The sequence below is a fragment of the Hypomesus transpacificus genome, chromosome 15, assembly GCF_021917145.1.
Source record: "Hypomesus transpacificus isolate Combined female chromosome 15, fHypTra1, whole genome shotgun sequence".
Classification (NCBI taxonomy): domain Eukaryota; kingdom Metazoa; phylum Chordata; class Actinopteri; order Osmeriformes; family Osmeridae; genus Hypomesus; species Hypomesus transpacificus.
Window position 1 is genome coordinate 12,381,410 of NC_061074.1, and position 63,925 is coordinate 12,445,334.

The window sequence follows — 63,925 nt, forward strand, 5'->3', positions numbered from 1 at the left end:
TTCCTGTTGATGCTCCACACAGGTCCGCGACGGGCCCTGGTTTGTCTGCTTCCCACGTTGACACAAATATACCTCGGGCCCTGTCACTTCCTGAGTGGAAGGGCAGAACAATGACCAACATGTACATCAACAAATAGGAACTGTGTTCCAGAACCCACAGGAAGTCACACCTCTGTGACACCAAGTGCTAGGCTAACTTAGGCTAAGCTAACTCAGGCTAACTCAGGCTCAGGCTGCAAGTTCACATTAGACTAACTCAAGCTATATCACAGACTAGTTAGAGATGACTAGGCTATCATAAGCTGAATGCAGGCTTAGCTAGCAAAATAAATGTACCCTAGGCAGGATCAGGACACTATTACAACATGTCATAGCTTTACTATACAGCACTGCATGTTTACCTCACATACAGTGTATCTTTGTAGGTGTAGCGTGCTTTCCTTGTGTTAAAATAGAAGTTCTTAATTCATCGTAAAGTTCGGGGCACCACCCTAATATTGGTTAAGGACATTAGCGAATCCTATATTTACGGAAACATGTAATAATCAGTCTCATCTTTAGGAATTAATTCGTTCTAAAACGTGCAAACCATGCTACATAGGCAACACAGCAAAGAGCTACCTCAGGTCAGGCAGAGAAGCTAGCTGCAGGTCAGTGTGCTCTGGTAGCCTCCAGAGCTATTTCAGACTGGGTTGAGGAATGTGGATGTCATCACGTAGCACTTGATCATCAAAATCAACATACACATGAACCCAGTAACCTCAATTGTACTGTGGGTGAGCCCTCAGAAGACACCATCAGAACCAAAACAGAAGGGATACTGGAATAATAAGTCAAATGTTTGCTGTATTGTTCTTAAAGGAATGAATTTGAGTTCCACAGCTCACATGCATTTATTGAATGTAGTTCAATGTATCAAAATGCAACAGAGTTGGTTGCCTGTGACCCTGTCTGAGGCCTCCAGTACAGGGCCGGATTAGCTTGCTGTGCTAACACACACAGCCATGCTTCTGCTTGATGAGTTAGCGCCATGGTTTTTATGGAAGACACAAGTTTGATTCCAGTTTTGGAAGAAAAGGGAATACTTCAAAACCGAGGACCGATGACTCGGCACTGCAGTGACTTGCAAAATGGCATGAGCCTCACATTCTGCTGACTCTTTACAAAAAAGAGTACAGTAAATGCTGGATGTTGGAATTTATGTATGTTCTCCTGAGGGTCCTAAAACTAATACACATGTTGCAGAGGAATTTGAGGGCCAGGTCAACATTAGAGTGTTGCTGTTCTACTTGGAAAGCATTACTGTAATACCTCAGTTTCCTTCTTTAAAAATCCTGATATAAGGAAAAGTTTGTTGTGTAATTTCACCTTGCAAGCAAAGTAATTAACTTGACTTTAGAAAGTGTCACATGCTGTCTGGGAAGTCCTTTGTCTAATAAAAACACAGACTTAGCTCCTGTCACGAGAGTAACCATCCTGCATTCTAATTAGGCCCACACTAGAACTGGTGCATACTGATGAGTGGTAAACGCCACAGCATATGGGCAGCACATTGTCCTACTGAATCGGTGCTGTTTGTCTAATTAAGACCAAGTGAAACTAACAGAGATACACTTACAGGTTGTGTAGTGCAGAAGCCTGATGTCAAAGTCGTAGTGATAGTTGTTTTACATAGTTAACCTCTGCAGTTTTAGCGACTGAATCAATAGATTTTGCACTCACACACTATCACAGGTGCAAACACACACCCCTGTGTCCTCTTGTCTCGTCTTGTCTCATTTTGTCTCTCCTCTCCTCACTTCCCCTCTCTAGAAATATTTTGCCAACACCCATTTCTGTGGGAGGACAACATCACGATATGAACATATTGCTGAGGAGACTACACTCAAACTCATCAGTAGATTAATGTAACAGATGGACTCCTGCTGCTCCTGCTGTATGCTGTATGTAAGGAGGGCACATGTGTAGCTGTGAAAACAAGGCTTTGTGAAGGAGGGCACTACCACCTTTGTCTGGCCTTTGCCGGAGAATCATGTGGTCATTAATGTGGATTAGTTCAGAAACACAGAGGGGATGGCTTTTGATTTCCTCCAGGACTGACTTCCCTGGAGGGAGGGAGGAAGGTAAGGAGGAAGGAAAAGAGGGAGAAGGGGAGAAGAGGGGGGACTCTCATCTAACTCAAAGTGCCAGACCCTGGGTGTCTGAAGCCTTCTGCTTCTCTCATATACAAAGGCAGCTTTTACTAAGGCATCAAGACTGTGAGCGCCTAGTCAACTGTGCATTACAGGGCCCTCAGAGTTACTGGCAGTTTGTTTTTTAAAGAGGGATAAAGAACATTTATCATGGTCGCCTGTGTCCCCTACCTCTCCCCTCTCCCCCCCTCACTCCCCAACCTCAACCATGGCCTTTCAGAGTTGTTTAGCATCTAACAGGAGGGCGGCAGAGCTTGGTTGTTTTCACTTGAAAATCGTCGGCATGACTGGGCCATTTATTGTGTAAAACTAATAAAGTTTTATGTGAGAGAAATAACAATGTGTAATCTTGGTGTTGGGAGCTCTATCCTGAGGTCTGTGCAGGAGTCAATGGGCTGCCTGCTCCGCTGTTGTTCGCCTGTATGAGCCGCAGTATTTATAGGAGGATGAAAATGTGTCTCTCAAAAAAGTAGTGAATCTGTGGCATGCTGCTGTTTGTGTGTGCATGTCTGTTAGTATCTGTGTGTGTGTGTGTGTGTATGTTTGTTCCTTTGGGTGTGCGTCTGTGTGTGTAGACATGTGTTTTTGTCCGTCTTTCAGTATGTGTGTTTGCAGCTGTAGTAATTGAAGGTAATCTGGCCAGTCCTCGCATAGCCTTTTTGATTGAAGCCTGTGACCTCTTGTGGGAGTGTTCTACCCTGCCCTAAGAGGCTGCTCTGCCTGTGAAGTCCTACACCTTGTTTGAGACTGAGCCAGAGAGAGCTAGAGAGAGCGAGAGAGAGCGAGAAAGTGGGGGGGAAAGAGAGAGATAGGAAGAAAGGGGCGATGTAGAGAGTGGTTACTGAAGCTTGCTTTAGAGTTTAGAACAGAAGAAAGGAAAGGAGACCACATCATACACAACAAGCAGAACGTGGGGGAGAAAATTGGGGGAGACTGAGGGGGAGGGAAAGGAGGAGATGGAGGTGGCTCACCAGCTGGTGAAGGACAAAAGGACGGGGTGGGACTTGTTTAGAGAAGTGACATGTAGGTGGGACTTGTTTAGAGAAGTCACCTCTCATCCTCGATGGCCAATCCTATCATTTCAAATCAAGTATGAGAACTGCATGGACATCTAAGAGTTCTAAATCTAAACAGGCCATTGATGGTGGTTTTCCATGAACCAATCCTGGTTGCAAAGCTAGTATTTTTTATCTGGGAGACTGGCTGTAACTATACTGCTGACTCAGGCTCGTTGCAGCATGTCAGACCAGGCCACAACACACCAACAGAGACATACAGTACATAAACATAAATACATACACACTTGTGCAAGCACTCTCTCGCTCTCTCTTTCTCTCTCTCTCTTACTCGCTCACACACACAAACATGGGCAGCAGTTTATTCTGCAGAGTCAGTTTCTGTCTCCAGCCTGGTATTGATTGTCCTGTGGACACGCCAGCCAAAGGCAGTTAAAAATACCCCTGTGAACCAAACGAGGTGCAATTTGTTTGTTTCTCTTCAAGCTTGTAAAGTGGAACCATGTGAAGTCGGTCTTCTATCCACATAGACTTTTGCAAATAATTGGAAATCTCGATTTTTAGTTACCACATTTCAAACATAATTACACGTTGCGGGCATTGTTTGTTGTGTGTGATGTGGTCTCCGCCTCCTCTTGTATTCTGTTTTAAACTCTGAAGAAAGCATCAGTAACTTTCTCTTCCTTTCTCCTTCTCTGGCTCTGCCTTTCTCTGTCTCTCTGTGTCTTCACGTTTCATCACGTCAAACAATGGCCTGATATTTAAACAAAGCCCAGAAAGTCAAACTCCAACCATATGCTGTTTACTCTGCTCTAAAACAATATTCATTATCTAGTGGATCATTTATTTATTGACGCATATCTTGTTCACACTGCAAGCTTTTTCCAGACGTACAGTTGAATGGACTTCCTTTTTCCCCAAATAAAGATTGAGTTGTTTCCGGTCATATAAACATTGAACAAGACGTTTTACTTTCCAGGAAGAGGCTGTGTCTGTCCAGAAGGCTGTCAGAGAGGTGGTGAGACAGCTGGATGTCAAAGACAGCCAATCATCAGACCCTGGATGTTAAGTAACTCCTCTCCTCTCTTCTGCTCTCTCCAATCCTCTCAGTTCTTCTCCTCTCCCTTCCTGTCCCCCACTCTCTATTCCTCTCCTCTTCTAATCCTCATCCAGTACCAGTCCTGTGTGATTGTAGAGGAACTCTCAAAGGTTTTTTTTGTGGTGTTTTGTTTTGGAAAAGGGGGATTAGCTCTGTGTTACTTTCATTGCACTAATTCACCTCTTTCAAATGAAACATTTACATGCCTCCAGGAGTGGTTTAAACAAGGTAGATCTTGCTCTCAATGAAGACACCATACAAGGTCTGCGGCCATGCTGCAGCTGATTCTGAAGACCACGCTGTTAGTACAGTCCTCAACTGTCAAACCAGAACATTTTTGGTAAGGATGGCAGGACAGGGGTATGGATGGAGAGGATGGACAGAAGTGTGTTGGGTACTAAGGATGAGTCCATGGAAAGGAAATGTTCCTTGTACGGCATGTCAAATCACCTCACATGCCAACGATAAGTGAGCAGTAGATTTAATGTGCTAGTTATTTGAACACTGATTTGTTTACTCCACTGAAAACCTCTCTCCTTTTAGAAGGTTGACTGAAGTGCACCCTTATGTTAGTCTTCCACCCTTCCAACTGTCCTTCTGTGGGAACATTAACTGTTCTGACACAGTGATGGATGTTCTCAGGAGATGAATCCAGAATCTTCTGAGAAAGAGAGAGAGCGAGAGACAGGGAGAATGAGAGAGCAAGAGACCCTTCAAGGATGCAACAGCCAAGAACACTTATGCTTGTTAAAGGGATAATTTCTTTGTTTCTGCTTCATGCTGACTGCACTCAGCAGAAACAGAAAACAGCTATTTTAAACAGTGCTGTAAGAGCATTTAGGGTGAGAGGGAGGTGTGTTCTGCCCTCAGCCAGCCAGCGTGAAGCACTGGAGGAACATTCAGATAGGCATCACCCTCTCTGGAAGGTGAGAGAGAGAGAGTGAGAGAGAGAGAGAGAGAGAGAGAGAGAGAGAGAGAGAGAGAGAGATGCATATCTAGTCTCCTAGCAAAAGGGGATATTGCAGAATGACTCCCAAGGCTTGATGTGTGGCTGGCTGGCTGGCAGACCGGTTGGGGATTGATGACTGGATGACTTGTTGTCTGTTTGCATGGCTGGCTGACTGACAGGCTGTCACAGTATGTGTGTTCGACTTCATGCAGCACCGGCGGCGCCGACAGCCGGCTACAGCGGCTGCGTTGAAGTTGAGAATGCCATTGGCTGCTTCAAGTCAGCCGGGCTGCAGGTGGCTGCAAGCGATGCCGGCGCTGCATGAAGTCGAACGCACCTAGTAGCAGGCTTAATGGTGAGCTGGCTGATTGGCTGGCTGGTGTGATGGTAGGCTGACTGAGTGACTGGCTTGATGGTAGACTGGCTGGCTTGTTGGCTGGCTGACTTGATTTCTCATCACTAGTGATTACTCTGGCCATTCCTGTGTGAGAGTTAGAGTTCTGTTTGATGTTCAGACCGACCAAAATGACCGTGTCTTTAAGTCTCTATCTCTCTCTTTCTCTCTTTATTTATCTACCCCTCTGTCTGGCTTTGCCTTGGGCTGCCAGGATCTCACTTTTTATCTCCACGTCTCTCTTCAAAGCTATATTTCTCTCTCTCTCTCTCTCTCTCTCTCTCTCTCTCTCTCTCTCTCTCTCTCTCTCTCTCTCTCTCTCTCTCTCTCTCTCTCTCTCCCCTCTCTCCCTCTCTCTCTCTCTCTCTCTCTCTTTCTCTCTCTCTCTCTCCCTCCCTCCCTCCCTCCCTCCCTCCCTCCCTCCCTCCCTCCCTCCCTCCCTCCCTCCCTCCCTCCCTCCCTCCCCCCTCCCTCCCTCCCTCCCTCCCTCCCCCTCCCTCCCTCTCCATGTCACCTAAGCTGTATGTCTGTCCTCTTGTGAATAATTGCCCCCCCCCCCCACACTAGGTGACCTTCCTTGCTCCTGTTTATGAAGCGGTGTTGTGGGCAGTAAAACACTACTAGAGGCTTGTTAGCCCTGCTGACTATGTCTGAAAAACCTGGTCCAAGCATAGCAGTAATTACAGCTCCTATAAATGCTTTCTTTTTCTGCACTTATTGCTGAGTCAGGCAGAAAATATGAGATTGTCAGGACTAGCATACCTAACATGCAAATGACTCCAGAGGTAGATCCAAAATGGTTGTCTATCCAGCTCTGGTTGCTAGGAGATCAGAGTGCGTTTAGATAACAATAGGAACGAAACAGTGAGGTTCTCTTTGTAAAGGAGTTTGTAGATAGTTTGTGGTTCATTACCAGTTTAAATACACCCTGACCCTGAGTTTTGAGTCTGCAGCACACAAACACCAAAACTAATTGACACACACCGGCACACACACTGACACATAACACACACATCACTGACACATTTACACACACTGACACACACTCCCATATGCAGTACCTACACACTACAAACATGTTACTGTGTTTCGGGGAGATTTGGCCAAGCCAACCTGACTGGCTTCACGCAAGTTGCTGTGGGAACATAAAGTGCTGTAAACCAAGAAATGATGAAAAAGTGAAAATAATAATTTCCTACATAACTGCATGTTTAGACCAACCAGCCGGCAACCAGACAGCATATACAAAGATATACCCAACCACAGAGTCCACAAAAACACACAACATGTTGGAACTGCCAACTAAACAATTTAATTGTCATGAACTGAAAGGTGTTTGAGGTTCAAGACTGGTCGCATAGCACACCGCCTCACTGCTTTGGATAAACTTCAAATGCCAGACTGTAACAGTAAAATATATTTTCTCTTTCCTAGACACAGAAAATATAATTCTCAAAATCTGTCATAAAATGCAACATCAGCTACAGTAAATGACCTGCATTTTTGAGGTTGCATGTCAGATCTGAACATGTGGGATCTGAACATGTGAGATCTGAACATGTGGGATCTGAACTCAGATCATTACTTTGAAGGAACGTAGTTCTATTTTAGACAAATATCATATTCCTTACAGATTTACTTAAATCTGTAAATTCCACCCCAGGTTTTACTTTCAATGGTTCCCCAGTGTGTGTGTGAGTGTGTTGGCTTTTGTATGTTCTTGTGTGTACCTTTGTGTGTATCTTTGTATACATGTTGGTGCATGTGTGTTTATGTGTGCGCTTGCGTGTGTGTTTGACAAAAACTGCTAACTACTAAAGTGCTGCCTCAGACCATTAGCCTGGTGAGTGGATTAATGTTAATCCCTCATATACACTTTAAGATTATAATCCACCTCTAGCACTAAGAGGTCTTGCAGCAGCCACAAGTAATTATTGAACATAAAGAATTGCTATGAAAACACAGGCGTAACCATGCCGACCTGGACCATATCAGCTTGATTAGGGACCATGATGTCATTGGCTTCTGAAAAACGAGCCCGTATACGGAACCTTACTAATGGATCTTAATGATGACTGTCTAAGCAGGCAACCATACTCTGATGAAATCCATACTTCTGGACTTGGAGGTGTTTGAAAGGCGCCATAATAACATCCAGAGTTTGGAGCGCAGTTTCAGTATGTGTCAAATGCTTTGTTGCCTGTATCACAGAGGCCGGCAAAGGAGGAGAGGAGATTAGAAAGGGAGGGGGGGAAAGTAGAAACGGAGAAGTAGAGGAGGGCAGGGGAGGAGGGGAGACTGAGGTGTGTTTATCTGAGGTGTGTCTTGAGGATTTACATTATTCTGCAGGACTGCAAAAAATGTGGTGTCAAAATCCTTTTCATAGTCTGTATTCAAATGTTTGTGTCACTCTCTTTAGCATGAAAATATTATGGACATTCTCTTATCCAGTTTGTGGTGGAATCAGGTCGGGGTGGGTTCAGCAACACAGAGGTGTTTCAGTATTCTCGGAATGAGAACCTGTGGGTCTGTACTCCAGGACTGAATCATGGATTCTGGATTTGGCCAGATTGTGTCTCTCCTATGCTAATAGTGGTATTAGGTGCATTGCTTAAAGTCGTACCTGTTTACTACGGCGTCCGCAATCCCCTATGCGTGTGTGTGTGTGTGTGCGCATGTATGTGTTTGTTTTTGAGCATGTATAAGGGTGTACGTATGTATATGTTACCACACTTCCAGACCTTATGTGTACAGATGCAGGAGGTAATTCATTATCAAATAAATGGACATGGAGAGATTGCACATACCACAAATAGTAAACTTTCTCATATTGTCTATATACATGCATGTACAGTATAGATACATATATCTTGAGCGAGACAGACAAAGAGGACAAAGACAGAGAAAAGGAAAGGAGATATAAACAGAACAATACTGAGACAGAAAGAGAGAGAGAGAGAGAGAGAGAGAGAGAGAGAGAGAGAGAGAGAGAGAGAGAGAGAGAGAGATGTCATCTCAGGTGAAGCCATGTTAGAAAGGGTGGAGGAGAGCAGAGTCCAGGCTGCTTAGTAACAGGTTGTGCCATATCCAAGCCGCTCAAAAGGAGCTCTGTGAGTTGATTACAAATGAGTGTTTTCCTTCGGCCTCAGTGTCTTAATTGTTGTTTGTTGTTTGTGCATGGCTGGTTGGATTAGGTGGAGGGATAGCTGGCGGGCAAGTTTACTCTAACTCCGTTCTCTCACAGCCAGTGCTCACAGTGCTTAGTCTAGCTACCGTTTTAGTCTCTCATTATCTACAGCATTGCTATGATAACAATACAGTAACCATTCTCATACTGGGCATGAACTTGCAAAACGGTCATTTATGAACAGCAGCTGTTTTAGCATACACATTAACAAATTGTGTCAACATATTTCTATTCTACTCTATTCTACTTTATTCTACTCTTCTACTCGACTCCACCCAGGGACTCTTGGTTTTCAGAGCCCAATACTCTCCAGACTGGCCTTGTCTCACTGTGAGGTACGGTGGTTCGGAACAGGGTTTAGTGTGAGGCAAAGAGTATCAACTAGCAGGATTACATCATCAGATCTGAATACAATCCATCAGTTGTGCTCCGATGTGGAAACCAGGCAGCATCTGTCCGGGCACAGCCTGGATTACTGATGGATTTGAACCCATGTTCTTCTGCCCCTTGCTCCAGGGCTCGGCTTGGCGTTAGCTTGGGGGTGGGGGGGGGCTGAGATGGAGAGGGTGTTGGGGGTTGGTTGACCACAGGTTTTAGTTTGGGGATGGGGGGTCAAAGGGGGTGAGGGGTTTGGTTAACCGCAGGTGTTAACCGTAATAGCTAGACCTGGGGTAATTTACACTGATGGATTTGAGGTGGGTTGGATTTGGCTCATAGTTTTGGCACTCATAAGGCCAGATCCATTAAAGATAATGAGTCATTGCAGAGGGTGAAGCAATTCAGATCAAGTGCGCAGTACTTGCAAATCGTGACTGACCCAGGTCTGGTGCTCATGTTTGTTTTGCCGAAGGTTCCTGCAACAATAAGATGGAACTTCTTCGTGCTGGAAACATGTTGAATCCTTGTCACTATGCCACTGCTTGAATCATAATATATTGTTCCACACACAATTGCTATCCCGTCTCTAAAATACTCCTGTGATTGTCTTCTGTCCACCACTAAGTGATCATTTAGAGAATCTCTCATCATTGAATGAGAGAAAATAATGGAGTGTTTAGAGTTTCCAGAAAGATTTTGGCTGTCATCCAGGCAACCAGCAGGTCAACATCCTCCATCCTCTTTTATGTGGCTGGTCAGTTCCCATTGTTGGAACAAACACACACACACACATACTCACACACACATTTTTTTCAGTTAAGTGTCTGCCGAGGCTGCCTGCTTGTGGGCGTGTGTATGTTTGTGTGTCTGTGTGTGTTTTTGTGTGCATTGTCTAATAGGAGACAACACGTGTTTGATGTGGTATATAGATCATTTGATGTCATGTAGCTTGTGCTAAGTTCTCTCCATAACATACTTCATTTTGGATAGCGTGGAAGGCCTGTGTGAGAGCTGAGTTTCACATTAATCTTAGGATTGTGGAGTCTAAAGGTTGACACAAATCCAGATTTAGCTAAACCTCCAAGGGTTAACTAGTTTCAACAATCAATAACATGAGCTCATCACAAGGCAGGCTTTGTCCCTATGGGTTTTAAACCTCATATCATGTTTGCGATCTATAGCAATGAAATGCCATAAAAAGATGCTAATCGTGTTACCCCTAGGTTTGTTTACAGTTGTTTCAGAGGACCAGTTATCGAAGCTGCTTGGTGCATCTGTGCTTGACATTTGATGTAAACCAACTGTCCAGTGTTGTGGACTACCATTGCACCACATCCTCTTACAAGACAGATGTGTTGGCTTTGACACAGACACTTTTGGAGGCCCCTGTCATGTCCCAGTCTGTGTTCATCCTGGCAGGGTTGGCATTTACATGCTATAACATCTCCTTCTCTCTCCCTTTTCCCTTCTTCCCCCCTTGTACCTCCTTCCCCTCGCTCTCTCTCTCTGTCCTCACCCCCTCCATCTCTGTTGTTTCTACCCACTCTGGCTCCCATTCCACTCTCTCACCCTCTTCCCAACCCCCTCCCCCCCCTCTCTCTCTCCCTTCATCTTTCCCTACCTTATTCATTCCTTCCCCTCTCCTTCCCTCCCTCCCGCTGTAAGTGAACAGAGACAGTCCTTGGCCAGTAGCATCTTGTGAAAGTTATTCAATAGCAAGCATATTAGGTATGTGAAATACATTTTCTACTCATGAGTATTCCTGGCTTGGTTTTAGAGATTTGGATGATGTTGTGGAAAAATGGGGTCAGGGGGGCCAGATATAAAGCAGGTTACAGAGCCTAGACACTGGTCTGGTCTGAGAGGGTATACAGAGGTGATTTGAATGTGGGTTGAGAGGTTTGTGTAGCATGTTCCCTCAGACCTACCTATTGGTCCCCTACTTAGCAGGCCTTGTAATCTTACTGTGCTGCTCCAGTCACACCACTATTATGGGGTGTAGTTTGGGTGTTTGATTGAATCCCAGTCCTTGTTTCCTGTTCATAGTCTCAGTTTCAAGATGCTATTTATGCATGTGTGTCTGAGTAGATGTTTGACTATGTGTGTGTGTAGGTGTGTATCTTTGTGTGTATGCATGTGCGTGTGAGTGTGTGTGTGTGAGACCAGAGGACCAGATGCCTCATGTGGTGTTCAGCAGCTTCAAAGCCACTGTCTCTGGCAAACAGCTTTTAGTAATAAGTGGTTTATGTGCCCTCAAATACAGGCGCATAGAAATATGATTTTGTGTTCATGGCTTTAATGTGGGGAGCAGCCTGCAGACAGAGCATGCTGAAAGCGTGTGTTTTCATGGCTGATATTACGGTAAATATCCTGGAACCCACAAGAATGCCTTTATGGTAATTAATTGATTAACTGGTTTCCGATTTCCTCTGTCTGAAGTACACAAACACAACAACAGAATAATTCATCTGGACACTTCTGTGGACTATACTCTGAGACAGAGTGAGAGACAGAGAGAGAGAGAGAGAGGGAGAGAGAGAGAGAGAGAGAGGGAGAGAGAGAGAGAGAGAGAGAGAGAGGAGAGAGAGAGAGAGAGAGAGAGAGAGAGAGAGAGAGAGAGAGAGAAGTGAAGAGGAGGAGTGAAGGAGGGAGACAAAGAGATTGAGAAGACAAATTCACTTACTTTTCCATCAATAACAGACAAAGCCTCACCCCAACATTTGGAAATATCCACCATGTTTGGAGGCTCCGAGTCCAAAATACAAACACACTGCTGCCATCTTTAATATTATCTTAGCCACTTTGCTGAATACATGACGGATAAGGACATATGAGCACAAAAGGCCCTTCCCTTCCTCAGACAGTGTGTGTATGTGTGTATGTATGTGTGTGTGTTTGTGTGCGTGTTTGTGTGCATGTGTGTGTGTGTGTGTTGGGGGAAGGAGAGTCAGAGGTCTATTAGTCTAGATTTCTCCAGGCTTCCTGTTGGGGCATTCAGGATTGAGGACCTCCCTAACTGTGGTGCCCCCTTCCTGTGTGTGTGTGTGTGTGTATTGGGCTGTACAAAAACCTACAGTAGGTTACCACAGACACCTTAATACCTTGAATAGAGCTCCTTAAAAGGTCTGTTATCATTTATTTTAGGTAAGTATGAAAATATTTCCTGTCTGTAGTCTGCGGTCTGTATGTGTTCCAGTCTCTACTGATTGCTGTGTAGTAACTGTTAGTGCTGTGGGGAATGAGCAAAAGATAGAGAGAGAGGAGAGAGAGAGAGAGAGAGAGAGAGAGAGAGAGAGAGAGAGAGAGAGAGAGAGAGAAAAGAAAAGACAAAGGGTGATAAATAGACATGGAGAAAGAGACCTACAGAACCTATAGTGTGTACATACTGTGTGTCTACCTGCCTAAAGAACCCAGGATTATGTTTAGGTGTTTAGGGTTGGCCCACACAGCTTCACCATATGTCCCTTTACCATTGGACAGACTGGAAGTCCAGTTAGTAACTCCGGAGAATGCTGATACTCTTGTCATTCAGATAAGTGGAAGAATCGTATTATTTAGCGCAGGCAGCACAGGGTCACATCTGCCTGCTAGACCTATTCTCTGGACAACTGAGACTCCTATAAAATTCCTTACTGTGGAGACCAGACTGAGCACACACCCATAAGAGTAGAGAGGAGAGGAAGGCAGAAAGGAACGAAGTAAAGGCTCAGGTAACTAAGTTGCATGTGTTCCAGAGTGGTAGGTGGTCCTGAGATGCCAGGCTGGTCAGTCTGTGCTGTTCAAGGTTGTGGGTTCTCACGTCCTGCAGCTACACGTGACACAACTGATGTTTCGTAATGGCCTCCATGCTTCACCTCTCTCCCGTCCCCTCTTCCACAATAAAAGTAATAAATGACTTTTTAAAAGCTTTTACTGTGACGTTTACTGTAATATGTCACGTGAGCTTTCCTGTCCTCCACTTCTCTTCTCCTCTGCAGTTGTTCCTAGTGCCGCTGTGACGGCATGACTCTCCATATTTAGCAGTGTCAGCCCCGTCATCCTGGTTGTCCAGTCGGCACCACCCTAGCACTGTGGTCAGTGTGGTGGTACGATACAGGATGCAGGACTCAGACGCACTGCTTCTTCCCCCTGTCTGTGGGGAGAGAGAACTCTGTAAAACTGTCCTCACTCACAAGCAGCCCTCGCCTCAGTAAAAGTAAGTCATGTAGCATGTTCAGAAACCACAGTAACACACTGTATCTGGGCTGGTGAGTTAGCTGAAGCAACAATGACACTGACACGACTCACACAAAACAATCTGGATTTAACCTTGGAGTGTGAGGCCCATCCGTTACACTCATACCTCACAGATCTAGCACCATACAGAGATCTGGAACTAATAATGAGGACATTACCTTCCCTAACAGAGACTAAAATGAAAACATATCAGACAGGTTTGTCCTAATGAGATACACTGCAGCCCTGTAATCATTCACACTTTGGCTTCTGTTTTTCATTTTTATTATATCTGATGTTATGTGAATACTTCATGTAATAAACCAAATGTTCTTTTTCAAATGTGGGTCTTTTCCCGAAACTGTTTCTGTGGTGGTCCTTGTACTTAACAATGACATCTTGTATAAAAATCCTGATAAAAACTCATTGTTAAATTAAAAATCGAGATGAATTAGCTGTGGATCAAAGTGGAGCTACTTCTCCATGGCAGCCTGGGCCACATGTGGTGCGCAGGCCCAGTCCAAACATGTGGTTCTGTTTAGCTTTGTGGAAAGGTTAAATAGGAAACTTGGAGACGAGAAAAAGACCTGAGTCTTTTCATATTATGAAATTTGACCAAATCTCTGAGGCATTTGCAGTCTTGAGATACAGTGCAGTGTAGTTCTTATCGCACTCTCCTGTGTTATGCTGTGTATATTTTCTCTGGCTACGTTGGTATTGGTGTTGAGGCTCACAAACCATTGCCCTTGTTAGACTATAAATAATCTCCACAGATGATGTAATAAGGTCTCTACGGAGTGTACATCTGCATGTGTCTGATGTTGCGTTTTTATCTGGTAGTGTAGACAGAAGTGCTGTGGTCAATGTTATATCCAGCATGCAGCAAGATATTTCTGACATACTGTACTGTGTGCCTACTGAATACGCATGACACATGGGTGGGAACAGAACAGAGAGAAGGGGGGGTATGTGAATTGACAGTATGACCACTACTTCATACTAGATCGTATTCTGAGGCAGAGTTAACCAATAACAAAGACAGTTACTGGATGAATGAAATGAAACAATAAAACGGAATGTAAGAAAGAAAAAAAATCTTTATTGGTTAAAATAGCTTTTCACAGATATGATTAATGAGTTTTCATTTGTATTTATTTATTTTTGCTATCATGCACTTTCACACTGTACAACAGTGGATCTCCATGGAATGGCATTTTCTGACCATGCTCTAGAACAAATGTACACCGATCATGTTTAACTTGTGTGGTTGGGTGTGTTGACTGGGGAGACATCACTGTTGTAGCCCTTCAATATCATTGAACCCAGTTGTCGAACATCACTGTGTGTCTGTGTGTCTATGTGTCTGTGTTTGTGTGTGTGTGTGTGTGTCTGTCTTTCTGTATCTGTATGTCTGTTTATCTGCATGAAGAATGTGCTGTGGTGATTTCTGCCTGGGGTGTTTTAAAATAAATTAGTAACATGCATATCAGAAAACACTTGCCACATTTTCCATCATATAACAACCTAGTCAAGAGCTCAGTGCAAACACCATTGTAGCTGAAAAATCCAGGAAACTCTCTGTTTAAGTACCGAAATACCAGGATGCAAACTTGGAAAAAAAACATAAAAAACAAAACAACAACCATAAGAAATTAAAATTGTCCAATTGTAATTCCATCTACAAGTGTTTGGTAGTTGAGTGAAGCTACGCAGGCGTAAACCTTTTTAATATATTTGACTAAATATTAGTCCAGGTCTATAAGCAGTCTTCTAAAAACTCACATTTTTTGTGACACAGTTAGCTTGTTTTACAGTACTAAACATCTACCTCTCAAGCAGCAACGATTACATTGAGTTGGAAAATAAAATCATTCACTCAAAAACAAAGTTAAAACACAAATAACCATTCTACTGCCCTCGTCCTCTACCACCCCCACCCCACTCTTACCCACCCCCAAGAAAGAAAACAAAACACATACATGAAAATTAGAACAAATAAAGCCTTTCTGTCAAACAAGATACTCTAGAACACCTACATTAACAATAAAAACACTGTTTATTGTTAACCGGTCCTACAGCAGCTTGCTTGCACAGACTCTCCCATCACCTTTTCCCCACAAAACCCAGAGACAACAAATACTAAAAACAACTGACACCACATAAATTCAAAGTTTTTCAGGAAATGACAGTCGACGATCATTTATAAAACGTTCCCCTCTTCTTCATTTAGAAAGAAATGTGCTGCTGAAATTTGGATAATATTCAATAAATATGAAGATGGGTGTAGTAACTTTAAAGAATCATCGTGGGGATTCTGGATCAGACCTAGGCTGGCAGTCAGTCTCCTCTGTTAGTGGTGAGAGTCGTGTCTACGTTCACCCAAAAATAAATTGTCTCCATGACACTCAACAACCATCCGAGACTATTTAAACAGAGATAGGCTCTCTCAGATCAAATGGGGGTGTCATGAGGTCTTTCTGACTAAACTACTTTCCAAGACATTGAGAGAGAGGAAGCATCTTGCAAAGTAAAACACTTTTATAAAGGAATGTTGTCATTGTGTGTGGCCATAAGAATGTATCATATACAGCAAAACAAAGAAAAAGAAAAAAAAAAAGAAAAGAGAAACAAGATCATTCAACCAAAACACCACCAGGCATAGACTGATTCTGTGGGCCAGGTATCAGAACACTCAGGTCCTGTAGCTCCACCACTACTTGTGTGTGTTAATGCTGGTTAGCTCCACTAGTTTCAAAGTCATCAATACATCGTGTAGTACCTCCAACAGTGTTAAAGTATTTTAATGTCTCTTTTTTATCACCTAAGAGTCTCTTCTAAAACGAGAACAGTGATCGCTGTGGCCCGCCCCCTTCCGGAACGCGTTTGTAAAAATAACCAAAAAAAACAATAACACGCCCACCTTGGCACTCTAACTTCCTGGTTCTCCGGCTCGGCCACTTGCCCCTTCTTTCCTCTGAGGTCAGGGGAGGTTGCCTAGAGAATGTAAGAGCAGGGGGGAGGGGCTAGACGTCTAGATCGTCTGGGCGGGGCCGGCTGCTCATGCGGCTGCTGGCCCGGCTGCAGGGGCGGGGGTCCAGCAGGGCCAGCGGCTGCAGCTCGTGGCCCGCGCTCAGTTTCTTATGCTCCTGGGTGTCATCGGGAAAGTCGAAAGCCTGGGCATGGGAGTTGGAGATGGTGCTGCCGTTCTGGCCCAGCCGGTTCTGTTCCGTGCTGTAGTTGGCCCAGTTCTGCTCATTGGCCTGCTTGTTGTAGTTGCGGCAGGAGTTGGTTCTCTCGCCCGTGGCCAACTTGTACCCTGGGGGAGACATGGGGGAGAGGGGTGCTGTGGGAGAGGAACAGCCATTGTAGTAGGCGTACTTGGTGTCAGGCAGATCCTTTGGGGTGGGGCTGAGAGTGCCACTGGGGGGGTAGACGGTGGCGGGTTGCCTACCCTTGACCCGGTCCTTGATCCTCTTGAAGAAGACGTAAAACAGCTCAATGACGTTGAGGGCCAGTGAGACTAGGGACACCACCAGCATGAAGATGATGAAGACCGTTTTCTCCGTGGGTCGGGACAGGAAGCAGTCGACGCGATGCGGGCAGGGCGCCCTTTCACAGGTGTAGACAGCTGCCAGGCTGAAACCGTAGATGTACCACTGGATGACCAGGAAGCCCACCTCGAAGATAGACTTGAAAAATATGCTGACGATGTAGGTTCTGAGCAGGGCTCCCTTCATCTTGACCTTGCCGTGCTCCTCCAGGCCATGCTTCAGCTTCTTCATCTCAATCTTCTTCAGGGGGATGTCCACGTCGCCACCGTCATTCTGCACCGCCTTCAGCACTTCCTCTTTCCTGTTGAGTTTCTGCTCCTTCCTCATAAGATAGAACACATGCGCTAGGTAGAGGAGCGTCGGCGTAGACACAAAGATAATCTGCAGTACCCAGAAGCGCACGTGCGAGATAGGGAAGGACTTGTCGTAGCAGACGTTCTCACAACCGGGCTGCTGGGTGTTGCACTTAAAGGCGGACTGCTCGTCGCCCCAGGCAGACTCCACGGCCGTGCCCAGGACCAGGATCCTGAAGATGAAGAGGACGGACAGCCAGACCTTGCCTCCTGCGGTGGAGTAGGCCTGGACCTTGTCCAGCAGCCTCCCCAGAGCACTCCAGTCACCCATCCTCACCAAGCCTTAGCTACACACAGAGAGAGAAAGGTAGAGAGGAAGAAGGAAGGTTAGTTTGTCTTCAGTATCAAGAAACACTGAATAAAAGTCTGCTAATCACACTGACACCTATGTATGCTCTATACTTTCACTGTCAGACACATTGTACCTCAAACTAAAGTTTGGTTTGGTTAGGTAATTATTACATGAATTCATCCTCAACGCAACGGGACGCTTGGCACTCTGTGGACAGAAGATGAAACACATGCTTAGACTTCTACCCAAGGTGTTGATTTCATTCTGGCCAGTTAAGACATGGACTGGATAGATGGGATGTGGCAGGTTGGGTCTGGGCTTTCCTTGTGGAGGTCAAATAGAGGAGAATGTACCTAATATGGGGTTAACTTTCTGGCAGGTACACTATGGAGACATGGTCCCTTGTCTGTACTATTTACTGAGATGTAGTATACAGTGTCTCTGATGTATTTACTGCATAGCCAGAGTGAATTATGGGCTAATGGAAGAGGAGACTTGATCAATTGAACCTTAGTAGTGCATAAGTTACAAAGATTCAAGTGTTCTAAATGTACAAACAAAAAAAAGAATAAAAAAATCCTGAGCTAATTACAGAGGAGTTGGATAGAAGAACGGTTGTAGAAACTCGCAAGTAAAACTGACGCTCACTTTCTTTCATCAGCAAACTATAAAAATGTTCACCCAAGAACCTGGTTCTCATCAACCCATTGTTTGTTAACAACTCTAATAAACATGAAAGAATGCCGAAATAAAGGATGTGGACAAAATTAAAGATATCAAATGCCCCTTAGTGAGCCTGTGCACATGTTGGGGGAAAACGCTCTGGGGAAAAGACCACTTCATTCCTAGGAACTGTGTTGCTTAGACACAGTAACTGTTCTTTAATACAGAAAGCAATTTGTCTGCCATCTGGTACACAATTTACTATCTTAATTGAAGATGCAGTATCCACATATATCAGTACCCCTGGTATGTAGTCCTGCATGTCCAGAGTATTTGCTTCAACAATGACAATGTCTTGCATTCCAGTGTCAGTAGAATCACCAGCAGACACTCTATGGAGATGTGTTTTCACTACTGATTGAATTCATTTGTGAACTATCATGTGAGCCATTCATAACTTAAAGCTTATTGTTGCTTAAAAGTAATTTTTGATTAATACCCCCAGATGTGTCTTCTCACCTCTCTCTCTCTCTTTCTCTCTCTCTTCCTCTTCTTCTCTCTCTCTCTCTCTCTCTCTCTCTCTCTCTCTCTCTCTCTCTCTCTCTCTCTCTCTCTCTCTCTCTCTCTCTCTCTTCCCAGTAAGAAGGGATGCCTGCTGTACAGTCTAACAGCTCTTTCTGCACTGAGGGTAATGTTCTCTATTCTTCTGACTAAAGTGGAAGGGCTTGTTAGTCAAAGTAACAACCAGGAAGATTTTTTAACACCTTTCTCCCACTAATTGTTCACTTGTAAAGGCACGAGGTGGAGTGGTGTGAACAAGCACAAATTTCAGTGAGGGCAGAAAGATAAAGAGTCGGGACACAACCTCTGTCTGAAGAGAGGGAGGGAGGGAGGGAGGGAGGTAGGGAGGGAGGGAGGTAGGGAGGGAGGGAGGGAGGGAGGGAGGGAGGGAGGGAGGGAGGGAGGGAGGGAGGGAGGGAGGGAGGGAGGGAGGGAGGGAGGGAGGGAGGGAGGGAGGGAGGGAGGGAGGGAGGGAGGGAGGGAGGGAGGGAAGGAGGTTCACTGGCTGGGGGAGTGGCTTTGAGAAGAGGAGGCAAGTGAGTTCTTTGTGGTTATGTTGTATTGCTCCCAAACAATGACCTTTACCCTCACCCAATCCTCACCCTGATCATCACAGATGAGATCTAATCATGTCTGTTGTCTGTGAGCTTGAAAAGGTGACAACACTGGTACAAGTCTATCTCTGATATAGACAACCTGGCCTTACACACTCACACTGCCTGGGCTTAAAATGCACACACACACAGCTTGGACTCACACACAGTCTGGATGCAAACACACGTACAGTCGTATAGTTTCACACACACTACCTTCTGCACACAGTTCTCATGAGAGTCTTCTCCACTCTATAAAGCCTGGTTCTAGACTGGCTAACCTGATGATGCCTCCAGCCTCCTGGATGATCTGTGTCCAGTGAACCGGCAACAGAGCAGTTCAAGGAATGACCAAAGAACATGACAATGGGTCAGTGGAGACGTTCAACAAGTATGTTGGTAGAGACAAATGAAGTTCACAAGGTCGTTAGGACTGGTCACAAGACATGATTAATAATAACCCTTCAGGACAGGAATATTGTCCATGGAAATAAAACACACAACACAACACCTTCTGTTGCCTGCCAGCTTTCGTAACACAAAGCATGTTCCGCCACTTAGAACATTCTTAACAATTGATGAGAGCATTCTGAAGATGAGGGCAAGTGACATAAAATCCCGCCAGTTTCTACTTCAGTGAGTCGGTGGCCCCATTAAACGTATCTAGACAGTAGTATTACAATGGCCCTCGCAGATTCTGCTCACACAACAATGGTTGCCCTAGACAATACATTTTAGATTTATATTTTTTTCTTTCAGAACTCATTTAAGTTTTAGTCTTTGATGTTAATCTTAAATAATCTCAAACCTATAAATACTGACATAAAGACATTTAGTGAGGTTCATAAGTAGCCTAATGTTTTAAAGTTTTGAGTTTGTTTTCTTTCTTTGAATTGTGATTTTAACAAACAATTTCAGTGTTTTGATTCATGAAACAACTAAAAAACTATAATAAGAGCATCTGCAAAAAAAAGAAATGCACTCGCTGTAATTCTTTATTCAGGACGATTTAAAAGCCGTCACTCCTGTCCAGACGCAGGAAACTTTAAAAGGTCTCCTGTCAGAATTCAATCTTATTGGAATACAAAGACCAGATGAGATAAATGTATAAATAGAAAAATGTCAGATAAATATGCAAAATAATAATAAATCCGTGTCCATAATAAACAAACGCAGACTCGTGCGCCTTTGCTTTTTGGAGCGAGCTTATTACTATTCATCGCATGCTGGAGTAAGAGTACAGTAAAATGCCTCAGGCTATGTAACCTGGCTACTAACAGACTGTTTCAACTTAAGGGAGGGGATAGAGAAAATAAACGTATGGGAAAAGAAACGACCATGTAGCCTAAATGTAAGTGTAAGTCAAAAATGAGCAAAAGCTGTTAGAATTTGGTGGACTTTGGGAGTTACAAATAAAACACATCATGAATGTCTACTGTGGATACGGGATAACTGGATTCAGAATGTTTAACTTGTTTTTAAACATGTATATAACTTGTTATACAGTCACGCTGTGTTTGGAAACAAAGTGCAAACAATGTTTCTGAGCATTACCTCAAACTGCAAAAAATAAATAAAAAAGGACAAAAAAGAAAAACTCACAAAGTTAGTATTCCAGGTTAGAAAACAGAAAAGCTTACCTGGAAAGTTACTGAGAAGCAGGAAGAGAGCCCAAAGGGACTTTCTCCGTTACTTCGTGAATCAAGACACTGCTTTCTTGAAATCCAAGTTTGGGACCACGGAGATACTGAGACAAACTTGTCAAACTTTCCTTGCTTATAACCGTCCGCTAACGGGCTGAGGGCGGAGGGGAAAAAATAGAAAAGGATGGAGTGAAAAGTTTTGAGTCACCTGATTCCTACGTCAAGAGACCTCCTTGCGTTCTTTCACTGTATACCTTTTTTTCCGTCAGATGTTCTGTTAAGATTTTTTTGTTTTTTTTGATACCACACGACATATTTGATTGAATACATGATCACAAAATGGTGCGCTTATTGACGAGAGATATGTGCGGCAATCTTCCTCTGTATTTTAATAGTTCATGGGCCCAGTCATGACGGCCTTTGCAATCACAGATATATGTGGAGAAGGCTCAGTTTGAGATCGAGGGAAAAGGCTAATTTAATGATAATATCGATTTAGACGAATAAACAAATGATGTCTTAAATTACTTAATCGAAAGATACTATTTTATCCGGACATTTTGTCCAAAGTGAATTTTAATTGGCCTGTTTGAGTTATTCCATGTAGGCGAGTTTATGTGAATTAGGCTACAACATATAGAGTATAACCAACTTTAAATTAAGTTGGTTTAGCTAATCAATGAGACATACGCCGTCTCTCAAGAGACATGGATAAATAGAGGCCTTTAAATCTAGCTGAAATCGGCCGCTGACGTGTTCAACATCACTTAGTGTATAGCGCCACCTAGGGGACTTCAGGGTTTAAAAATAAATAAAGATAAAATGTCTGTATCTTTTGTTTTACGAAACAAGGGATGTTGTTAAATGGGATATTAACTGTGAAGGAAAGACTTCCTTCTTTACATAATATTTTCGGAATTAAATACAGCCGGCTTTCCCAGATTCGTTAAGAAGTTCTTACAGTAACGGTAAGATCTTCTTAAAAGCGTTCTAAGGGCGTTCTAGAGCGCTCTTCGAACGTTCTTAATCTGGGAAATCCGGCCCTTTTGCCTACCTTAACTCAGAAAGGCATGTGATGAAACAAAAGTTCTGTACGTCCAGTCAATTCTCAAAATGTAAAAACAGCACTGGAACTCAGTTGATGCAAAGTGTTTTATTGGTTCTCAGGTAACACATTTACCCAATAGAAAGTGAGCGTGATCCCGGGATCAGACTGACGTTTTATCTGGACAATTTAATTTAGGCCTACAGTCTTCTCCCCATTGTTTGGTAATATGGTACGATATCTGTTGGTTACATAGAAATTAGGTAATCTTACCAAGCGGATCCCTTGTCTCAGGGGATTTAAAACCGGTTCTTTCCTAAACACTTCTTCCAATTTAGGCCCTTCTGAACTTGAACAGCCAGCTGCACTAGGGTCCTGGGCGTAAGGCCACAGATACGTCTGATAAGTCAAAGTTGGACTTCCTGGTTCTTTGTAGAAGCCCACTCATGTTCTTCTCCTCCACTCTGCCTGTCTTTATCCAAATCTTAATATATTGGGCTTTCTTTCTTATACTATTAGGGATAACAATAATCAGTCAACTGCTTTGTATCTGGTTTCCAATAATATAGCATGTACTAAAAAGGTGATCACAAGATTCCTTGAATCCATAATCATTACCCATCTTCATAATTACAACAGTATGGTGTTTTTTCCACAACACATGTATTCTCACGAATGGAGAAGAATGATGTTGATGAAAATCTGATCTGAATTGTAGAACTGCTTTAAAGAGCTGGAAAGGTAAGTTACCACACTTTTATATCTAAAGTTTGACTCAGCAGTCTCTCCTTGGAGTGTTTGCGTTCTTGTCTCAACCAATTGGACTTGGATTCAACTGGAATTTGGAATAACCAGTTTTATCAAACATCTTCTCCCGGGTAGAAGTTGAATAATTCCTCCTCCCAGCTGGTCTGAACAGGTGTCAGTACAATAGGCTCTCATTCTGTCAGGAGTACATGTTGTATTGTGAACTCAGTAGGAAGCACATGGAGGCCCAATATGAAGAACGTTGGGTTGAGGGCAGAGGGTGTTTTTAGACAGGACCAGGGCTCGACTGGGCTCAAAAAATTGCCCTGGCATTTTTGCTCAGACCGGCACACCTCAATCGGTCGGACGGAGGGGTGGAGTCTGTTAAGAGATGTGATTGGGCCAGCCCATTATGGAAAATTAACCAATGGGCCGTTGTCCCGTCTTTATGGTCCGGTCTTTGGCCAATTTAAAGTTTATGAAAAAAATAAAAAATGTATATATAAAGATTCCTATATATAAAATATAATATCAAATTGGGCCCAAGTGCGTCGGCCCACCGGGCATTTGCCTGGTATTCTGGATTACCAGGCCTGGACAGGACAGAGGGTGTTTATAGACAGGACTACCCTATGTGACAAGGATAACCCAGTCCAGTCTCCCTTCCTGGCTGGCACTGTCTCCAGGGCTCTTAGGAGCTACCTGGAGATGAGCTGCCACTTGAATGATGGTGGTGAATTATGTCCCGGTAGTTTGAACAAGCTGACCACAGCTGAATTCATGTATGGCATCTATGGAAATACATTCATTATAATAACTAATCTGATGCTTAATCCAAGAATCCCTGACCAGGAGTCTGTCTGCAATTTTGGTGGATGGTGGTCCTGTGATTTATGGGTTGTCTTACGTTTTGGAGCGCTGTTACTGTAGCCTATTAAACTTGTTATGGGAGCTGTTTACTGATCACCTTGTAAATTAGTGTCGGTCCTCCTGTGTTCAGCTGAATCATTGTCATCATGGGGCACTGGTCTTTCCTGGGATAATTGTTTATCAATTAACAAACAAGAAACAAAACCAAAATTAAAAAAATTATATGCATAGACCCTTCTTAAAATAATAAAACCCACCGACAAATAAGACAATAATACTAATAACCCTACCCGGTTTACATACAGCAAAAAAAAGAAGAAAAAAAAGAGACACTGAAAAAAAGACTCAACATTCAACCAAAACACCACCAGGCATAGACTGATTCTGTGGGCCAGGTATCAGAACACTCAGGTCCTGTAGCTCCACCACTACTTGTGTGTGTTAATGCTGGTTAGCTCCACTAGTTTCAAAGTCATCAATACATTGTGTAGTACCTCCAACAGTGTTAAAGTATTTTATTGTCTCTTTATCACTAAGAGTCTCTTCTAAAACGAGAACAGTGATCGCTGTGGCCCCGCCCCTTTCGGAACGCATTTGTAAAAAAATAAAAAGAACACGGCCACCTTGGCACTCTATATAACTTCCTGGTTCTTCGGCACGTCCACCTGCCCCTTCTTTCCTCTGAGGTCAGGGGAGGTTGACTAGAGAATGTAAGAACAGAGGGGGAGCGGCTAGATGTCTAGATCGTCGGGGCGGGGCCGGCTGCTGGCCCAGCTGCAGGGATCTAGCGGCTGCAGCTCGTGGCCCGCGCTCAGTTTCTCATGCTCCTGGGTGCCATCGGGACAGTCTAAAGCCTGGGCTTGGGAGTTGGGGATGGTGCTGCCATTCTGGCCCAGCTGGCTCTGTTCTGTTATGTTGGCACAGTTCTGCTCATCGGCCTGCTTGTTGTAGTTGCTGCAGGAGTTGGCGAGTTCCTTACCCTTGATCCTCTTGAAGAACACGTAAAACAGCTCGATGATGTTGAGGGCCAACGATACTAAGGACACCACCAGCATGAAGATGATGAAGACCGTTTTCTCCGTGGGTCGGGACAGGAAGCAGTCGACGCGATGCGGGCAGGGCGCCCTTTCACAGGTGTAGACAGCTGCCAGGCTGAAACCGTAGATGTACCACTGGATGACCAGGAAGCCCACCTCGAAGATAGACTTGAAGAAGATGCTGACGATGTAGGTTCTGAGCAGGGGGCCCTTCATCTTGACTATGATCTTCTCCTTCAGCTTCTTCCGCTCCTTCAGGGAGATGCCCATGTTGCCGCCGTTGTTCTGCACCACCTTCAGCACTTCCTCCTCCTGCCGGTATAACACATGCGCCAGGTAGAAGAGCGTCGGCGTAGACACAAAAATAATCTGCAGTACCCAGAAGCGCACGTGCGAGATAGGGAAGGACTTGTCGTAGCAGACGTTCTCACAACCGGGCTGCTGGGTGTTGCACTTGAAGGCGGACTGCTCGTCGCCCCAGGCAGACTCCACGGCCGTGCCCAGGACCAGGATCCTGAAGATGAAGAGGACGGACAGCCAGACCTTGCCTCCTGCGGTGGAGTGATTCTTGACCTTGGTCAGCAGATTCAGCAGACCACCCCATTCACCCATCTTCACCGAGCCTTAGCTACACACAGAGAGAAAGGTAGAGATGGAGAGGGAAGGTTAGTTTGTCTTCAGTATAAACACTTTACTTGTATTTATACATGTATATAATCCGTCAGTCACACTGTGTTAGGAAACAGAGTGCATAAATTGTTTTCGAACATTATCTCAAACTGTAAAAAAAATAGGAAAAAGAAAAGATGGCATATTAACTATGAAGGAAAGATTTCTTTCTTTTACATAACATGTTCAGAATTTATTACAGCATCAACCGTGTTAACTCACCTTGTGCCTAGCTTAACTCAGAAAGACATGTCTTCACGCAAATGGAGGGGAATGATGTTGATGAAAATCTGATATGAATTGTAGAACTGCTTTAGAGACCTGGAAAAGGAAGTTACCAGACTTATATATCCAGAGTTTGACTCGGTTTTGTCTAAAACAATCGGGCTTGGATTGCAATGGAATTTGGAATAACCAGTTTAATAGTGTCTCCTTGGAGTGCATGGCGTCCAACCAGGATGTCAACTTGACGGATTATGCTGAGTATCATGAATGTACTATCAGTGGCACAATATTTGAAATAAAGGAATATATGATTTTAAAGGGGAAGCAAGAAGGAGTTTAGACTGTTTTTCAATGAAGCAATTGGGGTGTACTTGATTTACCGTGATGTTTCGGACTCCAACAAATGTCAAGTCTATACTGAGCTAAAGTGAAGTAAATAAAATGTATGTATTAGATGATTAGGTAATTTTCTTAAACTATAGGCAAATGAGCACGTTCTATTTTACGGGTTAGTAAAACATATTGATCAAAGACTAGACTGTAAAAACAGAGTTGCGTGAGACAGAACATTATGACATCTGTTATTAGACTGGTTTGCTGAGTTGGCATTCAAGGTGTTTGATTTGATTGTGGTGTTAAAGCGAAAACAGCATTCTAAGCATTTTTTGGCAACAGTGTTTCAGTGCTTCAGCTTCCTCATCTCAATCTTCTTCAGGGGAATGTCTTCAGGGGAAAGCACCTTCAGCACTTCCTCCTTGCTGTTGAGCCTCTGCTCCTTCCCCATCAGGTAGAACAATGCGCTAGGTAGAGGAGTCGCCTGGACCTTGTCCAGCAGCCTCCCCAGAGCACTCCAGTCACCCATCCTCACCAAGCCTTAGCTACACACAGAGAGAGAAAGGCAGAGAGGGAGAAAGAAGGTTAGTTTGTCTTCAGTATGAAGAAACACTGAATAAAAGCCTGCTAATCACACTGACACCTATGTATGCTCCATACTTTCACTGTCAGACACATTGTATCTACAACAAAAGATTGGTTTGGTTTAGTAATAATTACATAAATTCATCCTCAACGCAACGGGAAGCTTGGCACTCTGTGGACGGCAGATGAAACACATGCTTAGACTTCTACCCAAGGTGTTGATTTAATTCTGGCCAGTTAAGACATGGACTGGATGGATGGGATGGGGCAGGTTGGGTCTGGGCTTTCCTTGTGGAGGTCAAATAGAGGAGAATGTACCTAATATGGGGTTAACTTTCTGGCAGGTACACTATGAATACGTGTTCCCCCATACCCCTGGTGTGTAGTCCTGCATGGCCAGAGTATTAGCTGCAACAATGACAGGATTTCATTGCATTCCAGTGTCAGTAGAATCACGAGCAGACACTCGTACATCTCCGGCACCTTTCCCTCAGCCTTCAAACAGGCCAGAGTTACCCCTCTACTCAAAACACCCTCCCTTAACCCTGCCATCCTCCAGAACTACAGACCAGTATCACTGTTACCCTTCTTTTCAAACGTGCTGTATCTAACCAACTGTCAAACTTTCTCTCTCAGAACAACCTGCTTGACCCCAACCAATCGGGCTTCAAGACTGGCCACCCCACAGAGACTGCCCTTCTTTCAGTCACCACTGCCCTCCAGTCTGCCAGAGCGGCTTCCAGGTCATCCATCATCATTCTGCTGGACCTTTCTGCAGCGTTTGATACGGTTAACTACCAGATCCTGCTCTCCAGACTTTCTGAGATGGGCATCACTGACAGTGTACTCCAGTGGATCTCATCCTACCTGTCGGGAATATCCTAACAGGTCTCCAAGGGAGGCAAACTGTCAGGCCCTCGCCAGCTCTCAGCAGGTGTCCCACAGGGCTCCGTCCTTGGACCCCTCGTCTTCTCTCTGTACACCACCTCACTCGGACCAATCATCCCCTCCCATGGCTTCTCCTACCACTGCTAAGCTGACGACACGCAGCTGTACCTGTCGTTCCCCCCGACCAATCCAGGGATCTCAGCTAGGATTGAGGCCTGCCTCACAGACATCTTCGCCTGGATGACCGAGCACCACCTCCAGCTGAACCTCGCCAAAATAAAACTTCTCATCTTCTCATTCCTTAATACTAATGTTTTACCCAAATTACAAGGCCCACTACACACAGCTCTGATGGTTATCAACCTGAGCCTCTAATTCCTTCTGCAAAAGTTTCCTACACTTAGGTTTTGTGTTGTTATAAACTGGGGCACCGCCCGTTCCCAACACAAGCTCTTCTCCTGTCTGGCCCCCCAGTGGTGGAATCAACTCCTGTTGGAGAAATTGAAGATGTAACACATTTATCCTGTATAAGAATGATTCTGTGTTCAGCATTCCTTGTGTGTAGAGAGAAGCCTACCCCCAAATCTGGACTTTGGGTAACATGAGGCATATGCAAACAAGGTGACCTGGGCTGACCACTCTCTCTTACAGGAGAGGCCATAAAAGATGTCTGGCCTTATCTGTGTTGGGTGAATCATTCGGTCAAGCTTACAGGGGTCAAAAGGCACACACACGCACACACTCAAACACGCACACACGCGCGCGCCAGGTCTACGCAAGGAGCCAATGAAGAAGAGCCATGGAACATTTGCATGCCTTTGTCCTAACCAATGACTATAAAGAGCGCTTGTGCTTAAATAGTTAGCTAGCACAACATGCTAGTGGACAAACTTGTAGCACAATGGGGTGTGATGTTTTGTCTCCTTGTGTGCCGGCCGCAAGCAATAAAGCTTTCTTAAACTTGTTCACCGACTGACTGTGCAATGCTTGATAGATTAATATTTCTGACAACTCCCCACCTCCATCAGAGACCCTGACAGCTGTCTCTCCACCTTCAAGAAAAGGCTCTACGCACTTGTTCCGGGATTACAACGGTACTTAGGAATGGTTTGCTTGACCCGATGTCAGTTTCAAGGATCACAATGGCTCTTGCTTAGAGACTTCTTGTTCTTGTGGTTAGTGGTAACTGATTTACATTTTTGTACTCGCTGTGATATATTGCTTTTATTATTGTTGCTTGTTTTTCTACAGGTACACTTGCACTTATAGCGGTTCATGTTGTTTAATGGTAATTTGTTTAACTACATGCTCTTATGGTTCTTCCCTTTGGCACTTATTTTGGTTGTTCACAATATGCGCTTCATGTTTTGGATACTCACAATGTTTTGAGGGCTATCTTGTTGTTATTATCAGTGTAAGTGGCACTCCGTCCTTGTTCATTTTGCCACTTATGGAGCAGGTTTCTAGCAATAAGTATGACGCGACTCAAGTTTCAATATTCAAAAAACAAATCTTCGGTTTAAACCTTTACTGACAAAAACTTTATATACAAGCAAACATGAATTATTTTGGTCTAGCAGAAAATCGGTATATTAATAATCTTCGTGGTGTCGTTGTCGTTGTCGGTCAGAAAAATGTGTTGCTCCGTAACCTGACCATCTCAACTGAACAAGTATAAATTGGTCACATGACCACCCTTCTCCACTGCAATGCATTCCACTCATTTATCCAATCAATGCACTCTACAGTCACGAAATAAAACAATATTTCTCCATACATGAAACCATGACTTTACAGATTTAGATAAACAATATTAATTTATACAACAAAACTCTTCAAATTGGCTCTTACAATCAGTGACCTTTGCACTTTGTAAAGCTCTCTCTTGGAAGTCGCTCTGGATAAAAGCGCCTGCTAAATGAATACATGTAAAATGTAAATGTACATTTGCGAACTATCATGTGATTATGTGAGTAAATTCTCATTAATACCCCAAGACGTGTCTTACTTCTTACCTCTCTCTCTCTCTCTCTCTCTCTCTCTCTCTCTCTCTCTCTCTCTCTCTCTCTCTCTCTCTCTCTCTCTCTCTCTCTCTCTCTCTCTCTCTCTCTCTCTTCCCAGTAAGAAGAGGTGCCTGCTGTCTAACAAAAAATGTTTTTAACGTTTCAAACGTTTTAGAGTTACAAATAAAATATATTATTAATGTCTACTGCGGATGCGGGATAACTAGATTAAGAATGTTTTACTTGTTTTTAAATGTATTACATAACTGTAACTTGTTATACAGTCACGCTGTGTTTGGAAACAGAGTGCAGCAAAAGTTTATGAGCATTGCCTCAAACTGCAAAAAAAAGAAAAAAGGACAAAAAAGCACAACTCACAAAGTTAGTTCTCCAGGTTAAAAAAACAGAAAATCTTACCTGGACTGTTAGTGAAAAGCAGGAAGGGAGCCCAAAGGGACTTCACAAGTGCATCACAAATGTGTGTGGAGTAGGCAGTCAGTTTGAGATTGAGGGGAAAAAGATAATTTAATGATAATATCGATTTAGACGGATAAACTAATGATGTCTTAAATGACTTAATAGAAAGATGCTTTTTTTACCAGGGCATTTTGTCCAAAGTGAATTTTAATTGGACTTGTTTGAGTTATTCTGAGAAGGCAGGTATATGTGAACTGTGCTACGTATTGAGTAGTAATTAAAATATTTTAAAGTAAGTTGGTTTACCTTATTAATGAGACATGCGCTGTCTCTCAAGAGACATGGATAAATAGAGGCATTTAAATCTACCTGAAATCGGCCGCTGATGTGTTCAACATCACTTAGTGTATAGCGCCACCTAGGGGAATTCCGAGAAACCAGACTTTAAAACAAATCAGAACTCACGTTTTAAATTCCTTCAAGAAGCAAAATTTAAACTTATTCTTTGTTGAACCTATGTCAAGAAACCGATCTAGTCAAATTGGCAACATTCAGAAAGGAATTTTTAAGCAATCAGCCAGACGAAATCAAAACAAATACACATTTTCTCCACTCATCTTTCAGTCACATTTGAACAGATGGGAACTATAGCAACAAAAGTATATAACCTGAACAACGTAACACAAAATCACCAGCAACATATTTTTGGGATGCCTGAGACTCAGGTATCTTTCTCTTTCTTTTCTTCAGGACAGCTGGCTCCAGGGGTCTGCATAGGATAACTCTCTGTGTTGGGGCAGATGGGACTGTAGAGGCTGGCTGGGGTCCCTGCAGAGTTCATCCGGTTCGCTTCCTTCAAGGCCTTCTTTGTTCGATTAATTGTGGTGCAAATCAGGTAGAAGACCTCGATGAAGTTCAGTAGCAAGGACAAGCAGGCCACCACCAGCATGAAGATGATGAAGATGGTCTTCTCTGTGGGCCGGGACATGTAACACTGCACCCCCCTGCCTGGACAGGGGTCTTCAGAACACTCGAAGTAGGGGATCATGATGAAGCCATAGAGGTAGTACTGGCCCACAATGAAGGCCACCTCCAGGCCAATCTTGAAGAACAGCTGGGCAAAGTAGCTGCGCAGGAGAACACCTCGGATCTTGGTTCTCCCGTTGTCGTCTGTGTACTTCTTCATCCCCGGAAAGACCATCAGGTTCTGGTTTTGGATTTGTTCCTTCATCTTCTTCTCCTTGTGGATCACATGGATTGCGTGACCCAGGTAGAGCAGTGTCGGTGTGGAGACAAACAGGATTTGGAGGACCCAGAAGCGGATGTGTGAGATGGGGAACTTCCAGTCATAGCAGGCATTCAAGCAGCCAGGCTCATTCTGGTTACAGTAAAAGTCAGAGTGTTCATCACCCCAGACACTGTCTGCCGCAACGCCCAGAACCAGGATCCGGAAGATGAAGAGGACGGTCATCCAGATCTTGCCGACGGGCGTCGAGTGACTCTGGACCTTGTCAAGCAGAGAGGAGAGGTAGGACCAATCCCCCATGGCTGCAGAGTGTGTCTGCATGGAGAGGATTTAGCACAGTCAAAGTTTGTTTTTTTGGTTACATTGTTTTTCAACTTCTAAATTAATTAGAAAGCAACAAGGGTCTATATATGATTTTACATCCTTTCAAATACTTTCAAGATTCATAAAATATGCTTTGAATGTCTGGTCTAGTTCCATTTAAACAGACAAAACCAGTGATTCGTATCTTTAAAAGCATCTGATGCAAGTTTAGTCTAAAAACAGAATTCTAAAAACACAAAGGGATATTTCATTACAGTTTATAGCAGTAAAAAGTATACAGGGGTGAAAGCTGATTAATTAATTAATTAATCTGTTTTACAATTATTAATTGTAAAACGAAAAAGAAAGACATTTTGTCTGTAATTTTCCTTCCAAAAGAAGGAAATCTTTCTTTCATAGTTATTATGCCATCCAACAACATCCCAAAAGGTGTTTTCTGATGTTGTTAGATGTTGTTGTCTGAATAACAATTATTGTTTTTTCAAAAAACAAGTTTTGGGATGTTGTTAGATAGCATAATAACTATGAAGGAAAGATTCCCTTCTTTTACATAACATTTTCTGGATTAATCACAGCATCAACCTTGTCAACTCACCTTGTGACTAGCTTAACTCAGAAAGGCATGTCTTCTTGCGAATGGAGAGGAATGAACGTTAATGAAAATGTGATCTGAATTGTAGAACTGCTTTAGAGAGCTGGAAAGGGAAGTAACCACACTTATATATCCAGAGGTTCTCCAACTGACTCAGCAGTGTCTCCTTGGCGTGTTTGCGGTCTTTTCTCTTAACCAATCAGACTTGGATTCAAATGGAATTTGAGAATAAGCTGTTTCATGACACATCCTTTTCCTGGTCAAAGTTGAAAAACGCCCCCTCCCAGCTGGTCTGAACAGGTGTCAGTACAGTAGGCTGTTCATTCTATCAGGGGTATATTTTGTATCGTGAACTCAGTAGGAAGCACATGGAGGCCCAATATGAAGATGTTTGGGTTGAGGGCAGAGGGTGTTTATAGACAGGACTACCCTATGTGACAAGGATAACCCAGAGGCAGACACAGGGGTTGGTAAGCCTGTGGACGTTGATTGAGAGAATGGGGAGAGGCTGGAAAAGGTACCCGCCAAGGGTCTCAGGTCTACCTTCTCTCCCTCGCTGACCACTCTCTCCCGGGAGGTGTGGTCCAGTCTCCCTTCCTGGCTGGCACTGTCTCCAGGGCTCTTAGGAGCTACCTGGAGATGAGCTGCCACTTGAATGATGGTGGTGAATTATGTCCCAGTAGGTGTAGTTTGAACAAGCTGACCGCAGCTGAATCCCTGTACGACCACTCCTCAACATAGGAAATACATTAATTATAATTATTAATCTGATTCTTGATCCCAGAATCCTTGACCAAGAGTCTGTCTGCAATTTTGGTGGATGGTGGTACTTGTGATCCATGGGTTGTCTGACATTTTGTACAAGAATGTTTTGGAGCGTTGTCACTGTAACCATAAACTTGTTATGTTGACCATGACATTACCCAATGTGTGATATTTCAACACCATTTTTGGTTAAGGCGTGGGTTTGATCATGGGAGAATGACAGGATAACCACTGAGTTGCACAGAACAGTTGGCCATGGCAGAAGGTCAGGGGTCAGGCGATCATTGAGGTCTGATTGCGTGTGAGACGTGAGGGAGCAGTAACTGGGAGCTGGGGAGCTGTTTACTGGAGGCAGAGCCTAACTAGACATCTATAAGAGGAAAGCGTCTTGAGGAAATGAGAGTGAAAAATAATCTGAGATAGAGGGAACAAGAACTAAAGAGAGAGAGAGAGAGAGAGAGAGAGAGAGAGAGAGAGAGAGAGAGAGAGAGAGAGAGAGAGAGAGAGAGAGAGAGAGAGAGAGAAAGAGAGACGAGAGACGAGAGACAGAGAGAGAAAGAGAGAGAGAGAGAGAGAGAGAGAGAGAGAGAGAGAGAGAGAGAGAGAGAGAGAGAGAGAGAGCGTGACAGTTATAATTTACACAAACTGGAATTGAACAGTGTTCACTTCGGAGGTAGGACAGTTTCTCCTTGACAAATCTGATCGCTTTTTGAAAATGCTAACTACACTTGTAATAATACGAAGTTGGTTGTCAGTTGTAATTGTGGTTTATTTTACTCAGTGCTATCATTCATTTTTCAAAGCTGAAGAGAACCAGTTTCAGTGTGCAATTTTAATGTTTTTTGTTTTAAATAATCATGTTGTATTGCAGAATTTCTATAGGAATAAGTAATATGGCAGTCTTTCTGTCAATTTAGCAAATTAACTATTGAATTTCTCCCTATATTACCATGGTAATCATCTAAATGCAAGAATCATCATGTAATCATGGTGTTAATCACCATATAAATCAAACTGATAATCACCATGTAAATCCCAGTGTGAATCGCCTTGTAAATCACATTACGAATCACCATGTTAATCACCATGTAAATCACAGTGTTGATCACCATGTAAATCCCAGTGTCGGTCTTGTGTTCAGCAGCATCCCTGTCATCATGGGGGACTGGTCGTTCCTGGCCTCTCTTCTGGACAAGGTTCAGGCCCACTCCACAGTGGTGGGGAAGGTCTGGCTGACCGTGCTCTTCGTCTTCAGACTCCTCGTCCTCTTAGCTGGCATAGATAAGGTCAGTGGGTGACCATCCTCTAAACAGGGAAATGTCATAGTATCAGTCACATATGTTTCTTGATTTGCTCTCCTGTTATGTTAAATGTGTGAATTGGATGATGATGATATGGGTCAAAACTGATCCAAGATCAATAAATCACAGCACACCAGTCACAATCGTATATTTTCTTCTCACATCAATATCCAACTAATTATTACTGTATAACTATATAATTGACCCATTATTATGTTGAGTAAGTTTGACATGACATGAATAAGTGGTTTAGAGAAAAGGGAAAAAGGGAAGTGGGTGGTCGTTTGCATGTGCTAACATATGGATCTTTTCTCTATGAAGGTGTGGGCAGATGAGCAATCCCGCATGGAGTGCAACAGCTTGTCTCCTGGTTGCAAGAACCACTGCTACGACCAAGCCTTCCCCATCTCCCATATGCGATTTTGGGTCTTTCAAATCATCTTTGTGTCCATCCCCACCCTGGTGTACCTGGGTCACGTGCTGCACATCATCCACAAGGAGAAGAAGCTCCGACGGAAACTCCAAGATCACAAAAGCTCCTACGGAAAGTTGAAGCTGCCCAAGTACACTGACGAGAACGGCAAGGTGCACATCAGGGGGTCTCTGCTCGTCAGCTACATGGCTAACATCTTCTTCAAGATCTTGTTTGAGGTGGGCTTCATCGTTGGGCAATACTACCTCTACGGCTTCGCCCTGCCCCTGAAGATAGCCTGTAAGGGGTACCCATGCAAGGAGCATGTGGAGTGCTTCATCTCCAGGCCCACGGAGAAGACCATCTTCATCATCTTCATGCTGGTGATGGCCTGCGTATCTCTGATGCTTAACGTGGTGGAGATGCTGCACATCATTGCTACTAAGCTGAGATGCAAAAAGAGAGAAAGACAATCACTGACAGGGTCCGAGATGTACACTCTGAAAAATGGGTTGGAGATCCGACAGTTTGACAAGACAACCCCCTGCTGAAACCCAGGAGGCTGTGTGTCGCTCAGCTTTTTGACTATCTTTGTATGTTTTTACCTTTCACTTGAATGCCCTAGATGTCACTATTGAACAATGTAAAATGAAAGACTTGCTATCCTCTGTGATTGACAATATATGGCATGTTCTTCTCTCAGCATATTTGTTGTATGAAATAAAGTTAACATACTGTTGATTGAATTTAAAGGACTAATATGTTTTCTTTTTCAAGTAGTCTAGTCATGTTCTCTGTCTTGATTTCAGATGGACAGTACGTGATGTAAAAGAGGAAATAGCTACTGATTTCTGCTTGTAACTGCTTGCAGTTACATCTGATTCAGACTTCCTCTAACTAGTCCTCTCTTCCCTAGTTCGTCACTGAGACATATAAACACTCTTTATGAAGAGTCCAGTCAGTAAAGTGGTATTGGGAGCATGTTCAATATGTAGTGGGGGAATTGTTATGCAGTAAGTGTTTTAATGCCACGACGAGCATGTAAATCAGACTTAACAAGGAACAGGTGTACTTAGACCTTTTATTAACAACGTTATACATAGGTTTTAGTAAAACATTCTGTAAAACAAATATACAAAATAACACATTGTACATTTAAGTACATTTAAAACACATTTGCTTATTTTTCCAGTATTTTAGGAAGATGGAGGTTTTATTTTGAACAAATTATTGATAAAACTTGAGGAATTATTCTGACAAAAGCATTGATTTGGATACTTCCTAAAATAAGGTCATTAATCTGAGCATAACTTAAGTTACAGTTTAATTACTAAGTGTTTAATTCATTTGAACATACATCCAATATCACAGCACAACACGAAACAGATCCATGCAACTTGATAGATCAGCGATTGGCTTAATACCATGAATGTCGTTATTAGGCATGTCAGGGTTGTAGACAGATGAAGAGTTAAGGTGATGTTGATGAAGATGGCAGTTAGTTCTAGGCCGTACTGGATGTGTGTAGACTGAGCTTCTCGTTCCTCATCAGAGTTCCACCATTGAAGCGTTGCATGGTGAAGGTGGCTGGCGCGGCCTTACGACGCCGTCTCATCCTGGAGCACAGCAGGTAAAAGATCTCCACCACGTTCATCAGCAGGGACACACACGCCACCACCAGCATGAAGATGATGAAGATGGTCTTCTCTGTGGGCCGGGACATGTAGCACTCCACAGTGAAGGGGCAGGGTGCTCTGGAACAAGGGATCTTGGCAACCATGATGAAGCCGTAGAGGTAGTACTGGCCAATAATGAAAGCCAGTTCTAGAACGATCCTGAAGAAAATGGTTGTCATGTAACTGGCCAGGAGGTTTCCCTTGATTTTGACATGTCCTTTCTCATCACTGTACTTGGGGCCTTTCACCATCTCATCACCCTCGCTGGCATTGAGACGCTCCCTCAGCTTGTTCTCCTTGTGGATGACGTGGAAAACGTGGCCAAGGTAGACTAGCGTTGGCGTGGAAACGAAGATGATTTGGAGGACCCAGAAGCGGATGTGCGAGATGGGGAACGCGTGGTCGTAGCACACATTTTTACAACCAGGCTGCTGAGTGTTACAGATCATGCTGGACTGCTCGTCGCTCCAGACCTTCTCTGCCCCAGCTCCCAGGACCATGATCCTGAAGATAAAGAGGACACTCAGCCACACCTTGCCGACCATGGTGGAGTGGGTCTGGACCTTGTCCAGGAGAGAGGACAGGAAGCCCCATTCCCCCATTGTATCTGATGGATAGAAGGAGAAAGAAGAGAGAAGGAAAAGTAATTAATATCATTTATATTAGGTGTTGAAAACATGGTGTTTAAGTTACACTTTAGTAACACATAAAATACCAATATATGAATGTACTATCAGTGGCACAGTAATTGAAATAAAGGAACATATGATTTTAAAGGGGAGGAAAGAAGGATTTTAAAAGGATGTTTAATGTATTTCAATGAAGCACTTGGGGTGTGCTTGATTTACCAAGATTTGTCGGACTCAATAAACCAACAGTATTATAGAATTGTCATGTCTACACAGAGCTAAAGTGAAGTAAATAAAATGTATGTATTTGATGACTATGTAAAAACAATTTTTACCTTAGACTAATGGGTAAAACACACCATGTTCTATTTTAGGGGTTAGTAAAACATATTTATCTTAGACTAAACTGTAAAAAAAGAGTTGCGCAAGTAGAGACAGAATGTCTTGACATCTGTTATCAGTTTGGCTTGCTGAGTTTGCATTGAAGTATAAGGAACAGTGTTTGGTAAAGTGTTGTAGTGTTAAAGCAAAAACAGCATTTTAAGCATTTTTTTGCAACACTCCCCATTTCAGCCTTGTGTCATAGAAATAACGTACAGCCTGACAACATGATTTGGACAATCTGAAAAATGTCTCAAGTATGATTAATAGAAAGGTTCCATGTTCACATCCTGAGAGGGATCAGAGATCCATGGTACTGACCCCTCCAGTGGCACAGGCTCCACAGCACGTTTTATCTGCATAAATGATTGACTTGCTTCAGGCTAAGTAAGTACTGAATACTGGCTAGCAGAAAAGGCTGACAGAATAGAAACAAATCCTGACAAATACAATGTCAAAATGTAGAGTAAGAGTAACTTTTTCACTTTCTTAGGATAATGAAATCAAGTATGGTTGACTTCAGACAGAAAACATTAGTTTTTATCATATTCTGTTACATAAAATATTGACTGGTATTATGTACCGTAAAATATTGACTAGTATCTAGTGAAAGAAGATAATTTCCACATGAATTGTTGTACATAATATAGACTAGAGAAGTATCATAATTCGTTACCACATTTAGAAAAGGGCTTGAACTTAAAAAGCCTTACCTCTAAATGATCTGTGGTTCAACAGCAAACAAGTCAGCCCCTGCACAGCCAAATGAAGTCTGTGCACAGTGTGCACAACCTGACTACAGCACCTTGAACTTTAGTTTACTGTTCATGTAGCCTGTCACGTTGTTGTTTGTGACATCTGGAAAGGGTAGAGCTGCTGGGCAGAGTTGGGGTGGGCCTGCCCTAGGATGACTGTATTGGGTTAATAAGTGCCCAAACTATGAGAAACCAATTCCATTCGACCAAAGATAAGTTAAGAATAAGTAAGTTCATCAATAATCATAAATCATTTGTTGCCTACTCACCCCACCACACCCCTGTAAGTCAATCATGACCTGAGAGGGTTATTGATAGGGATACTGTTACATACAGCAGGGGACACAGAACCCTCCTTTACAGAGCTACAGTCTTATGATCCAAGCCTTATCATTTGATGGAAAAACTTGTACTTTTATGGAGTGAGTCAATTTAATCTCATTTAAAGTCTTGAGAATAACCTAGAGCAGGGGTCGGCAACAGGCGGCCCGCGGGCCAATTGTGGCCCGCCAGCGATTTTATTTGGCCCGTCAAAATATTTCCAATGATATATTTTTTATAACGTTTTTTTCCCCGTCGACTTTTATTTTGAAACCGGAAACTGGGTATGGTGTCATTAGATGTTGTCGACTTCATGCAGCGCCGGCGTCGCCTGCAGCCCGGTTGACTTGAAGTAACCAATGGCATTCTCAGCTTCAAGGCAGCCGGCTGTCGGCGCTGCCGTCGCTGCATGAAGTCGAATACACTTATTGACTTTTCTGAAGTATTTTTTCGCCATGTCATCGCTACCATATGATCGCTACACCTCACGGCTGACAGATCGCCTGATGTGAAAGCACAGTTATGGTTAGTAATCATGGGCAGCGCTCTCTATGGCAGCGCTAGGAAGGGGCTAGCAGGTGCTTCAGCACCCCCAAGAAAGACCAAAGCACCCCGATAGCACCCCCCACGACATTGCTTATTAATTTATAGTTTCAGGCCCGGAATGGCCATCGGGAGAATAGGGAGAATTCACGGTGGGCCGCTTTGCCCGCTTATAAATTGGGCCAGAAGATCGCCTGCTTTCTCTTTGTTTTTTTTCACACACCGAATAACAGGATATGCCTTAAGTTTGTTAAGTTACTGTGTGACTGAAAAGTAAGCTAATAGGCTACATTGTGTTTTAATCTAATTAAGCGCATGATCAGACCGTGCATTAAAAAGTGCAGTTCAGTTGTCGCGCATGTTTCTCAAACACAAACCATAATTTATTGTTGTGGAGGGAGTTAGCTAGATTAAGCTGAAGCGAAAAAAATAAAATGGAAGGGATAAGATCCCAGGAGGAACTGAAAAAGCCAGGTAAAAAATTAAATTTTTGCTCGAATTAATGTGAAGTTCCGATTTCACCTCACATTAAAACCTTGACTAGGTCCTAGTAATCCTATTCTCACTTGATGACAGTATTTATGTGCACCAACGATGACGACCCACCACGTTGGGATGACAGTGACGACCATGTTGATACAGTTCGTTAACAGACCACCAATGGGCTCATGCACATGGTTTATTATCGTTAGCTATTTGTAGTAGACCTACCCATTCTCCATATAGGCCTAGTTGTTGCGAGTGCACGTATCGCAAGGGCACCTATCGCAGCGTCTAAATAGGCAGTAACCCAGACTCTGGCCCGCCGTCTAGTGGCGAGGAAAAATACTGGCCCGTGGCCCAAGTTACTTGCCGACCCCTGACCTAGAGTATATTGCTTCCTAAAATAGATCAACCCAAAATCTCCCTTTGTGGCCCCAATAAAACCCCTTTTGTCGACACTATCCTGGCCCTTTTTAGCTCCCGTCATTACATGTGAGGTGGGGCCTCTCAAATAACATCTAACCAGTGGATCACTGGAACATCTGGTTTAGTTATTGGACAGACTTTGTTCTGACCTATCTTATCATGAGTTGAAACATAAAAATGACATATTAGTATTGTGTTATGTAAGCTCATTTGTATTGGTGTGAGTGGAGGAAGAGGAGGAGAACTCCTGATGACGAGGGGCTCATCATTCAGGGGTTATCACTCCTTGGTAATCACAGCCTTGTTGTTACATGATGTACTGACAAATTAGGTTTTTGACTTGTAATGTATTATTGTCACTGGCTGTGAAGAAAAGCCTAACATATACAAAGAATGTGCAAACGACGTAGACAGCAGTTTAAAAAGCTTTATTCATGTTCTCAGAAGGATACTTAAATACAGCATGAAGCAGTGTAGAGTACTGAACTATGTCTTAGTTCACCACTTAAGGGCGTTACGTAAATAAATATTGATGTACCTTTATTTTTTTATTTCAGTAAGAGAGTGAGACCTGACCAAATTAGTATTAACAGTTGCAGTTTAACCAAGTTATGTTAACACTTTTAATGTTCGGCATTTATTCATTTCATACAAACAAATCAGTGCATGTGTTTCAGATCCACAATTGAGTGTTTCAAACATAAGACCAACATATGAACATGATCACCATCACTGGCAAAGTGCCAGTGTAAAATTAACAAATATCGTTTTTTCCCCCCTGAAAGAAAACATTAAAAATGTGGCCACTCTTCAGCCCAATGGCATCCCCTGAAAAATGGACGCGCTGATTCTGTTCACCGTAAAAATATATAAAATGCATTTATAGATATTTATAATTATTCTCTAACCCTTTAACTCTAACCCGTATGCTCTCTCAGCAAACGTTTCTCCTCTTTGGCTCCATCCAGGCTTCCTCCAATGCTTTGGCCACTCTCAAACTCCTGGTTCATCCTGTTCTGCCTCAGCGCGTCTTCCGCATCCAATCGTCCCCCCCAGCCGGGTCCCACAGACAGGCTTGCCGGGTTATCCAACGAGTTAGTGTGGTGCGTTCCTCTCTTGGATTTACCACATCTCACTCGAGTGCACAGCAAGTAGAAGACTTCCACCACGTTCATCAGCAGGGAAACACACGCCACCACCAGCATGAAGATGATGAAGATGGTCTTCTCTGTGGGCCGGGACATGTAGCACTCCACAGTGAAGGGGCAGGGTGCTCTGGAGCAAGCGAACATTGGAACCATGATGAAGCCGTAGAGGTAGTACTGGCCAATGATGAAGCCCAGTTCTAGAACAATCCTGAAGAAGATGGTTGTCATGTAACTGGCCAGGAGGTTTCCCTTAATTTTGACATGTCCTTTTTCATCACTGTACTTGGGAGCTTTCAAATGCTCACCAGTCCTGTTGGCATTGAGACGCTCCCTCAGCTTGTTCTCCTTGTGGATGACATGGAAAACGTGGCCAAGATAGACTAGCGTCGGCGTGGAAACAAAGATGATTTGAAGGACCCAAAAGCGGATGTGCGAGATGGGGAAGGCGTGGTCGTAACACACGTTCTCACAACCGGGCTGTTTGGTGTTGCAGATCATGCTGGACTGCTCGTCGCTCCAGACCTTCTCTGCCCCAGCTCCCAGGACCATGATCCTGAAGATAAAGAGGACACTCAGCCACACCTTGCCGATCACGGTGGAGTGGGTCTGGACCTTGTCCAGGAGAGAGGACAGGAAGCCCCATTCCCCCATCTTTACCGATTCTCAATGGATATCTGGAAAACCTAGGATGAAAATACACACATCAGTCAGGGAGTAAGATAAGGAGATGGGAGAAGCTAGATCTTTGGAGCATCCTGGTCACCTATGGGGGACAGCTTCGGTTTTGTCCCATTGGTTGATTCTATCTCACTTATGGAATACCTGTATGAGTCTCAATTCACACCAGTGATTGTCCCCTGGATCACAAGGTATAAAGCTCATAATAAGTGCTAAAAACTCAATGTGAATATGTCTCTTCAAAAGCAGGATCCCAGTGACTGTGCTCAGGGTTGGCACAGAGCAGGTAGGAAGACAAGGGTCCAACTTATCCATGAGTCAGGAGGAAAAACTGTCAATGTGTTCTACCTACCTAATCTTTCCTTAATCATTAATATAGCAGAATGAACACAATGATCTTAATGAGAGTTAGATTTAGAGAGTATATTTACAACAATTACTGACGGACTGACAAACTGAAATTCTGTACCTTGTAAAAAGGTTTTCTAATTTGAAAGCCTTACAGTTTGAACATGTAAATTGACAGGATTGTTGATAGAATGCTATGGCAAACTAACTGATCCCTGGCATGCGTCATAAGAATGCACAGCAAACATGGTGTCAGAGAACCATTTGGTTTAAATGTAAATTATGTTTGTACTTTCAGTTTGATGTTTTCTAGCTATAATCACAGTTCAACTATAATGTTAGACACTACAATGTTATAAACATGTAGTCTTCTGATAGTTATGTTGCAAGGACTTATTAATGAAAACTATTTATATTTTCATCATAGAAAATATCCCATAATCACGTGGTTCTATATTCAAGACATTTTTGTTTTTTTGTCAAGCAATGCTTTTGCAAGTATAATGCAGTCATTAGGAAGGTTCAAAATTGGAAGCACGCTTGATTACCCAGATATTCCAAGATAAATACCTTCAGATTATTGGCAATAGAAGTACATTATAAAGTATTCAACAAGAAACTAAATTCTGCCTCTTACCTGAGAAGTGAAAGAGAAGACTACTTTGGCTTACACTGATCAGTAACTGCTGCTGAACCTTGAGTTTTTAGGGGCAGGTTGTAAGCATTGCATAACACTGATCTGAGTAACTGTCACGTTGTCACAATCAGCAAACCTTCCTAAAACATCTCCATACAACTCGAGCGGGGTAGGTGTATAATGATTAATAGATACACAGAGGACAGAAACAAAATTCATTTTATCTCTGGAATGTTACAACAAATGTGTCTATACACAAGATAAAATATGTTTCACAATTTTGATAAAGTGGAGTGCCAAGGTGCACACTCTAAACACAACAAAAACACACACCAATTCCAACCTGAAATAATGTGATTAAATGAGAAATGTATGGTTTGTGGCAAAATAATGGTTAAACACATTTGGATCAGTTACAAATGAACCTCTGATTGTAGGTCAGGTTTCAGACATGACCAGCAAAAAAAAGTGGCTTGATGTGACTTGAAATAAATGCCTTTGTGTGTTATAGGACTTAAATATAGACCATTTGGATGTACTTAATTGCATAGACATAATGCATGTTAAATGACATGTACTAACACCATTTATTACATATAGATGGTGAGATTGTAGAGATAAACTGCAGTAGGAACATGGAGAAACTGCCAGAGAACCCAAGTCAGGCAGCGTACAGAGTGTGTGAAAAAGTTATGTGTATCAAAGCTGATCCCCCCCCCCCCCCATATCAGATATGGACCTCCCCCAAGTTGTCCTCAGATGTCACACTCTTAGCCTGAACCCCCCCCCCCACTCCTCCTCCCTCCACTCCTCCTCCCCCCTGAAACTTTCTGCTCTGTAGCTCCATCTCCAAGTTGACCCAGTTCTGGATAGCCTGGTCCCTGTTCTCATATGCCATCCTCTGTAGCACTGGCGGGGTCACTGGGGTCACGGTGTAGTCCTGCTTGCAGGCCATACACTCCTTCACAGAGCGGATGCACAGGTAGAGCAGCTCCGCCAGGCTGAGCAGCAGGGAGATGCACGCCACCACCAGCATGAACCAGATGAATATGCTCTTCTCAGTGGGTCGAGACAGGAAACAGTCCACCTGTGGAAGCCAGTCCATGTTTGGATTCAAGCAGCATGGTGATATATATATTTTTTTTTTACTTATTTATAACATTCTGTCATTTGACAATAATAAATTAATACAAATGTATACATTGATCAATAGATCAATCAAGCCTTCACTCAGTTTTTCAGTCACTCACCTGGTGTGGGCAGGGGAAGCGACGACAAACATAGCGTGCCTCGAGGGTGAAGCCATACAGGAAGTACTGGCCTGTGATGAAGCCTGCCTCCAGCAGGATCTTGGCCATCAGGTGGAGAACATAACTTCTCAGGAGACGACCTCGCAGGTGAATCTTTCCATTATCATTACTGTACTTGGGCATCTGGAGAGGAGAAGAGAGGAGAGGTTCGTCTTAAAAGTGAAATTAATAATATAAATTAATTCATAATAAAAACGGAATATGCCCTGAGAACCTATCCAATGAGAGATGGATAAGTCATCTACGTGTCCAGCACCTGATAACTCTTCCTGAGGAAGAGGTTGGCATGTTCGTCCTGGCTTAGCTGTTTCATCCTCTCCCTCATTTTCTTTTCAACATGGATTACATGCACGACGTGGCCCAGGTAGATCAGTGTTGGCGTGGACACCGAGATGATCTGGAGGACCCAGAAGCGAACGTGCGAGATGGGGAAGGCGTGGTCGTAGCACACATTCCCACATCCCGGCTGGTCCGTGTTGCACATGAAGTCGGACTGCTCGTCGCTCCAGACCTTCTCTACCCCAGCTCCCAGGACCATGATCCTGAAGATAAAGAGGACACTCAGCCACACCTTGCCGACCATGGTGGAGTGGGTCTGGACCTTGTCCAGGAGACGGCCCAACAGATTCCATTCCCCCATGTCCAGCACCAGTTAATTAACTGCCTAAAAGAGGGAAGGAAATAGAACACACTACCAGTGAAAATGACAAACAGACAAGAGAGCATGTGAGCACAGCGATAAGTGGCACCAGGAACTGATTTCAGCACATCATAACAGACGTGTCCAATCAGCTGGGAACCAAGGACCTGACCTTGTTCAACCCTTCAACATTCACCGATTATTTTTAAGAAGATTTAAGACAGACTTCCAACTACTGTCTTGCATACATTCAAATTAAGTCAATAGCCTTTCAGCAACAACACCCAATAACTACACTATTTAGTACCCAATGTATCTTCAATTTATAATGATGTACTATTATAATTAATATTTACTATAGTTTACTCTATTTAGTAGTCAAATCTCAGAATTATCAGAGAATGATGCAGTACTAATCCACATACATATGGGCAGCTTTTCCTCGTTAAGTAAAATCTTATTGTTAATACATATAAACTAATGAAAATATCAAACTTCGGCTATGTTTCTTTGTTACATATAGTGTGTCAGAAAAAGTCTAGCATACAATGTGGAATAATGCTATTAAATTGATCTTTAAAAATAAATGCACATTAATGCTTCTATCTGTATATTATTATTTATGCTTTTCAACTTACCGAAGTTGTAACTCTGAAGCCAGGAGACCCAGATGAGCTCACAGGTGGAAGGAGTGTGTCAGTGTGAAGATGAGAACCTTCTCATCCCCTTTCTTCTCACCCTGACCCTCCTCTGGAGGAGTTCACGTCACAACACACAACAAAGACTACATTCTTCTACAGGCTTTTTGTGATAAACAGGATACATAACAAACATTGCAATTTTTTTCCTGTTTGCAATTTCTTTCCCAGCTTGATGATCTGTCAGTTTACTTAAATGAATAACAATGTGAGGGGTTCTATGCCTTTTTTCAAAACACAGTTAGTTAAAGGGCTGTGATGTCATATCTTGTTAGTGACAGTCTGTCTTTCTCGTAGATTCTGTTTTGGATGTCCTTGGGATGTTTACAAATAATGTCTGACCTCAAACAGGAGATATCACTGTTTGTCAAACAAGTTGAACTTGTCAACCATTTACCTGATCTTGTCATCTCTGAGAGGAAAATAACACAGAGACAGCTACAACAGATATTTCACTTTAAAATTCTGTCACATCATTTAATTCACCTGTGAGGACACTTATTGTGTACGGTTGCAAATCAACCACTTAAAAAGCCACTTCATTCCATTTACTAGTAAGGTATATTTATTGCTCTGTAATAGCTTCATTAAGCACAGCATTATGTGTTCATATCATCCAAACTTACTGCAAATACTAGGTTAATGACAAGTGATGTCACCAGCATAGTGATCACACTATCACTCAGCAATAATGCCATGATTCAACACTCACTCAACACAACACTTATTCAACCCATCAATCAAGACATCATGATTATAAGAATTCACTTTCAGCAGAAGTTGCAACAACTGTACACCAAGTTAAACTCTTGTAAAACCCAACCATCACAACATCACATACACAATCAGTGCATTTGGACTTTTTATTGTCACACCATACAGTACATTGTCTACCAGGTTAAGTAAAGATCACAACTCAAGCTATGAATAACATCACACCCATGACTCATTCATTCGTAGTCATGATATAACAGGTTGTGTGAACTACAGTTCCAGTCCAGCGAGCCCTGCTCAGTCTCTTAGTCTCAGTCTCTCAGTCTGAGAGGTGTCGTCTCAACTTGAGCTAATGATCATACGTGATCCCAGAACCCAAATCCAGTCTGGAATGCACTGCACGAGTCCATACTGAAACAGAGGAGGACAATAAGAGGGAGAGAGGGTGGTTAGGAGAGGACTATACAACACAGAGAAGAGAAACAATCTTTCAAAACCACAAGATTACCTTTTAATAAACATCTTTGTGATATGAGTGGGCCTCTACTGGAGGCCCAGTAAAGGCCAGTGAACCCAGCCTACATACACCTCCTCTGTAGAATTATACATCTTATATTCAACCTTTGTTTTCTGAGATTTGGCTCTGTGTAAAATACCTAAACACACGCCTAAACACTCAGTACCTGGAGTGTATGAGGCCAGTATCCCGTGGTCCTACGAGAGATGCCCAGGGTGGAGACAGCATGGCGGGCATACACCTCAGGCCGGGGCACCAGCCAGCTCCCTGCTGTGGACCCTGGGCCGCTGGGAGCTACTCTGTAGGGCATCAAGCTCTGGACAAATATACCCTGGCATCTGTACTCATGGTGAAGGGCTCTGGAGAAGCTGTCCTGGTAGACCTGCGAAGAAGGAATAGTGAACAATAGGTGTGTGTGTGTGTGTGTTTGGGTGCATCAACATTTTACAAAGAACAGAAGTGTATGTGTTATCAGAGTGTCCACATCTGTGTATGCATGACTTTGTGTGTGTGTTTGTGAGAGAGAGAGATAATGTAGTCTATCAATATGTAGTCCACAGTGTTCAGTGAGATGCTAACCGTAGCGGCAATGAGAGCAACTCTGCCAGCCGAGGGCCTCCAGCAGGCTCCAGATGAGATGTTGACCACGGCTCCCCTCTTCCTCTCCACCATCCCCGGCAGCACCAGCCTAGTCATTAGCGTTGTGGCAGCTATGTTCCGGTTGATGGCATCCCACAGTCTCTCCTCAGACAGCTCCGTAAGGCTCTGGGGGAGCCCCTGCAACTCCACCACACAGTTCACCAGGAAGCCTATGTCCTTCCCCCTCAGGGCTTCCCTGACAAGCTTGCTGGCTTCAGGGCCCTTGGAGAAGTCTGCCACCACGAACAGAGCCTCCACTCCGTGGGTCTGTGAGATGGAGAAGACAGCGTCGCTGAGGCTGGTGCTGTCGTGGCTGACAAGGATTATGTTGACACCTTGCCTGGCCAACTCTTCAGCATAGGCTTTGGCTATGGACTCTGAAACACCTGTGATAGGAGTCAGGTTTACAGCAGATGACAGTCCAGCAATGATAACTGTTTAATGCTAAACACATAATACTGTACTGTACAGCTTTGAGTGCTTAGGAATTTATTTAATTTTAAGTCAAGGTGAGTGAGTTCATGAACAATTTATACAATTACATCAATTATATTGTGGTGAATTGGTGTGACTTAACTTACCAGAGATAACAGCCCACTGACCAAATCGATGAGTCAGTCTCTTGTTACTAGGGACCACTCGTGGAAGGAAGTGAATTCTTACTAAGGTGCAGCAGTCTCGAGCCACGGTGACAGCTTTGCTGACAGTGTAAATCGCTCCGACCAAGGCTAGTGTTTCCACGCCAGCATTGCATGAGTCGTGCCACGACCGAGCAATTTCTCTGTACAAAAGGCTAAAACTGTCAACTGCAGCCATGGTTATAGTCAGTTGTTGGGTCACCGGTACGCACCTAGATTGAGCTTACTAGCCAGTTATTTTTTGCAACGTGTCTGTTGTTAGCAGTTTAAGCTATCAAGCTCGTACTGTATACTATTCCATCATCATCAATGAAATATTTTACATAAAATAAGCGATATTATATATAAGATACTAGCTTTTACTACAGAATCAAAAGGACATTTGACAGCTCTGTTTGTCAACTTGATATCCCGGAAAGCTCTTGGCCAATGGCCAGATACTCACGTGATGTCAAACGCTGAAATTTAAAGGCACCATGTCAAAAAAGGGTTTGATCAAAATATTTGTCCCTGTTTCCCTTCTACTGCGGCAATATCAATAAATACATATATTGCTATATTTATAAATGTGATATTTTTTTAACACACATGTGGCAGTGGTTTAAAAAGACACACAAATCTACCGCCAGACTAACGTGTTGTGAATATCCCACAATGCACTGTTGCTGGCTGAATATCAGTCGTTACCATAGAGACGGAACTGTCCAAGCAGCACAAAGCTACCAGGTCAGTTAGCTAGAGCTAGCCATACCTGTGTGGAGCCTTACAACTTTACACACACCATGTCCATATTGAGTTGACAGATATCTGTGAGTAAAGCTTCATAGTTCGTTTTGTAGATAGACGCAATTGTCCTTGTATTATATCATATTAGCTTGCTAATGCAGAGAGAAGATGCTATACTGTACTGTAGATAGACGTATCTACGTCTAGTACTGGTACAGTACTAGACTAGTACTAGTATAGTACGTCCCAAATTGTTTGGTCCAGATAAGCTGTCTAACTAGTAGTTAGCCAACTGGTTAGCCAGTTAGCCAGTTACCTACAGTAATTGGCTAATAAGGGAGGCATTGGACCTAGAGAGGTAGGGCAAACCGTGCGGGAGTTATTCCTGCAGCCACGTTATGTTGTCAGCTGTTCACTTGTGTCAGCAGAATGGCCGAATGGATACTGTACCAGAATGAAATTAACAAACGTCATGTTATGTGTGATGTTGTGTTAAAAATCCAGACGCTGGCTATACGATGTGGTGTTGTTCTTATGAACCAACATTCTCAGAAACAGTTGTCTGATTTTCTGCAGACACATTTGTATGTAGCTTGCTAGCTAATGTTAGCATATCTGACTAACGACTAAAGTTCCCCAGGAACATCAAGCCATTTGACACAACGTTGGGACCATGTCTCAGTTTACCGCTGAGGACGAGGCTGAGCTCCAGTCGCTGCTGAGACGGCTGCTGAAGAGTGTTAAGGACAGGATCTCAGGTGCACCTTCCATAGAGTGCGCTGAGGAGATCCTGCTACACCTGGAGGAGACGGACAAGAACTTCCACAAGTAAGCAGGGAATGAAGCAGTCATCAGTCTTCAGTATTAAAATGTCATACAAAAATAAGGTCAAATATTTGTTCTTCTGCATCTCTCTACTTGCCTTCTCCTTTCTGCTCACCCAGTTATGAGTTTGTGAAGTACCTGCGTCAGTATGTGGAGAGCTCCGTGGGGCCAGTGGTGGAGGAGGAGACGGATAGCGGTGCCCGAGGAGAGGCCCACGCTGTGGGGCCAGGTCAGGACACCCTGGTACACGTCGTCACCAGGAAGACCAGGGAGTCTGCAGAGTGAGAATGAAGGCTAGGGGTGACGCTAACACATGGTTTAGGGGAGATGATTCACAGGGCTCCTGGGTAGACAGGGGTTCACTGTTGTAGATAGGCAGGGTGGGTTGGGGGCAGGATTCCTTGAAACAAATCTGCAAACACTGAACCCCTCACAAAACCAAAAAATGTCTGTCGAGAATAAGGATTAGATGAGACCATCTCTCTTCCTCTCATCTCTTCTCTCTTGTCCACCATGTCAGGTACCACCAGATGATGCAGACCCTGAAGAACACCATGATGGTGGTGGTGGAGTCTCTGATCAACAGGTTTGAGGAGGACCAGCTGAGGAAGGAGGAGATGCACAGAGAGAGCCAGACAGAGCAGTCCAATAGTCACTACGACAACTGCTCCGACAGTGACTCTTCCTTCAACCAGGTAAAGGAGAGAGAGCGAGGGAGGGGGGAAGGGAGGGTGATAGAGTTGGGGAAGGAGAGAGAGTGGGGGAGAGAGGGAGGAGAATTTCATTGATATTACTAGACCGCACTTCCTGGGAGAGACCATTTTTTACAAGGAGCATCTGTCCAGAAAAGATCCTGGCCTGTGCCAACCGTAGTGTTCAGCTACTGTAGCATCCAGTCACTGTGTACCACAGCACATTATGATTCAGTCTGTTGGTTCAGATGTCTCAGGGGGTTCAGTCCAGAACGGCTGGCAGGGTCCGTATTGATTTCTATAGAGCTAGATGCAGGATAGTGGAAATCCAAGATCAATAGTTACATTTACATTTGAGTAATAGAGCTGATGCTTTTATCCAAAGCGACTGAGTAAGTGAGCTGACTGTATATGCCAGTCGTTGTCAGTTCATTCACAGGTTATTGAATGGTTGGAGTTTTTACAAGGCTCCTAGTGGGACTATTGGCCTGGCAGCTGCAGCGCAATGTAACGCCTTCATATGCACCCACAGAGTTATGCTTTCATCAAACAAGAGCAGCTGCAAGTTCTCGCAGAAAAACTGGACCCAAGCCGACCTAAAGAGGTATTGTGCTGATGTTTTGTGGTGTTGTGTTGTGTTAAAGGTGAGCTGGGAAGCCCTGCAGACCCTGTGCTGTGCTGTGTTCATGTGTTGTGTTGTGTTTAGGTGTGCTGGGAGGCCCTGCAGACCCTGTGCTGTGTTCATGTGTTGTGTTGTGTTTAGGTGCGCTGGGAGGCCCTGCAGACCCTGTGCTGTGCTGTGTTCATGTGTTGTGTTGTGTTTAGGTGCGCTGGGAGGCCCTGCAGACCCTGTGCTGTGCTGTGTTCATGTGTTGTGTTGTGTTTAGGTGCGCTGGGAGGCCCTGCAGACCCTGTGCTGTGTTCATGTGTTGTGTTGTGTTTAGGTGCGCTGCGAGGCCCTGCAGACCCTGTGCTGTGCTGTGTTCATGTGTTGTGTTGTGTTTAGGTTAGCTGGGTGGCCCTGCAGACCCTGTGCTGTGCTGTGTTCATGTGTTGTGTTGTGTTTGTGTTCTATGGGCGCATGTGAAGCCCTCTGTGACATGCTTGCGTGTAAAAAGGGCTATACAAATAAATTTGATTTGATTTGATTTGATTTAGGTGCGCTGGGAGGCCCTGCAGACCCTGTGCTGCGCTCCCCCATCAGACGTGCTAAGCTGTGAGAGCTGGAGTGGACTTCGTAGAACCCTCTCTGCTGCCCTGGCTGACCCTGACCCTGACCTCAGCGTAAGTCACCGACACTCTTGACCTCAGTGTCCATCACCTTGACTCCTGACCTATGCATCGGTCCCCTTGACTGACATCAGTACAGTCCCTTTATTTTAATCACCTCGATGGAAACCCTTTTAATCAAACTCGTACCGTATATCTTCTGTTTTGTGAACTGTCTCAGTTGTTTTTGCTCAGATAAGCTTTGTCCAGTCAACAATGCGCCAAGGTTCACGCTGCCTTGGCGCCTGTTTCTACAAGGCTGCCCCCAGCTACTCTCTTTTCTACTGAGTCATGCCCTGTTGCTGTGTGTGATCCTCCTAGGACAAGGTCCTGCGATTCTTCGCTAAAACCTTCTCCTCCTCTCCTCTGAACGTAACCAGAGAGATCTACACCAGTCTAGGTTAGCTGATGCGTCACCATTTACACGAGCTGTCATTTGGATGTACTATGTTGTAAATAATGCAACTCTTGACCTTTTGACCCCTAGCGAAGAGCCTAGAGTCTGACTTCCTTGACCACAAGCTGAGACTTCCTTCTGGTTCAGCTGGTCTGGACGTCAACAGGCCAGACATCACCAGGCTCCTCAAACAGGTAGAACAAGATCTAATCTGTGGCATCACTGCAGTATTGAACCAGAGCCAGGGCACATAACTCTGAGTATCGATCTAGTGATATTGTTCTTACTCGTAAATCATTTGTATAATAACAAAGAGAACTGGGTGGGTGCATTGATTTGCCATTGATTTAGTTAACCTGGAATAAAGCAGATTTGAAAATGTAGGGTTCTAGTTTAGTGATGTTCTGTATTAGTGTAGTTTAGCCATGTTCTCACATTTGGGCTGTGCCTTTCTCCAGATGCGTCTGATGAACGACTTTCAAAAGGAAGTATCAGCCTTCTGGATCCGCCACCCTGAAAAGTCAGTAGATCACCTTCCACTCACCCTCCATTCTGGATCTGAGCCGTTTGTGTATTTAGCAGCCAGTGTCCATGATGTTTGACCCTGCAGATACATGGAGGAGATCATAGAGAGCACCTTCTCCCTCCTGACCCTCCACCAGCACCCCGGGCTGGGCCCCCAGGCCACAGACAAGGCCCTGGAGCCCACCCACCTGCTGGCCCTCCTGGACATCAAGGCCTCCTGGTTCAAGAAGTGGATGGTAGAGTCTGACCATCCTCCAGTCAACACATGAAGCTTCTGTCTTGCTGGCCTGTTGTTGGCTGGTTAACAATGTTAACTTCCCCTTTCTCTCTCTTTTCCCTATACCATCTCTTCCTCTCGCTTTCTCTCTTTCTCTTTCTCTCGCTCTCGCTGTCTCTCTCTCTCTTCCTCTCCCTCCCTCTCTCCCTCTCCCTCAGCATGGTTACTACAGCAGGACTGTTGTCTTCAGACTTCTGGATAGGAAGTACAAGTCTCTGGTGAGCGATTCGTGTGTGTGGGGGAGAGTGTTAGTGCAGCCCATGCAGGTCCACCCGCTGTGGGGAGAGCGTGTGGTAGTAACTGGGTCCTCTGCTCCTCCAGACAGTGGCTGCTGTGCAGCAGTGCATCTGCTACTACGAGGCCTGTGACCAGGCCAGAGAGGAGACCACAGAGATACTCCACAGCCTGGAGAGACAGCACATCAGTGAGTGACTGCCGGAGCGGGATGTGCACCAGACACAAGGGTTCTTCCACCCCACCTGGACCCAGTGGGGCGGGGGGTGGGAGTGAAGGTTGGGTGGCAGGATAGAAACCAAGGAAGGAGGCCTAAACAAGATAGAGATAGGGAAACAAGGAGGTCAGTGGAACAAGATATAGACAGGAGGAAAGGAGAGGACGACAAGGGTGGGAGGAAGAAAGAGGGGAGGGTAGGTGGATTAGGAGACAAGACTGAGAGAGAGATTGTGTGTTGAACGTGGCCGACCTGGCGTTATCTCCACCGCTGCAGCTGTTGGAAGGAGCGTTGGAGACACACAGAGTCACGCTGTGGTGTTGACCTTGTGTAGGAGCACAGCAGATCCAGTCACCCCTGGCCCGGTGATAAACCTAAGACACAGCAGTGTCTGTCTGGGACTGTCTGGCTGACTGTCCTGTCTCAGCATCAGGTGTGTGTTCTGTTCTCACGTGCGTGTGCGTGTCTCTCTCAGACCCCCCCCAGAGGAGTCTGTACACCAGGAGAGAGTTGGAGTATGCATACTTCGTCCACTCTCTGTGTGTTCTCGGAAGGCTCCTCATGTACACCAACGGCAGGAAGCTTTTCCCCATCAAAGTCAGGAGGCGGAAAGGTGCATTTTTTATTTATTTTTTTTATATATATTTAGTCATTGCTTTTTTTGTTTAGGGATTCTTTTGTAAATTCCTTTATACATGATTCTGCTATACATAAAACACAGACTCGTTCCAACCTTTGATGTATGACGGAATGAGTAGTTGGTCGTTTATTAATCCCAACAGGAAATGTGACATTCCAGTCTTTATAAATTCTTCCCTGGCGTCAAAGTTAGCATATGAACTAACCTTTTAGACTACTTCCTTCACCACAGGGAGTTTTCTTGAATGTTGCAATCCCTCTGGTTCCTCCTAGCGCACCCTCTCCCCCCACACCCCTCCCTCTCCCCCCACACCCCTCCCTGCTCCCTCCCACCCCGCTCCCCCGCTAATGGACGTGTGTCATCTCCCGCTCCAGAGCCTGTCACCCTGGCCGACCTGGTGGTCATCCTGATAAGAATACTGTACCAGCACCCTAGGCCATACCTGGGACACTCCTCACACACAGGTGGGGTGACCTGACCCACACCACACCCTCTCCTTACTGGGATGAATACGTGTTACCTCTGCATCTAGAAATGTCTTTGAGTCACTCAGTTCAGAGCTCATCATGCTTACATGGCAGTATCTGCAGGACAAGACATTATCTCAAAACTGGAGGCTTGGTTTCAGCCATTAAGCCCTACCTTGGGCTGTGGCCAGCCTCTTTTACTGCCAATCCATATTTTACGTACACTTAGAATATAGTCTATCTCTTCTCAGTAAAAACAGACTTATCTTTGTTCAGATAAACTGGCTGACACTTGATGGAATGTTCACTAGAACGTCAGAATGATAACAAACGCAGGGTGTGTACGTACATGTGCGACTGTGTGTGCAGGCATGTGTACACGTGTGTGTGTGTGTGCATTATGAGTGTGTACACACCTGTTTGTGTTGATCTATATGTATAGGCTCTCTTGCGTGTGTCTGTGTGTACCTCTGTTTCCATGGTAACTTGAGTGTGTGAGAGTGTACATCTCTTGACTGTCTGCTCTGTGTGTGTCTCTGTCCAGCCTCCCTGTCTCCCACCTGCCTGGTCAGGGAGGTGCTGGGCACCGTGTGTGACAGCACAGAGTCTGTGGTGGAGGGTCTGTTTCAGACCCCGGTCCTCCTCACCCTGATGGACCCCATCGTCACCCTGCTCAAGGGCCAGCAGGTCAGGCTCTCCACGTCTCCACCTTTCTACCTCTCTACCTCCACCTCTCTACCTCCATCTCTGTACCTCCACCTCTCTACCTCCACCTCTCTACCTCCACCTCTCTACCTCCATCTCTGTACCTCCACCTCTCTACCTCCACCTCTCTACCTCCACCTCTCTACCTCCATCTCTGTACCTCCACCTCTCTACCTCCACCTTTCTACCTCCACATCAGTCTCTCTTCTAGACTCATATTTCCTCCTCCACCTCTCCTTTACAACTTCTCTGGAAAGATGCACAGAGTAAAACCAGTCATGATTGTTTTACGGCAACATAAAAACACCCAGTTTATTGGGGTACGTTTTAGAGTATACTTGTAAATCAAGTCCTAAAACACAAGACAACCTTAAACACAAGACAACCTGAAACACAAGCATCTCCAGTACATTGACTATATCTATGATGAACAGACTGTGGAACTGGGACCAGAAGCTCAAACAATCAAATTAATTGTTTCAGACTGTAGTTTAGCTTCATTTCCCCCTCAGCTTCATTATGTAAAATATAACAAAATATCCAGTCCACACTCCATCATGTTTATAATAATTGCCTGACAGTCACAATAACATTTCCAGGGTGATGTTATTGTGGTTAAGCATAGGCCCATAGTACAGGGCTACCTCTCTCTCTCTCTGGCACGTTGGTATTCATCCCACATGACGCCTAAAGCAATTTCAATTTGTTTTGTGTCACAGGCCAAATTAAACTGCCCGGCGACAACGTTGACTCACATAGCAGACACTCTGGCCAGGATGGCCAGCACACAGGGGGGGCTGTCTCTGTTCCTGCATGAGAGGAGTCTGGAGGTGACAGAGGGCCAGGGGTAAGGACAGCTCATTAGACACACACAACGCTCATTTCCTGTTCCTTATTATGAATAATGACCCTCTCCCGCCCTCCGACTGAGAGACTCACTCTCCCGGAGATTTCAGGGTTTTAATCTACATTTTTAAAATTAAACACAAAGTGCTGACGTGGAGCGCGCCAAGAAGAAGCGTTCCGGTGATAGTCATCTCCTCTCCCTCCAGTATCCCAGCTGCCCACGCCATCGTCCAGTTCACCCAGAGGCTCCTGGGTAAAGAGTTCTCCTGGCTGGGCGAGGGGGAGGCGTGGCACGGCGTCTGCGGGGCCTTCATGTTGGTGTGTCGTCAGATGTACAACACCTGCGAGGGGCTGCAGGAGCTCCGCCCCTACGCCCTGCAGGACGTCCTGGCCAGCGCCTGGAAACAGGTACCACCCAGGACACGAGGGACCCTGTGACCCTCAGGATCCCAGCCACAAGGGACTTGTTTCAGACAGAGATGACCTGCTGCGGAGTTCAGACCTAAGCCGAGTCGAAAATATACCGTGCGTCACTCACAACGACTAAACTAGTTTACCATTGTTGGTATGAACCAATAGCAACCTGTCTGCACCCTTTTTAAAGAGCTATGGCACACCCTTCCCATGGTATGACAAAGTACTACTGTGTGTCCTCAATAGGCATTATGCCTGCCACAGTACATATTATGTAAGCACAGTATCTACCTAAGGTGAGCTAGTACATGAAATGAGCTGGAGGGTGAGGTTTAGCAGGTTAAACAGCGCCCCCCTCGTCCCCACTGCAGGGAGAACCACACCCTGGCACGTCCCAATCCTTACACTGCAAATGCCTGCTAGGGTTTGCCACTTCAACAGTCAACTTTCACCAACGACATTTTGTCGGAATCTCTGTTATCGCCATATCATAAAGGATTGCTAAAGCATTCTCAATGCTTTATTACGCTGAGAGTTCTGTCATGTTTCCAAATCACAACTGCGCCCAATAACAGTAAACATGTTACATAAGGAACGCTGCAGTGAAACGACTGATCTTCAGGGCGTATCAGGGTTTATATTCAGGTCACACCATATTCATCTAACAGTAGTCACCAGTATGATTAGTCATGAATTAGCATGCAGTACTGTCTGCATTTTAACTGTATGACATGATGACCTGTGAGACACCAGACAGGGTGTAAACCAGCCCACCCCACATCCTATATTCCATCAGCTTTGAGTAACCTATCAAACAATGAGTATTAGTGAGTATATTGTTTCCTGTTGGCGGTGTCTCAGACCAGCTCCCAGTCAGAGAGCATCTCCACTCCCACTCCTGGAGCAGAAGCTGGAAACGCCTCCCAGGAACTACCCAACCACAGGTGAGGAACCTGCTCCTCCTACACCATCCTCCTTCTCCGACCCCTCCTCCACAGCAACAACATCAGCCTCCACCTCCTCCAGCGCCAACAGCCACCGTCTCATCCATCTTTCTCCTCTAACATCCTCTAACACCACCACTGTCCTCTTCCTCTGTCCTCCTCTTCCTCCGCCACGTTTTTTACCTCTGTGTTTTGTCTCTCTTTCATTGTCTTGCTCTGTCAGTTTGTACCACCGCAGTTGTACAACATCCTACAGACTCATCAATGGCTTTGATGACGTGCTCTCTCTCTTTCTCTCTCTCTCTCTCTCTCTCTCTCTCTCTCTCTCTCTCTCTCTCTCTCTCTCTCTCTATCTCTCTCTCTCTGCCTCTCTCTCTCTCTGCCTCTCTCTCTCTCTCTCTCTCTCTGTCTGTCTCTCTCTCTCTCTCTTCTCTCTCTTCTCTCTCTCCTCAGCCTTGTGTGGGAGGAGACTCTTCTGGACAACCTGCTGAACTTTGCTGCCACCCCTAGAGGAGTGCTCCTCCTGCAGCAGACAGGAGCCCTGGGCGAGTGTGTCTCGTACATGTTCTCACGCTTCACCAAGAAACTCCAGGTACCCGCAGGCCGCCTCCACCCCACCAGCAGCCACAGCCACGCCCTAACCCCAAAGCCTCCATACACATACCGCCATCTAGCATGGCCTGTCCTGTTTTTACACAAACCACTCACCGCAGCGGAGACATATTCAGAAAGCAAACCAGCAACTAGGAAATACTGATTATCTAAACACATGGTTAGCTCTCCTGCTCAAGTAGGCTGAGGAGGGATTCTGCCCCCTGGTCCCCCCTGGTCCCCCCTGGTCCCCCCCCCCCCCCCCCCCCTATCAGTATTGTGCAGAGCTGTGCTGCTCCTCCTACATGCTGCTTGATGCATGGATGTCCTCTCAAGTGCTGCTGTGTTGATGCATCTCTCCTGTCTGGCGTGCCTGGTGGACGCCTGCTCAGCGCTCCGAGCTCCACACTGCAGGCCTTGTTCATCTCCAGCAGGTCTAATTGACTGCCTTTGTTTACAATCTGCTGTTAATTGCCTCCCTGGTTTCCCTCGTTTGCACTGCAGAATGTAATTAAGATCAGCTATTCTTAGCTTCCCGCCTCTTGTCCAAGTAATTAGTTCAGGCTCTTTACACTTAATATCTATTTGCGTGTTTTTTGATTTTCAACATCTTGGAATCGCAAATCTACTGTTTGCGATTCTGCTGCTTCGATGTGTGTTGTTGGATTAGAGATGCTCAGCGTTTCAGTACAGCAGGCCAGGATGTAAACATCATTAATCTAAAATAATCTCTATTCTTAACAATGGTGAAACAGTACGTTGATTGAAAATGTGAAGCTTTCCCTGTGCTAACGTGTCTGACACATGCTACATATTTCAGTTTGCCGTTATCTTCATTTGTTCAACCTTTTTTACAGTTTATGATTTACATAAAATCAATTATGTTTAAGAAAATACATTTGGTACAGCTGAGTGCCGAGGTTTATAATAATAGTCCTGGCTCAATTCATTGCTTTACATTTGTTTAGTGAACAAATACACAACAATTGTCTCTCTCTGACCCACACGCACTCTCTATAAATAACATAAAAGCCACACACACACACACCCACACACACACACACACCACAAAGAGCATCACCATGGCAGGCAGAAGCGCCTCAGGCTGAGAGGCACCTGGAGCTGTGATGTGCTCACCTGTGGTTCCAGGTGAGCTGCTGTGAGAAGTTTGGCTATGGCGTGATGGTGACCCAGGTGGCAGCTACTGCCCCAGGTGTGAGGGCCCTACACAGCTCAGGTACCTAACCCTGTCTGCTCACACCTCGCTAACTACCCTCCCACACAAACCTAGCCCTAACCCCCCCCCCCCCTCCATCCCAGACTCGTCTGATGGCCTGATGGCGTATGTGATCTGTGTGTGGGCGTGTGGTGTGTGTGTGTGTTGCAGGGTTCGTGCAGGCCCTGGTGGTGGAGATGTGGTCCGTGCTGGAGTGTGGCAGGGAGGACGTACGGATGGTCCAGCCCAGGTCCACCCCTATGGACCCTGTGGACAGGAGCTGCCTCAAGGTAGGCCTGGGGATGTGCCTGTCCACATGGGGGTGTATCTGACGCAGGCGTGTGTGTGTGAGAATGTGTGCACCGGTACGTGAGTGCATGTGTGTTTGATTATGAGAGCGTGTCTGTGTGTGTGTGTGTGTGTATGTGTGTATGTGTGTGTGTGTCGTAATCCAGCAGTCCTGTGCTAGCCTCAGGTTCCTGTACATCCCGTCCTCTCTACATTCCAAGCAGCAAGCGGCTCCACGCTTCCCTGCACACCATTAAACACCACCGGCGAAGGACGGGATGACAGAACAATGCTTTTTCAATTAGTTTTGTTATTTGTTTTTCGCTTGAGAGCCTCTAAAGCCGGGCTAGTGGTGTACGGAGTGCTGCAGGAGACAGATAACCATCAGAATGTCAGCTATTGGATCTAAATCCCATCTTCAGTATTCAGTCCAATCACTTTATAATCTTCTCATTCAGACCCAGCTGGTGTTCAGTCAGTCAGTCAGAGTTGTTTGTTGGTCCTGCTAAGGTCCCCGACTCTGCCACGTTCTGCTGTTGGGCCTGTGCAGACCAAGCCAGATAACACCACTCTGGATAATAAACACCAGGAGTTATGGAGGAGGGAGAGAGAAGGATATAGCAGGGAGGGAGAGACGAATGAGACAGAGGGGCGAGTTGGAGAGGAGGGAGGGAGGGACAGTTCAGACCGAAGAAGAAAGAGTGAGGGAGAGACTAGGAAAAAGGGGGAGACGGAAAGGAAAAGGAAGGAGCAGGTTAACCCCCCAACCCTGTGCTGACGTGCCAGACCCATTTGTGACTAACTGGGCTCTCTCTGTCTCCCTACTGTCCATTACTCTCTCTCTATCTCCTCCTCCCCCTCTCCCCGCAGTCCCTGGTGTCCCTGGTGAACCTGCTGTGCTCCGGCCATGCTGTGTGGGAGCTCCTTTGGAAGCAGCCCCTCCCAAACGTGCCTGACTACAGCCTCAGAGAGATACCCACCTCCATACCCGTGAGTTATATACACACATGCACACACAACGAGCCCAGTCTTTCACACATATCTGCACACGCACAAGCATGTGCACTCACACACACACACACTATTATAAAACGGGCTGCAGTTCCCCAGCTTGCCATAGGGGGGCATAGGAACTCTTTGTGAGTGTGAAGGCCCGGTGCTGCACACCTACAAATGGGCCACCTGCAGATGTTCTTCACTCACAGCATGAAGTTACACTGTTGAAGTGCCCTTCCTTTCATTGTACACCCCTCCCTCCCCTCCTCCGTTTCCTCTCCCCCTCTATTTGCCATCTCCACAGGACCTAATTGATCGCCTGATCGCTGTGAATTCAGACGCGAAAATTCATTCCCTATTCAACTACGAACAATCGCATGCCTTCGGCCTCAGGTACAATCAATTCCCCCCCCCCCCTCTCTCTTTTACTCTGTTTCTGCGGCCTCTCTCTCACACCAGAAGGTTCCACCAGCCTCTCTCCTAAACGAGAGGTCAGGTGCAGTAAAGGGCAACGTCGCTGCATTTGTTGTGTGGTTTACCATCCTATTATCCCGCCGCCCACCCTCCACCCCTTCACCCAGTTGATCAATACCTGGTTGACTGGGGTCTTTGTACTCTGATTACCCTGCATTTACTAGAGGATGGAAGGATTCCACTCCACCGTGGGGAGAGATGAGCGGGGAGAGAGGAGGGAGGCAGGAGCGAGGAGGGGGTAGAGGGGGAGGAGGAGGAGGCAGAGAGGGGAGAAGAGAGTGGGGGAGCAGAGGGGAGGGAGGGAGGGAGGGAGAGAGATGAGAACTTCGAATGGAAGGCAAAGGGGGACAGGCTCATACAACACTGTAAGGTTCGGATAGTGTTGGCTGGCTTTGTCTTCAGCCACATACTTCAATGACTAAAAGTCCCCCCATAGCCTCCGAGAATTGCATGAGGTGGGAGGAAGAGAGAGAGAGAGAGAGAGAGAGAGAGAGAGAGAGAGAGAGAGAGAGAGAGCGAGAGCGAGAGCGAGAGCGAGAGCGAGAGCGAGAGCGAGAGCGAGAGAGAGAGAGAGAGAGAGAGAGAGAGAGAACCGTAAAACCATGAGCTGTTTTGTTTACCACAGTCAGAGCTATAGAGTTATAATAAGGATTCGGTTTTACAAGAACACAGTCATGCATTACACTGAAGGCTAGATGGAATTACGCCTGCATGCACACACACACACACACACACACACACACACACTGTGATCATGCACCTCAAATGATGTAATCCCTCCCAAATGATGACATTTACTCTTGTTTTGCATTGCTTTCATGTTGGACTCATTCCTATTCTCCCCTGAGCCTGTAACCTGTCCGGAGGCTGTGACTGAAAGGGCAATGTATTCCACCCAGCCTCATGCACCCACCCTGACCTCAGAGGCTGTCACTCAGGGGGGGTCTGTCTTGCAACAGAGGGGGGGGGGGTGGGGGGGGGAGGGCAGGCTAGACGGCTGGCAGGGTAACCAGGACCCCCACGTGTGGCTGGAGGTCTCAGAGGGCTGGAGGACACCCTCACCATGGTGTCCGGGGGACAAGCCCTGCTGATCCCAGCAGCTCAGAGACGGGCTTGGAACCGGGTGGACGGAGTGAGACGGAGGACAGAAGATAATTAAGGGAGGGAGGAGAGGTGGAGCGGAGGAGAGGTGGAGCGGAGGGGAGGTGGAGCGGAGGAGAGATGGAGCGGAGGGGAGGTGGAGCGGATGGGAGGTGGAGCGGAGGGGAGGTGGAGCGGAGGTGGAGGGGAGGTGGAGCGGAGGAGAGATGGAGCGGAGGGGAGGTGGAGCGGAGGGGAGGTGGAGGGGAGGGGAGGTGGAGCGGAGGGGAGATGGAGCAGAGGGTAGGTGGAGCGGAGGGGAGGTGGAGCGGAGGAGAGGTGGAGCGGAGGGGAGGTGGAGGGGAGGGGAGGTGGAGCGGAGGGGAGGTGGAGGGGAGGGGAGGTGGAGCGGAGGTGGAGGGGAGGTGGAGCGAAGGAGAGGTGGAGCGGAGGGGAGGTGGAGCGGAGGAGAGGTGGAGGGAAGGTGGAGCGGAGGGGAGGTGGAGCGGAGGACAGGTGGAGCGGAGGAGAGGTGGAGCGGAGGAGAGCCGGTCGACGCAGGGAGGACAGGACGGGAGGAGGTTGGGGAGAACTGTAGAGAAACCTTTATTCACCGTGCGGTTGAACACAAACGTCCGTGCAGAGTGGCAACACAAGCGCTTGAGTAGGGAGCCTAGGGAGGGAGAGGGGAGGGAGGAGGAGGGAGGAGGAGGGGAGGGGGTTGGGACGGATGAAAGGTTTTCAGCTTGCACTGCTATGACAGTGTGGGTAAGCAAAGGTGTCATTCAACCCGTTACCATGGTGACAGGTGGCTTTGATGAAGTGTTCCATCTCTCTGTTTATCCTTCCCTCTCCGTCCTCTTCTCTCTCTCCCCCTCCCTCCCTCTCTCTCTGTCTATCTATCTATCTAATCTACACACTAGTCCTTAGGCTGTGTGTGTGTGTGTGTGTGTGTGTGTGTGTGTGTGTGTGTGTGTGTGTGTGTGTGCGTGTGTGTGTGTACATCCTCACTTTAAAAGGACTGAGAGGATTCTGTCTCTGCATGATCAGAATCAGGCTGTCCGTTCCACAAGCGACCCCTCCTAACTGTACATAAAGGATCACTTCCCTGCCACTCGGATAGGGGGGGATTGGCTTCCTGTTTTCTAAACACCTGGTGGTGTGTCATTTCCTGCTGTTCCATGAGTGGTGGTTGTCACCAGACCTTCTCATATCAACTCTGCTGGCTTTGTTGTGTTTGTCAAGTCATGAGGAAAGTTAATGCTCTCTCTCTCTCTCTCTCTCTCTCTCTCTCTCTCTCTCTCTCTCTCTCTCTCTCTCTCTCTCTCTCTCTCTCTCTCTCTCTCTCTCTCTCTCTCTCTCTCTCTCTCTCTCATTCTCATTCTCGCTTTTTTGCCCAGCTTCCCTGAGCCATATTACTGTAATGCTTATAATTAAGAATAACTCAACTTTGAGTTGGGGCTGTGACACAACGCATACACACACACACACCTACACACACAGCAGGCTCCAGAGAAAGCACGACAGGGTCATCCATCCCATCATTAGCAGCCATTAGGAAGGGAGAGATCTCAGTCACTTAACAATAACACCTAGAACCGCCGCTCATCGTTCACTGCTCCTCTCATTGTCCCCCCCTTCACTGCCTCCCTCTCCCCGTCTCTATTTCTGTCTCTGTCTGTCTCTCTCTCTTTCGGTCACCCTCTCATTTCTGTCTCTCTGCCTCGCTCTCTTTCTCTACCTCGCTCTGTCTCTCTCGCTCTGTCTCTCTGCCGCCCTCTTTCTCCCCAACATCACAGTCAGTTTCACCAATGATTGCCCTGTTGATCACATCACTGGAGTGTGTTTGTGTGTGTCTCCGAGTCGGTGTGTTGGTGTGAGTCTGTGTGTGTGTGTGTGTGTGTATCTGGTGATTTGCTACTCTCTACAGCCGTGGGAATGTCCAGATCAATCCACAGTGATGTGCTCTGGCTCCAGCCCGCCTGCCCGCTATGCAAACCTCCCTACTTAAGCCCTCCACAAATCCTGCTGATGGAGCCGGCTATCGGGCTGACGAGCCGAGCCCAGAGCTAATGATGAGAGTGATTAGAGGAGCAAGAGAAGAGCCTGGTGTACACAGCTTGGCCTCGCACAGTCACATCTGTCTGCTGGAGGCAGACAGGACACGCATCACATGTGTCCAAGGACCTGTTTAGACAAGTTGAACGTTTGAGCTTAGTTTGTGCATGATTTAAACGTTTCTTTCGGTGTGGTGAAAGACGTGTGTTCCTGGAGAGGGACGCTTTGTCACTAGGGTGGCAAACGGCTGCATTGACCCAACACCGATTTCCGTTGCAGTAAAACCGGTTAAACCATGTCACCTGTGTTTGTGGTGTG

At 45.2% G+C, this 63,925-nt stretch overlaps 9 protein-coding genes across 17 annotated transcripts; 2 read left to right on the forward strand and 7 right to left on the reverse strand.

Annotated features, from left to right (window-relative positions):
• Positions 1 to 14,507: 14,507 nt before the first annotated feature.
• Positions 14,508 to 28,889, reverse strand: gja1b (gap junction protein alpha 1b). Of its 2 annotated transcripts, XM_047035244.1 has the most exons (3): positions 28,865 to 28,889; positions 26,503 to 26,557; positions 14,508 to 17,566 (listed from the first exon to the last, which is right to left on the reverse strand). In XM_047035244.1, exons 2-3 carry the CDS (start codon positions 26,539 to 26,541, stop codon positions 16,454 to 16,456), a joined length of 1,152 nt encoding a protein of 383 aa, XP_046891200.1. In that variant the 5' UTR covers positions 26,542 to 26,557; positions 28,865 to 28,889; the 3' UTR covers positions 14,508 to 16,453. The 2 variants fall into 2 exon arrangements, with proteins under 2 accessions (XP_046891200.1, XP_046891199.1); XM_047035243.1 differs by lacking the exons at positions 26,503 to 26,557; positions 28,865 to 28,889 and adding an exon at positions 21,084 to 21,229 and having other exon boundaries at positions 14,508 to 17,621.
• On the reverse strand, positions 22,236 to 26,486 carry LOC124477452 (gap junction alpha-1 protein-like). Of its 2 annotated transcripts, XM_047035246.1 has the most exons (3): positions 26,419 to 26,486; positions 25,677 to 25,775; positions 22,236 to 25,413 (listed from the first exon to the last, which is right to left on the reverse strand). In XM_047035246.1, exon 3 carries the CDS (start codon positions 25,395 to 25,397, stop codon positions 24,480 to 24,482), a length of 918 nt encoding a protein of 305 aa, XP_046891202.1. In that variant the 5' UTR covers positions 25,398 to 25,413; positions 25,677 to 25,775; positions 26,419 to 26,486; the 3' UTR covers positions 22,236 to 24,479. The 2 variants fall into 2 exon arrangements, with proteins under 2 accessions (XP_046891202.1, XP_046891201.1); XM_047035245.1 differs by having other exon boundaries at positions 25,677 to 26,468.
• Positions 28,890 to 28,990: 101 nt separating the features above from the next.
• On the reverse strand, positions 28,991 to 32,190 carry LOC124477453 (gap junction Cx32.2 protein-like). The gene is made up of 2 exons (XM_047035247.1): positions 32,071 to 32,190; positions 28,991 to 31,466 (listed from the first exon to the last, which is right to left on the reverse strand). Exon 2 carries the CDS (start codon positions 31,449 to 31,451, stop codon positions 30,627 to 30,629), a length of 825 nt encoding a protein of 274 aa, XP_046891203.1. The 5' UTR covers positions 31,452 to 31,466; positions 32,071 to 32,190; the 3' UTR covers positions 28,991 to 30,626.
• LOC124477454 (gap junction Cx32.2 protein-like) lies at positions 31,359 to 35,291 on the forward strand. Of its 4 annotated transcripts, none has more exons than XM_047035251.1 (3): positions 31,359 to 31,433; positions 33,977 to 34,118; positions 34,455 to 35,291. In XM_047035251.1, exons 2-3 carry the CDS (start codon positions 33,990 to 33,992, stop codon positions 35,094 to 35,096), a joined length of 771 nt encoding a protein of 256 aa, XP_046891207.1. In that variant the 5' UTR covers positions 31,359 to 31,433; positions 33,977 to 33,989; the 3' UTR covers positions 35,097 to 35,291. The 4 variants fall into 4 exon arrangements, with proteins under 4 accessions (XP_046891207.1, XP_046891206.1, XP_046891204.1 ...); XM_047035250.1 differs by having other exon boundaries at positions 31,368 to 31,433; positions 33,974 to 34,118; XM_047035248.1 differs by lacking the exon at positions 31,359 to 31,433 and adding an exon at positions 33,392 to 33,505 and having other exon boundaries at positions 33,974 to 34,118.
• A 353-nt stretch (positions 35,292 to 35,644) lies between these two features.
• On the reverse strand, positions 35,645 to 38,084 carry gja12.1 (gap junction protein, alpha 12.1). Its single transcript, XM_047036672.1, has 2 exons — positions 37,945 to 38,084; positions 35,645 to 36,828 (listed from the first exon to the last, which is right to left on the reverse strand). The coding sequence occupies exon 2, from the start codon at positions 36,821 to 36,823 to the stop codon at positions 36,050 to 36,052; it is 774 nt and encodes a 257-aa protein (XP_046892628.1). The 5' UTR covers positions 36,824 to 36,828; positions 37,945 to 38,084; the 3' UTR covers positions 35,645 to 36,049.
• Positions 38,085 to 40,173: 2,089 nt separating this feature from the next.
• Positions 40,174 to 42,611, reverse strand: LOC124478331 (gap junction Cx32.2 protein-like). The gene is made up of 2 exons (XM_047036586.1): positions 42,571 to 42,611; positions 40,174 to 41,590 (listed from the first exon to the last, which is right to left on the reverse strand). The coding sequence occupies exon 2, from the start codon at positions 41,556 to 41,558 to the stop codon at positions 40,677 to 40,679; it is 882 nt and encodes a 293-aa protein (XP_046892542.1). The 5' UTR covers positions 41,559 to 41,590; positions 42,571 to 42,611; the 3' UTR covers positions 40,174 to 40,676.
• Positions 42,612 to 43,297: 686 nt separating this feature from the next.
• On the reverse strand, positions 43,298 to 44,520 carry LOC124478330 (gap junction Cx32.7 protein-like). The gene is made up of 3 exons (XM_047036585.1): positions 44,137 to 44,520; positions 43,821 to 44,003; positions 43,298 to 43,657 (listed from the first exon to the last, which is right to left on the reverse strand). Exons 1-3 carry the CDS (start codon positions 44,518 to 44,520, stop codon positions 43,298 to 43,300), a joined length of 927 nt encoding a protein of 308 aa, XP_046892541.1.
• A 1,237-nt stretch (positions 44,521 to 45,757) lies between these two features.
• Positions 45,758 to 48,184, reverse strand: hsdl1 (hydroxysteroid dehydrogenase like 1). The gene is made up of 4 exons (XM_047036286.1): positions 47,670 to 48,184; positions 47,029 to 47,474; positions 46,616 to 46,831; positions 45,758 to 46,343 (listed from the first exon to the last, which is right to left on the reverse strand). The coding sequence occupies exons 1-4, from the start codon at positions 47,902 to 47,904 to the stop codon at positions 46,272 to 46,274; spliced, it is 969 nt and encodes a 322-aa protein (XP_046892242.1). The 5' UTR covers positions 47,905 to 48,184; the 3' UTR covers positions 45,758 to 46,271.
• A 210-nt stretch (positions 48,185 to 48,394) lies between these two features.
• Positions 48,395 to 60,714, forward strand: tbc1d32 (TBC1 domain family, member 32). 4 transcript variants are annotated; one of them, XM_047036283.1, is made up of 23 exons: positions 48,395 to 48,452; positions 49,093 to 49,280; positions 49,397 to 49,558; positions 49,798 to 49,972; positions 50,502 to 50,573; positions 51,128 to 51,253; positions 51,560 to 51,638; positions 51,726 to 51,829; positions 52,094 to 52,155; positions 52,246 to 52,396; positions 52,596 to 52,655; positions 52,759 to 52,861; positions 53,364 to 53,501; positions 53,903 to 53,992; positions 54,540 to 54,682; positions 55,420 to 55,547; positions 55,753 to 55,954; positions 56,822 to 56,904; positions 57,358 to 57,496; positions 58,645 to 58,732; positions 58,883 to 59,001; positions 59,870 to 59,989; positions 60,300 to 60,714. In XM_047036283.1, exons 2-23 carry the CDS (start codon positions 49,126 to 49,128, stop codon positions 60,477 to 60,479), a joined length of 2,679 nt encoding a protein of 892 aa, XP_046892239.1. In that variant the 5' UTR covers positions 48,395 to 48,452; positions 49,093 to 49,125; the 3' UTR covers positions 60,480 to 60,714. The 4 variants fall into 4 exon arrangements, with proteins under 4 accessions (XP_046892239.1, XP_046892237.1, XP_046892238.1 ...); XM_047036281.1 differs by having other exon boundaries at positions 48,412 to 48,535; positions 49,085 to 49,280; XM_047036282.1 differs by having other exon boundaries at positions 48,412 to 48,535.
• The last annotated feature ends 3,211 nt before the right edge of the window (positions 60,715 to 63,925 follow it).

Bases quoted from the DNA above. Each gene is read 5' to 3' on its own strand.
- LOC124477452 (XM_047035246.1), bottom strand. From the start codon at position 25,397: ATGGGTGAATGGGGTGGTCTGCTGAATCTGCTGACCAAGGTCAAGAAT.
- gja1b (XM_047035244.1), bottom strand. From the start codon at position 26,541: ATGGGTGACTGGAGTGCTCTGGGGAGGCTGCTGGACAAG. The intron at 17,567-26,502 runs GTCCAGGCGACT...CTGCTGGACAAG, and splicing joins TGGGGAGGCTGCTGGACAAG to GTCCAGGCCTACTCCACCGC.
- LOC124477453 (XM_047035247.1), bottom strand. From the start codon at position 31,451: ATGGGGGATTGGTCCTACCTCTCCTCTCTGCTTGACAAGGTCCAGAGT.
- LOC124477454 (XM_047035251.1), top strand. From the start codon at position 33,990: ATGGGGGACTGGTCGTTCCTGGCCTCTCTTCTGGACAAGGTTCAGGCC. The intron at 34,119-34,454 runs GTCAGTGGGTGA...TTCTCTATGAAG, and splicing joins TCTTAGCTGGCATAGATAAG to GTGTGGGCAGATGAGCAATC.
- gja12.1 (XM_047036672.1), bottom strand. From the start codon at position 36,823: ATGGGGGAATGGGGCTTCCTGTCCTCTCTCCTGGACAAGGTCCAGACC.
- LOC124478331 (XM_047036586.1), bottom strand. From the start codon at position 41,558: ATGGGGGAATGGGGCTTCCTGTCCTCTCTCCTGGACAAGGTCCAGACC.
- LOC124478330 (XM_047036585.1), bottom strand. From the start codon at position 44,520: ATGGGGGAATGGAATCTGTTGGGCCGTCTCCTGGACAAGGTCCAGACC. The intron at 44,004-44,136 runs GTGCTGGACACG...TCTCCTCTCCAG, and splicing joins TCCTCAGGAAGAGTTATCAG to ATGCCCAAGTACAGTAATGA. The intron at 43,658-43,820 runs GTGAGTGACTGA...TGGCTTCCACAG, and splicing joins GCTTCCCCTGCCCACACCAG to GTGGACTGTTTCCTGTCTCG.
- hsdl1 (XM_047036286.1), bottom strand. From the start codon at position 47,904: ATGGCTGCAGTTGACAGTTTTAGCCTTTTGTACAGAGAAATTGCTCGG. The intron at 47,475-47,669 runs GTAAGTTAAGTC...CTCCTATCACAG, and splicing joins TCAGTGGGCTGTTATCTCTG to GTGTTTCAGAGTCCATAGCC. The intron at 46,832-47,028 runs GTTAGCATCTCA...CCTTCTTCGCAG, and splicing joins TTGCTCTCATTGCCGCTACG to GTCTACCAGGACAGCTTCTC.
- tbc1d32 (XM_047036283.1), top strand. From the start codon at position 49,126: ATGTCTCAGTTTACCGCTGAGGACGAGGCTGAGCTCCAGTCGCTGCTG. The intron at 51,830-52,093 runs GTAGAACAAGAT...GCCTTTCTCCAG, and splicing joins TCACCAGGCTCCTCAAACAG to ATGCGTCTGATGAACGACTT. The intron at 59,990-60,299 runs GTGAGTTATATA...CCATCTCCACAG, and splicing joins AGATACCCACCTCCATACCC to GACCTAATTGATCGCCTGAT.